The sequence below is a fragment of the Phasianus colchicus genome, chromosome 5 (assembly GCF_987193195.1).
Source record: "Phasianus colchicus chromosome 5, bPhaCol1.hap1.1, whole genome shotgun sequence".
Lineage (NCBI taxonomy): Eukaryota > Metazoa > Chordata > Aves > Galliformes > Phasianidae > Phasianus > Phasianus colchicus.
Genome location: NC_143440.1, coordinates 56,724,159 through 56,794,844, shown reverse-complemented (window position 1 = coordinate 56,794,844; position 70,686 = coordinate 56,724,159). Strand labels below are relative to the sequence as shown.

At 43.9% G+C, this 70,686-nt stretch overlaps 3 protein-coding genes and 1 long non-coding RNA gene across 7 annotated transcripts in view; 2 read left to right on the top strand and 2 right to left on the bottom strand.

The window, feature by feature from the left end:
- The first annotated feature begins 18,242 nt into the window (after positions 1 to 18,242).
- On the top strand, positions 18,243 to 39,019 carry NAA30 (N-alpha-acetyltransferase 30, NatC catalytic subunit). The gene is made up of 5 exons (XM_031605386.2): positions 18,243 to 18,374; positions 18,663 to 19,595; positions 26,852 to 26,975; positions 28,852 to 28,907; positions 35,738 to 39,019. The coding sequence occupies exons 2-5, from the start codon at positions 18,666 to 18,668 to the stop codon at positions 35,873 to 35,875; spliced, it is 1,248 nt and encodes a 415-aa protein (XP_031461246.2). The 5' UTR covers positions 18,243 to 18,374; positions 18,663 to 18,665; the 3' UTR covers positions 35,876 to 39,019.
- A 12,728-nt stretch (positions 39,020 to 51,747) lies between these two features.
- CCDC198 (coiled-coil domain containing 198) lies at positions 51,748 to 57,841 on the bottom strand. Its single transcript, XM_031605391.2, has 6 exons — positions 57,614 to 57,841; positions 56,124 to 56,206; positions 54,551 to 54,637; positions 54,108 to 54,206; positions 53,687 to 53,849; positions 51,748 to 52,409 (listed from the first exon to the last, which is right to left on the bottom strand). Exons 1-6 carry the CDS (start codon positions 57,792 to 57,794, stop codon positions 52,153 to 52,155), a joined length of 870 nt encoding a protein of 289 aa, XP_031461251.2. The 5' UTR covers positions 57,795 to 57,841; the 3' UTR covers positions 51,748 to 52,152.
- Positions 57,842 to 59,174: 1,333 nt separating this feature from the next.
- The window catches only part of SLC35F4 (solute carrier family 35 member F4), a 102,931-nt gene continuing 91,419 nt past the window's right edge, over positions 59,175 to 70,686 (bottom strand). The window contains exons 4-8 of one of the 4 annotated variants that reach the window (XM_090141877.1): positions 68,439 to 68,658; positions 63,140 to 63,265; positions 61,684 to 61,876; positions 60,431 to 60,520; positions 59,175 to 59,588 (exon numbers count right to left, since the gene is read on the bottom strand). In XM_090141877.1, coding sequence (XP_089998003.1) covers positions 59,347 to 59,588; positions 60,431 to 60,520; positions 61,684 to 61,876; positions 63,140 to 63,265; positions 68,439 to 68,658 — 871 coding nt within the window. In that variant the 3' untranslated portion in view covers positions 59,175 to 59,346. Of the gene's footprint in view, positions 59,589 to 60,430; positions 60,521 to 61,683; positions 61,877 to 63,139; positions 63,266 to 64,024; positions 64,859 to 65,187; positions 65,624 to 68,438; positions 68,659 to 70,686 lie in introns of those variants that run through there. The other 3 variants (XM_090141874.1, XM_090141875.1, XM_090141876.1) reach the window with 3 other exon arrangements.
- Positions 64,858 to 70,513, top strand: LOC149917953 (uncharacterized). The gene is made up of 4 exons (XR_016467168.1): positions 64,858 to 65,034; positions 66,919 to 67,089; positions 69,079 to 69,170; positions 70,139 to 70,513. It is a non-coding gene; the product is annotated as an uncharacterized LOC149917953 (long non-coding RNA).

Genomic DNA, 70,686 nt, shown 5'->3' with positions numbered 1-70,686 from the left:
AGCTGGGAATAGCAATAATGCTTTACTTTTCCCTCAGGAATGGCATTTGGACCCCCTTATGCACCACTATAAGGCTTTCCTAGCCCTGTGAATAATGGAACTACTGGCACCTGGTCCAAAGAGCAAGATCACTATATTAAACTAGAGAATCATAAAATCCTTAGAGTTGGAAGAGACCTGTAGAAATCTAGTCCAAAATTCTTTGCACCCTTGCAGTTCCAGAAACATTTAAAGCATTTTGTACTTTCTGTCATTGTTTCCACTTATTTTTAGCCATTCTTTCACCGTCAAATATATTGAAGCTGACATAATTATCACTGACTTTCCCAAAGACATGTATTTACCTACTTGTTAAAAAGCTTTTTCCATGCTGCCATGCTGTTGCTGTGACAAGATGACTTTGAAGGCACAGTAGGTAAAATAATATTGTATATTGCACAGCAACCCCAACAATGAAATGTTAATTTAACCAATAAAGTAACCACATTGTAATTATAGTAATCATCATTCCTTATCTCTTAACGGGGCTAAAAGTGGATTCACATTTGCCATGGAGTTCTTGTCAGCTCTGAAATTACTGCAAGAATCACTTAGAGCAGAGAAGTTAGTAGCCACACCATCTCTAACTGATGGAAAGTGAGAAAAGGATTCTCTGGAGATCAACGTGGTCTCATAGCCATCATCTTCCTCCTCCAGCTTCAGATTCAGCTTCCCATCCTGGTATGTCTTTCTTTGTCAATAAATGGGATTTTCTTGGGAGGAGCATACGTATTTGTACCTTTTTACCATTAAAATCAAGACTCAAAGCAGCTGTGCCCAGGCAGGTCTTGCTCTTGTAGCCAGTCACCCAGGAGATGTCCCAGGATGTGCTTTCTGATCTGGTAATCTGAAATCAGCCATAGGATGTAGCCATCATTCCTTTGTGCTTCCAAAACACTCAGCTGGCTTTGAATGAAGCAACAAGAGAAATTAAAAACAGAACCATAATAATTTGTGCTGTGATACAAAACCTTGGTCCACACTAGGGTAGTTTTTGAACTTTCTCTCAGGATTTCTGACAGGAGAAATGATTTTTGACTTTACAACTTACCTTTGAATCATAGAGCCATACAATCATTGGAGTTGGAAGGGGCCAACCCTTAAAGGCCATCTGGTCCAACCCCCTGTAATGAACAGGGACACCCACAGCTCCATAAGGAGCTCAGAGCCCATCCTCTGACCTTCCTCACCTTAAAAAGCCATGGGAAGAGCAGTATTTCAGGTAGCGTGATGCAATAAGCCCTGATAACCACTGGGCTGCAGTCCTGAAGCTGTGCTGCTCAAACCACCCTGCACAAAAAGCAGCATCTCCTTGGGAGAGCTGCACCCATTACAACCCATGGCTCAAACTGTCCCCTTGAACCATAAGCAAAACACATGAATCCATCAAGACATCTCTTATGTGTCCTGTTGCTGCTTCCAAAGCTGATGTTTCTTCTTTATTCTCTGGGGATAAAGCAGGGGCTGGACACCAGAAAATTCCTCCCAGCCACTCCATCCTCTAACCCAGCAAATGAAGCAATGTTCCAGAAACTCCTTCCCCTGCATTAAAAGAGAGAGGGTTAAGCCATCTCTGCACGCCTTCCCGTCACCTCAGCACTCCCAAAAGCATTTAGCACCAAATCCCCACCACACATGGCATTTCATAGGTCCCAGTGGTGAGAAACACTCATTGTCATTGGCAAATGCCACATTGAACATTCTGGGAAGTAATGGCAAGCAAATGCAAGCGTGACTCTTTTTAATTTTCTCATCAGGTTAGAGGCATGTACATCATAGGGGTTAATTGTCAGGAACTTTAATTGTTACCCTATGACTCCCGCTTCCCTTGTGTGTTAGTGGCACACAGTTGGGGCTAATAGTGAGAAAATTTGACTGCAGCTCTACCACACTCTCTTCATTAGGCTAATGGAACATTTTCCTCTCATTTTCTCCCTAGGGTAGCTGTAGGAGTGCTACCTTATAATTGTTGCTCTTACTGTAATTGGCAGTAGTAGGAGTATGTATAATCTCATTGTCTTTCCTGTGCAGTGGTAGATTTATTTATGCCCTATTGACAATTCCCAGCCAGCAGCTGCAGCGCAGTGAGTTTTGCATTAGCCTTTCCCCCCCAGCAAAGAGAGGGCTACACAAAGGCTGTTATTAACAGAAAGAACACGAACCCGAGATGTCCCATGGGACCAAAGACCAACTTCAGGATCTGCAGACAAAGGTGTTGTTGATCCCAGAAATCTGTAGGTGCCATTGCCAGGAGTAGAGCCAACCTTTGTGGATGCAATGGTCTCAGCATCCAGGATCAAGACCTGGACAACAGTGTTGGACTGTGCTACAGCAGCTGTGGTATGGGGCTGCCCCACTGCCACCTATGGTGGAGCAAAAAACTAATCATGGAATTACAGAATCCATGAGTTGGAAGGGATGCTAAAAGGCCACCAAACCCCTGCAATGAACACAGACATCCACAGCTCCATCAGATACTCAGGGCCCTGTCCAGCTTGACCTTGGGTTTTTCCTTTTCAAAAAAGGAATGGAAAGAATAAAAAGGAAAAAAAAAAAAAAAAAGAGAGAGAAGTAAAAGAAATGCTGATCCAGGTTCAAAGGCAAAGCAGAAATAAAAGAAAAAGGTGAGGAAAGAGAAGATATTGGCAATCTGCTTCTACATTAATCCTTACAGCTTGGGTTCTGTTCATGTTCACATTGACCAGGCAAGTCTATTTGTGCTCCCAGTTGTTTTGTGTCTGGAAAAAGCAGAGCTGTAGCTGGCCAAGGGCATCTCTTAGCAGGCAGGGTGGCTGTTTGCCAGCCAAATACCAATTGGTATGGTATTGCCAGCCATACCCCAGAACGTGACCAGGAACGAGCTTTGCACTGGTACTACTGTCCAGAGAGCTGTGGGTTACCCCATTCCTGGAGATGCCCAAGGTAAAGCTGGATGGGGCCCTGGGCAGACTGAGCTGGTGGGGGGCAACCAACCCATGTCAGGGGATGGTGCTTTTGGGGCTTTAAGGTCCCTTCCAACCCAACCATCCTTTGAATCTATGAAATCAAAGAGGGAACAGGCACTCAACCTCCTAGCCACACACTGAGCTTTCCAAGTTTGAGATTTCCAACCCCTGTGAACTTTCCATGCTTCAGCATAGGGACCACCCTCACATACTCCTTAAATACTTCCATCTCCCCTCACTGAGCCTGACCCATGCTCATGCCCTGGAGCTGATGCTGTAACAGAACCCAAGTCTCCCAGTCTGATCCATGCTGGGTACCTTTGGGAGCTTTGTATGCCCAAGAAGTAAATACTGCCCTTATCAGCACAGGATCAGCCCACAAAGACTAGCACACAGGTATCGATGGACAGAATGGATTTTCAGAGTCAGAAGAGAGGTTTTGCTTATCATCTGCTGCACACAGATGAGCTTATTATAACAAAGTAGGTCAGGCACATGCTATAAGAGCACAATCTGTGTAAATGGCCCTGGAAGGTGTTCATTGTGCTGAGACACCTCACTCCTGAGAGATTTATTCCTCTTTATACAGAATGCTCAGCCGGAGCCAAATCATCCCAATAGAGCTGAGGGGCAGCAAGCTCCCCATTCACTTCAGTGAGACCAAGACTGCAGCATCATTCACTGATTTCTGAAAGGACTATTTCATTTGGTCCACGAAAGGAAATATTCTGTTTCTGGAAAGTGTGGGGGGGAAGAAAAAGGCAGGAAGGCAGGAAGGAAGGCAGGAACGGAGGTAGGGAGGGAGGGAGGGAGGAGTGAGGAAGGAAGGAAGGAAGGAAGGAAGGAAGGAAGGAAGGAAGGAAGGAAGGAAGGAAGGAAGGAAGGAAGGAAGGAAGGAAGGAAGGAAGGAAGGAAGGAAGGAAGGAAGGAAGGGAGGGAGGGAGGGAGGGAGGGAGGGAGGGAGGGAGGGAGGGAGGGAGGGAGGGAGGGAGGGAGGGAGGGAGGGAGGAAAAGACAGAGTGTACTGATGACTCTCTACAATGACCTGAAAAGAGGTTGTGGTGGTGAGGTGGGGGTCAGCCTCCTCTCCCAGGTGACAGTGATAGGACAAGAGGGAATGGCCTTTAGCTGTGTGAGAGGAGGTTCAGATTTGGTATTAGGAAAGATTTATTTTCTGAAAGAGTGGTGATTCGGTGGCACAGCTGCCCAGGGAGTGGTGGAGTCACCATCCCTGGAGGTGTTCCAGAACTATGGAGATTTGGCACTGAGGGACGTGGTTGATGGGCAGTATTAGTGGCAGGTGGACATTTGGACTAGATGATTTTACAGATCTTTTCCAACCTTAATGACTCCATAATTCTACAACTTCAGCAGGAGGATGGGTTTATTTCTCCAAAGTGCCATCATTCCTGTCACTGCTGAGTGGGACCACTGCTGCTCCAGCAGCAGATCCAGACTCACAGACCCAAGTAAAGCTGTGTGATCATGTATTTCAGACTCAAACCTGGAAAAATACAAATACAACACCTTTACAGGGTCCTGAACCCAGCAAAAGCCATTTTTCCAGATCATGAGATGCATATGTGATGATGCAGCAGGGCTCCCTCCTCTCCATTGCTCCTCACTATTGGGCAGCTGGAAGAGGTTCCACTTTCAGCTGATGCTGGGTCCTGTAGAAGTCCTCTGCCTCCAGCCCAGAGATAACTTCACTCTTGCTCTTCTGAGGCCCCATCTGGAGTACTGCATCCAGGCCTGGGGCCCCCAGTACAAGAAAGATGGAGAGCTCTTGGAGTGGGTCCAGAGAAGGGCCACTGAGATGATCAGAGGGCTGGAGCACCTCTCCTGAGAAGAAAGGTTGAGGGAACTGGGCTTGTTTAGCTTGGAGAAGAGAAGGCTCCATGGAGACCTCATTGTGGCCTTCCAGTACTTGAAGGAAGCGTATCAACAGGAGGGGGAATGGCTGTTTGTGAAAGTGGATAGCGATAGGACAAGGGGGAATGGTTTTAAACAGAGACAGGGGAGGTTTAGGTTGGATATGAGGAGGAAGTTTTTCACCCAGAGGATGATGAGGCACTGGAACAGGTTGCCCAAGGAGGCTGTGGATGCCCCATCCCTGCAGGCATTCAAGGCCAGGCTGGATGTGGCTCTGGGCAGCCTGGGCTGCTGGTTGGCGACCTGCACATAGCAGGGGGTTGGAACTGGATGAGCAGTGTGCTCCTTTGCAACCCAGGCCATTCTATGATTTTATGATTCTGTGTGCTCCCCAGCGACCTGCCCCATCACTGTTATCAAACCCCGCTGATTTGCCTGGCTGGCTCCTGCTCCATCAGCAGCTTATTTAGAAAAGTCGGTTTGCTAATTGGGAAAAGTTTAATGAATTTTTGTTGTATGAAAAAAAAAAAAAAATTATGATTATATTACCGATGTGTTCATTTGAAAAATTCATTACATTTATGTATTGTGTTTTCATGTAAATACCTCTTCCAAAATGTATTAGCAAAGAATACAATATTATGGTTCATGGTTCATGTGGTATCTGAAAGGAATAATTGTATAACTAATCAGTGAAAACAAAGTAAATGTTCCTCTTGAGCTTGTACAATAAAAAACTGAATTAAAACTATTCAGGCTCAAAAATGCAAATATGCCGTGTTTTCCATCAGCAAGAAAATAAGAAATTAATATTTTGAAGGAAATGGAGGGTCTCCAGAATCCTATGGCCCAGCTCAGGCTGGACTGGGGATGTTTTGGGGGCTTTTATGGCAATTTAGGCATGTCTGCATCTCAGACCAGCTGCAGGGGACAAGGGGATCTGGTGGACTTGTCATTCCTCCTGCTGCTGGAGTTGTGGTGCAGGATCTTCCTCAGTGCCATTGTTTGCAATGAAATCTGCCATGGCCAGCTGCAAAAATCAGGCAGAAAGGTGTTTTAATGTTGTGAAGCCATACATTCACGTATGTAGCTCAGAGTGGAAGCACAAGACAGCTTTTATCACTGATTTCACAGGGATCCCTGTCCTTACTGTTTTTCACAGCCAAATGCCAACACCTTTCTCATTACCCAACACCTTTCTTATTACCCAGGTGCCAGCAGGTCTGAGGGGCTTTTTTCCTATGAAAAGGCAGCTTCCTTCAGCAAAACTACAAGAAGCAGAGGTGAAGGATGCTCACACAGTGAGGCCAGCTGCTGAGATTGTGGGATGCAAGATGGAGAGGACAAAAAAGCCATCCAGGATACTTCATGAATGGTGACGCAAATCCCATCTTTCTTAAATGAGTTTAAAGAATGATAGAACCACAAAACAGCAGAGGATGGCAGCACTTCTGGGTCCACCTGACCCAACTCCAGCAGGGACACACACCGCAGCAGGGTGCCCAGGACCACATCCAGGTGGCTTTTGAAGATTTCCAAGGAGATCCCATAGCCACCCTGAGCAACCTGTGCCAATGTTCTGTTACCTGCACAGCACAGAAATGCTGCTTGATGGTCAGAGGGAACATCCTGTGCTCCAGTGTGCATCCACTGCCTCTTGTTTTAGCACTGAGCACCACTGAACAAAGCCCAGCTCCTTCCTCTCCACATGTCCCTTCAGGTCTTTATGGATGTGGATGAGCTCCTGCTGAACTTCCTCTGCTCCAGGCTGAGCAGCCCATCTCTCCTCGCAGAAGAACTGCTCCCTGGTGGCCTACATTGGACTCTCTCCAGCAAGCCCAGCTCCCCCTTGTACTGGAGACCTTGAACTGGACCCAGCACTCAGGTGCAGCCCCACTAGAGCTGAGCAGGTTTTAAGACATGCCTCCCTCAACCTGCTGGCGATACTTCACCTAACACAGCCAAAAATAGCATCAGCCTTCTTAGCAGCAAGGGCACACTGCTGAGTTGGGACCCCAAAACCCCACCCCACAATCCAGCAGCTCAAGTGTTCCTTCTCCCAGAAGCTCTTTCCTGCAGGCATGTTAATAGCTGCAGTGCTAAATCATTAACTTTCTCTGGACACACAGCACAGCACTGAGCTGAAGCCGGTTAGAAGCCCTCATGCAAGCTTTTAAAGCATTTTGGGATTTACTGCAACAGCTTGGGTCATTATGAATCTGCTGGCTGCAATTCATGAGCTGGTGCCAGCCCTGAGCAGGAGGACGAGCCCCAGGGCCACCCCATCTCCACTCAGCTACTGAGTTCGAGTGTGCAGTAGCTGCCTGCAACCACAAGAGTGTGCCTGGATCACAGATTTGGGAAAATATTAGCATTTTCATAAGGGCTGCTGCAACTCTCCTCCTTCCATACCAAGGACCAGATGCAGTGTAGGCTTGGAGAGAAGCAAGAGTATGGAGTGGGGTCTCTATGAATTGAAGATCTCTGTCCCAAAGACATTTGTATATCTCCAGACATATAGCATTGGACTATATGTTCCTTAAAGCTGTAAGCTCTTGCGGATGAATACCTGAATCTGCAGGGCAGCATTCTTCTCACTGATATTTAATGGGTCACCAAACTGCTAATTTCATCTGAGCTGCTTACCCAGTCCTTTTAAGCAGTGGAAAAAATAGGGATTTTTGAGGCTTTGAACTGCTTCAGCTGGTGGCTGTGGCGTGTTCCAAACCCTGAAAAAGGAGCCCTTCTATAGGTATCTGTGCCTGCAGACGTTGGTTCTGGTCAGTAGATCTCACCTTCAATGTCTGGACTTGAGATGTGTTTGTTTGATTCTTGTAAGTTGTCTTCTGGGTGATTCTTCTAGGGAAAAATAAATTGATGTGGCAATTCCCTCTTGCTGTTTGATACTTCTTTTCCATCCAGGACAGGCACACACATATTTCACTCAGGTAGCTGGGGGTGATTACTTTGAGCAAGGCTTGATCTCAGATTATTCGAGCATCAGTCTGATCCTTTCCTGCAAACACTGTTTCTCCTGGCTGCTCTGACCCATGTGGTGGGCTCACACTGAGCATCTGAGGCCTGAGATGGACACTGCCATGCCAATAGAATCATAGAATCATCAAATCTTTGGGTCTGGAAGGGACCCTTAAAGGACATCTGGTACCCTGCAATGAGCAGGGACACCCACAGCTCCATCAGGTGCTCAGAGCCCATCCAGCCTGACCTCGGCTGTTTCCAGGGATGGGGCACCTCCCTGGGCAACCTGTACCAGTGCCTCACTGCACGTATTGTAAAAACCTTTTTCCTTATATCCAATCTAAATCTCCCCCCCACACTCTTTTAGTCTGAAACTATTTCCCCTTGTCCTCTCACAACACACCCTGCTAAAGCGTCTGTCCTCTTCTTTCTTACAGCCCCTCTTTAGACACTGAAAGGCCACTCTCAGCTCTCTCCAGAGCCTTCCCATCTCCAGGCTGCACAGCCCCAGCTCTCAGCCTGTCCTCGCAAGGAGGTGTTCTGCCACTGGGACCATTTTTGTGACCCTCCTCTGGATGCACTCCAACAGGCCCACATCTCTCCTGTTCTGAGGACTCCCCACCTGGATGCAGTGCTCCAGGTGAGGTCTCACAGCACAGAGCAGAGGGCAGGATGCCCTCCCTTGCCCTGCTGGCCGTGCTGCTTTGGATGCAGCCCAGGGTTGGCTTTCTGGGCTCTGAGAGTAATTCACTGGTCTATGGGTAATCTACTGCAGGAATCAAGCTGAGCTGCTAAGCCTCAGGCTTGGTACAAAGATGGGCTCCCTCAAAGAAAGGTGATGGGGAAGATGGGTTCAGGCTGGTGGCAGCTTCCTGTCATTTTCCATTTGTGAAAAAAGACTGAATTCTTCCGGCAGCTGCCATCTGTATTGGCCTACTTGGGCTCTCGGTGTGGCATCCAGGCAAAATATGAAAGTAAACATTTGGTTCAAAACATGCTCTCAGGCCACCAGGAGCAAAATGACACACTGTTCAGCTGAAGGCCAGGGCTCCTCCTCATCCACCGTCTAACTCTTCCAAAATGGGACCTCTGGCCTGGCCTTGTGTTCAGTGGTCTTAACACCACCTTTTCTCATGCATATGGGATGGAGGAGGGAGAGCATAATAAATGGAAATGTTTGAGCTGAGGACATTCTGGGAGCTACCTCAACTATTTGAACAGGCAGATAATAGCAGGACAAGGAGAAATAGTTTTAAGTTGAAGAATGAAAGATTTAGGTTGGATATCAGGGGGAATTTCTTTACTATGAGAGTGGTGAGGTGCTGGAACAGCTGCCCAGAGAGGTTTTCCAAGTATCCCACTGTAGGAATTATGTGATCCATTTTGACACTTAGCTTGTTAGAAACAGCACTGCCAGTCCATGGTTCCCATAGTATCCCTTACAACACCTAGCATCATAACCACACTGAGTCACACTGATTCAACCAACACTTGTTCTTTTATCTCATCTCCAGTACTGACCAAAGGGAAAACCTAGGAAAATTACATGCACAGGATGAGCATAAGGTGGTGTTTCCTCTCATGCTATCTCCATCTCCAACAATTTGCCTCTCAGGAACTTCAGGAGCCAAAGACGTTTGCAGATCTTTAGTAATCCTCAGTGAATGCTTCTCTCTGGCCTCTTGAACCCATGTAAGCTGTTGTCATTCACAGTTTCACTTTATCTATAGCCTTTTGTGATCCCTCTATGCATGTACGTACATTCAACTTGCACTGAGGGACCAGAACTCTGGTACTCACGACAGAGTGAGTCAAAGATTTATGCTATAGAATAAAAATATTTTAAAAGTGCTGTGTTTTCCATCACTTTTCATTCCTCTGGTAAGTGCCACTGTGTTCGTACTATTTTTGGTTAAATTTCTGATGCTTCGTTTCCTTTTATAAAACACAAATTTGGAAATTTCACATGTTTTTTCTATCCTGGGTGGTTCAAAAGATGCTGGAAAATATCCAAGACTCATTTTCTCACTTTATTTTTTGGGCAGATTTCAGCGTAGCCTTTTTTCTTTCATGCGCAATTAGAAGATCACACAACAGGTTACTTTTCCTTCTGCTTTATTGCCTTAAATAATTAGTTTAATTTAGGCTCCTCTCGTGTTCACTTTTCACAGACTCTGTAATCAATATGCTTACCACCAACTGAATACATCAATGAATATATGTGTCTATTAGAGGATAAATGCAGAAATTGTTTTCAATTCACTGACATGAGCATGCACACCCACAACATGCCTTTTGAGAGTTTAATCAAGGAGTAAAAACTTGTGAGCCCAAATAAAACATCTTTGACTTTCTCATTTCAATTGCTAAATACTCACCCAGGCTGCATATGAATAAATTGCAGACCAGAAATTACATGCATACATTATTTGGCGAACAAGTCTGAGTAAGGAGCAAATGTGGGTGAATTGCTGGGTTGGGGAAGAGAAAGCAAGGCATGATTCGTTCAATCACCAACTCATTATGGCTGATTCCCAAGGCTCAAATTAGGTGATAATCAAGGATCTGCAGTGGTGAGCCTGCAGACATGGGATCTGGGAGCTCGTGTACAGCTGGGGCTGGTGCCTCCAGCACCTGATGCTCATTCATGGCACTGATGTGTCCAAACACTCAGCCACCAGATATGAGTCAGGGAATTACCACTCCTGATTTCACTTCAAAACACATTCAGGTGCCTTTTTCTCTGTACTAAATATTCGGCCTAATCCAGATCAGCCACTATCTTGTAGTGTGAACAGGGCTTTCACATATGCACAAGTAAAATGTATCCCGTGTTGTATCTGAGTCTTAGTGCTTACACGGGATACAGAACACACCCTGAAGTCTAATGTGGATGGCTCCTGCAAACTCTGCTTCCAGCCTACCCCACAGGCTAAGCCCAGCAGGGCTTTGTTTGCAGGAAGCCCTGTCCTCCAGAAAGGTCCACTCAAATAGCCATCAGTAATCCTTGCCTTTGCAGAGTGGCATGGCAGATGGATGAGGGCTCTCAGGATGTGAGCCTACTCCTCCTGAAGCCTCCCTGCAGTCAGCCTGGCTGGGAAAAGCCAATACTCATGCTGGAGCAGCCCCACTGTGCTGTCAGTATGTACTGCCCCAAGGCTCCCTACCACACTCTCCCAAAGGTTTGAACAGGACTTGGCAATGGGTTTCCTAGGTGTTGTTCCAGGATATGTTACCACTTTTTCTGCTGTCTGCTGTGGGATGACTTCATCCTGCACAAAGGAGCAACAGATCCTGTTACCATAAAGCAAATCCACATTCAGCCATTACCTGAAAATGTGAAAATGGTGTATAAATCAAATCAGATCCAAGTGTTATTTTTTTTGTTATTGTTCTTTTTTTAATACAATCATAGAGTATTCCAAGTAACAAGGATCAGTGAGTCCAGTTCCTGGCTCCACACAGTCCCAACCAAAACCCAATCTTATATCTGTAAGCACTGTCCTAACCATCCTTGAATCCTGACAGCTGTGGGTCGTGGTCAATGACCTGGGGAGTCTGTTCCATGCCTGACCACCTTCTGGTGCAGAACAATTATAGAAGAGGTTTAGGAGTGAATCAAGAGAGCTCTCTCTCTTGAATAACAATCCTGATCAACCTGTGTACATGTTTCATAGGTCTGATGTCCTGGGAGAAGCATTGCACTAGGTGTAATAGACAGGTACTCTGTGCATGCACATATGACAGAATCCCTGTATCCAGAGGGCAAAGAGGACAACAGTGACCAACTGTCCTGAAGAGGACAACACCCTCTGTCCTGAAGCTTTTCAATAAAACACACATCCAACAAGACTTTCAGCTGTCAAATCACAGGACGTAACACACACTGTAGGAGAGAACAGCAGGTGGATGTTTTCTATGCAAACACAGGGCTAGATAGATTGTTAGCAGTAGCAAAAATGACCTATGCTCTCCTCTTGTGTGTCCCCAGTTTGTTTTCAGGGTCTGCCCCTGAGGTGCCTATGGCCATGGTTTGACTCACAAAGCTCACTCAGTGCTTAAGCAAGATGGAATATATGTTCACAACAACTTGAATGAAGATGCTACCTACCATCTGCATTTTAAAGGAAGGTAGATACAAAAGCAGGAAGATTAAAAACAGAAGTCATGTTGTGGATAAACAGGCTTCCACTAGACAAGTCCATTTGCATATTGACAGCTTTACCATTAAATATTTGCTGTTATTTTGCCAGTCATTTTTTCCAGTGCGCAGATTTTAGATCAAGATGATGACTGTAAAACTTTTATTCAGAATAATGAAAGTGCATCAGTGGAAGAACAGAGGAATAGTATTCAGAGCACAAAAGGTCCCATTATTTTCCTTTCAGGGAAAATACCTAGCCAAGAAGAACTGAATATTTTGATCGTGCTGACCATCAGAACAAGCCCAAAGGTGAGATGTCTTGGCAACCTCTCCAACCATCCTCCTCCAGCCACCCCCACTTTCCTGAGTAGCACTAACAGGAGATGCACAAGACGCTGCCAACACTCATTTGGAAGATATTTTTGAAAGCATTACAAAAATTCCCTTGAACTTTTGTGAGAGCTCAGCAGGGAGCACTCATCTGCTTCAGAAAGGAATCCGGACACTTTTATTTCCACAAAAACAACAACAAAATATATCTGGCCCTGTCTTGAGCCCACTAAGCCTCAGCATAGAATAGGCAGTACCAGTTGAATTCTTGCCCTAGGAAAATCAGAGCTGAGTTATTGTTCATCTGCATCAGGATTTGATTCAGCATGAATGGGAGAAAAATCAAGGCATGGCTATGAGATCCCAGCCAGCAGTGTGCTTAAACTCACATCCAAGCTTATGGCCATGAATAGTCCCAAATCACACACAAGTACCGTATGTACTGGTCTTAAGGGAATCAAATGGGTTCATGCATGCACAGCAATAAATTCTAAGAAGGATGATGTTTTAAGTTGCCTAATTCCTGCAGGATGTAGGAGTCTCTGTTTCTAGTTATCTTAAATATCTATACCATGACTAAGAGAGAGTGACAAGACCAGCATCGTAGTGAAGAGCACGCAGGAGTTTCACTTCTCAGCCAGAGTTCTCCCTCTCTGCTCCCCTAGGAAGTCCCATTGGAGGGGGAATTTGCTAGTTCTATTTTCAGTGCCCTGCCATTGAAGTCAATAAATTGAGTGATGTGGCATTATCTTCCCATTTGACACATGCATCTGTGATTTAAAATCCATTTCTGGCAATAGAACACACTGCAGAAATTTGAGTAAAAGCAGAGCAAGAAGAGACCTAAAGAATCTTTTCTAATTTATTCATCCACCTATGTTTTCTGTTCTTAAAAGCTTTGCATAAGCTTCTCCAGGAGCTTGTTGCAAGATCTCACTATCTTCACAGTTCACATAATTCTCAGCAGCTTAATCAGAATTGTTAATCAGAGTTCTTTTTCAGCCCATCATGAACATGAACAAAAACATGATTGTGGCCCATGTAAATGAACCCTTTTGTAAGAACCCCGGTGTGCTCACCTTCCCATCACAGCTGCTGTTTTCGAGCCCTCTGCCCTTTACTGGTGAGATACTGAGAAATATTCTCTGAAACACCTTGCCTGCAGCCCTTTATAATTTCATATTTCCTGTGTTTCCTTGGCTTGCCTATGAGATTGTCCTGACAAAAGTCTAACTAATGTCAAGACTTGTGACTTGAACTGTTTGTCCTTTGTCTCAAAGTCTGTTGCATTATCATGTAAGGAAATGAGATTGGTTTAACTTGATTTATTCTTGACAAATCCACATTGACTGTCCCTAATCTCTTTGTTTTCCCTTAAATGCTTACAAATTATGTGATTATTTGTTCCAGGATGTTTCGGGAAACTGAAAGGAAGCTGTTGTGTCTATAATTCCCTAACTCCTCCTTCCAAGCCTTCCCTCTTTTAATAGATTTCCATTCCCACCTTCTTCCTTTTCTACAGTTTTGGAGGTTGTTACTCCTCTAAATATTTCCTACCACAGGGAGCTCATCAGCAAAGAATTGCAGTTGGCAGAGGGCCTTCTAAAAAGACAACCATACTTTGATGACCAAATATGCTAAGTCATATTTTAAGCAGTTTTAGGTAGATTATTACTGGGTTTTTCAAAGGTCTGTAGCATTGGTCTAACTCTGTTCTTGCTGAAATAAATAACAGATTTTGTGTTGGCTCCAGTGGAAGCTTGAAGATTTTGAAAACGTATTTCCCTTACTCTAGAGATGTTAAGATTACATTGAAATGGTAAATGGTGAATGTGGTGCCTATTGTATAGCTGTCAGCAAACTTGAAATGTTACAGAGCCACGTGATTTTCGAATATACAATAACTGCATTTTCTTTTTGCTTGACAGATGTAAAACAAACCCAGCTGAAGTGGTCAAAGTGACCCTGAAACTGTGGGATAAACTTATTGCAAGGAAGTGTGCCTGAATTTCCTTTTGCATCGTAATGTGGGATGGGGCAGAGCATGTGGGTGAGCAGTTCATGCAAGAAGATCAACATATTGACTTGCTCAAGTTAAAATATCTCCTTGTGCAATACTGAGAGCTCCAAATGATGATGGAACAAGCAACCAGCTGGATGAGAAAATGAAAGGTGTGTAATTCTCAAGCACTTTTTCCCTTGTGCCAGCAGCTGCTCTCAGCAGACCTTGGCCTGTGAGATCTCAGCTACCAGCTTTAGATCTGCAATAATCTATTTAGTTTTCTCATACCTCACATCTGCACCTTCTCCCGAACTCTTCCTTCTCTGTGCCTTTTTTCATAAGGAGTGTGGAAGAGAAGAGCTGTGTCTGGCTGTTCACAGTGAAGCACATCATTTTACATCGGCTCCACTGGCCAGCTGCCAGACACTGTGGAATCAACCCTCTTCCACGAAATCATCTCTAAATAAGTAGCAATGCTCTTATATACATTTTTGTTTGATTCCTAAGCTCTAATCAAGCCCTATAAAAGAAAGGCAAGGAGCTTTGCTCTCTCTACCATTTCTCCCACTGCAGCGTCCCCATGAAACTGGGAGACGTGAGCAGAATCACAGCAGGGTAGCAAAGGCAGAAACTCTTCCTGAAAGGCTCCAGAGCTCCCTACTAGAAGGAGTGCTCTTGAATGAGGCTACTGACACACTTTTTACTCCTGCTGAGCCATGACTTTTTCCTCTCAAAGAGACCAGGCATTAGAAAGAGAAGCTGGCTGCAGTTCATTATCAGGGACTCATGTGATTTCACCTGTAGTAAGAAAGAAAAAAAAAAAAGTAAGACTAAGAAATTGAGTAAATATCCTCATGGTTGTATCATCCTGCACAAGCCCCCGTCTTATTTTATTATCTCCATCCCTGTCAAATGTCCCTCACTATCATATCACACTTGGTTTCAAAGTAGGTGCAGAGGTGGAGACGGCAATTTCACTGCTGCGCTCATCTTGACCCCACAAAACCCAGCCTTACACAGAGACAGAAGTCATCCTCCCAGGACTGCTGCCAGAAGAGATGCAGGCAGTGACTCTTGAATCTTTCAGCACAATGCACTTGGTTTGCTGCACAGGGTCACCGCTGTGCTGTACAACACTACCCCCTTGTGATTTCTCTTGCTAACAACACGCTAAAGTGCAGTTCTTTCCACAGTGATCATTTGGCACGAAACATTCCCTTTCTGAGCAGCACGAATCCTACCACTACACAGCCGGTGTCCTCAGTGGGAACCGAACGACACTATTTGATATGTACACATACATTTTGTTTTCAGTGAGTTCCTCTTTTCCTGTTTATGATTCTGTACTTGCTGCTTCAGGAATTCGGACAGACCTGGTAGTCCCACCTCTGCATTTGTTGCACCTCCCTCCTGAATGCAGAGTACAGTGCAGAAATTCCAGAATTGCTTGTGTATGTTTGCTGTCATCTTGTATTTATTGGAGGTGCAGATGATCAAGGCCAGGATTTTTTAATTGAATGACAGCATCTTTGCCCATGCAGTTCATGGTTCAGCTGGAGCATCTGACGCAGTGCTGCAGAGATGCTGATCCACCTCTTGCCCCAGTACAGCTGTATGAGTGAAGCACCCACTGGGCTGGGGCAAAAACAAGGGCAGGCAGGCATGGTTGTGCTGCACTGTCTCAGATCAATCCCTAAGCCCAAACAGCTGGACCCCTAAGAAGGGAGATGTGCTCAGGGCTACAGCACTAACACGGCTCACAGAAAACTGCATGTGCCTTCCTGAAAAATCAGTCTGCAAAATCTCTCATCTATAATGGACTTTGACAAGTGGAAAAGAAAGAGAGACATTGTTTTATTATTGTTTTGTTCATCAGCAAACACTCAGGTGTTTGAGTAACATGATCACTGTAACATGCAGGGTAACTGTTTTAAAGAATCACTGCTAGTAATGGAAGAACAATTTGTCTTCATTAAGCATTGGCTGCTCTTCCTGTTTGTTGCCCAAATTAAGTGCAACTCAACATTCTGTCTGCAACATTGTGGTGCATCTGGGATGACATCTTTACTTTGACAAGAAACAGAGTATGTTTAGATTTCAATTTTCCACCATGGTTTCCTTGATATCTAGTGTAATCTGTGCATAGATTCCCCTAAATACTTCAAAGGAAAAGTAGAAGGGCATCGACATAAGTAAGAAAACGATACAGTAGTTTCCTGAGTGCTCTCTTGTTAACAAATAAATCAGCCACAGAAACAGGTAACAGAATTATTGAACAATGAACTGGAAACAGTGAGACTTGTGTTCAACCTCCATCCCTCCTTCAGAAAAAGGTGTGGTTTGCAATGACGTGAGGCTGCTCAGGGTTGCTGGAGATTCAAAAAGCAGTGAGGGGGAAATCTGAGGAATAAAATACACAATTTTGGTTCAGACAGTTCACTTTAAAAGCAATTGTCATCATAATACTTACAAGAAATGAGACGAATTTAAAGGCCAAGTAAGCACTCAGACCAAGAACATATCAACAGTAGTTTTAGGACACCTTTCATCTAACTTCAGACAGTGATAGCAGGCGTATCTGAGATGAACCAGTTATTTAATGGGGTGACATCACTACCAAAGCAAGATTTACCTGTCCTGTTTTAGAAATCCAAAGGATTTAGGACGAGCTGAATTCTACCACTTTTTCCTCTCAATTAGCTTTAAGGGAAATCAAAGACACCAACTCAGAGGAGCTCAGCTCAGCTGCCCTATCCATGTCTACCTTTGGTCAGATGGATCCTAGCTGTGGATAATGAACTGTTAAGATCAACATCAGATAGATCCTGTCTGTGGACAATGAACTGTTAACATCAACATCTGAACAAGGAACCTTCCACGTCTGGAAGTGTGACAAACAGAGCACACAGGAGAGGTTTTTTTTCCATTGTACTGTAACCTCAGTGCAGACAACGCAGTATGTTTTCATAACACCACCCCATCCCACAGCTTTTCCTGGATCATCTTCCTAACGAGACTACCACCATAACACGTGGCTCAGATGTTTTCACCGCTGTAACATGACAAAGGAGAATTGAATTTTAGGCCATTACTACGCTGACATTTGTTTGCTTTTTCTGTTTAAAATACTCGAGGACAGTGAACCTCACTGCAACGTCAGTGTGCCAGAGCAGTTCAGATCAGGTCCACAGGGATACTTTGATGCCTGAAAACACGCACACAAAAAAGAAAACACTGAATCCTTAAATGAAACTACGTGTACCAACACCTTCATGTCTAAAAATCCATCTGCAGAGCAACTGCAGAACACATAAAGGCAACGTGAATAGAGATTAGACCAATTTCAACCTCAAGTATTTCCATCATCAGTTGCTTCGGATCAAATTTTTGTAACTCATTCTCTTTCCATCAGGTGGGTGGTTGTTGGTTTTTTTGTTTTGTTTTGTTTTTTCCTTCTTTACTTCAGGACTCTGTGAAGTTTCAGACTGAAACTCCGCAGCCTGTTTCCTTCCTAATTACAGAACCCTGTTAGGGCACGCAGAGAAAAGGCTGGATTTCCCTTTTAAGCCCAGGCCTGTCACTTCCTTGAAAAATAACTGCAGCAAAGGAGAACGAGCAGCCCCGCAAGGCTTCCTGGTGCGAAAAGGCAGAATCCAGCCTTCCTCTGCATTTCGAGGGCTGCGTGCGCGTTTTAAACAAAACTTTCCCATTTAAAGGGCTTTTGTGTTGCGCTGACATCCGGCAGGGCTGATCAAAAAGCGAAGAGTAAAGTGCTGGAATGGGAGACAAGGCAACGGGTGGCAGAAGGAGCGCCCTGAGGAGCAGCCACACGCGCCCGCCTCAGGGCTGAGCTCCCCCAGTACTGAGCGGCGGGCTCGGTCTCTGAGGCTCCGCCCAGGCCCGTAGTGAAGCCCGCCCCGCCGTCGCTAAGCTCCGCCGCCAAGGGAGGCAAACGTCGCAAAAGCTGACAGGAAACTTGGCCGCGCGTTACGACAGCGGCGGCCGCGCTTGGCGGCCGCTGGATGAGCGGGGAGTGGGAGCCGCGGCGCTGAGGAGACGCGGGGTGAGCGGCGGCGGCGTTGGCGGGCGGGGGGGCCGCGGCGGCCGCCCGGGGCCCGCGAGGTACAGGGGAAGGGCCCCGGCGGCGGCGACGGCGGTGGCGGGGGGAGCGGGACGGCAGGAAGAGGCGGCGGCGGGGCGGCGAGGCGGGGCCCGGGCACCGTCTGTGCCTTTGTTCGTGGCCCCCCCACCCCCCCTCGGCCGCGGCCCGTGAGGCCGCTGCCTCGGCCTTTTTCCCCCGTCCGGTCTGACGCCCTCTTCCTCGGTGGGTTTGTGTCGGTCTCTCCCGTAGGATATGGCCGAGGTACCGCCGGGGCCTAGCAGCGTCCTCTCCCCGCAGGGGGACACGCTCTCCCCCTTCCCCGGAGGAGGAGGGGGGGGGCCTGCTTCCTCCTCCTCCTCCTGTTCCACCTCCGCCGCCGCCGCCGCCGCCTGCACCGGGGCCCAGGACGAGGAGGCCGAAGAGGAGGAGGAGGAGGAAGAGGAGGGACCCGCGGGCGGACGGGAGCAGCAGCGAGGAGGAGGAGGAGGAGGAAGCAGCGACGGCGGCAAGGGGGGGCCGCAGCAGCAGCAGCACCGCCTCCACCACCACCACCATCACCCCCCGCACCACAACCACCAGCTCAACGGCCTCATCAGCCCCGAGCTGCGGCACCTGCGGGCCTCCCTCAAGAGCAAGATCCTGGGCTCTGAGGCAGGGGCAGCCCCCGAGGGGTTGGAGAACAAGCGAGCCAGCAAAACAATGGGCTCCGGACAGCAGCAGCCGTCGCCCCCGGCCGCAGCACCGTGCTCGTCCCCCCTTCCTAACCACCTCCCTCCCCAGGGAAGGACTGCACCCTCTCCTCCTTCTTCTCCCGCAGCAGCAGCAACAGGGGACAGGAGCCAGCCTGCTGCCACAACTACGACTGCTGCTAAGACTGCAGCCCGCAATGGGCTGGCAGGAGGGACTGGCTTGGAGGAGGAAGAGCAGGAGGAGGGGGATGAAGGTGGGGAGGAGGAGGAGTCCTTGCTGCTGCTCTCTAGGTCCTTAGCAGCAGGCTGCAGTTTGAAAGGCTCGGGAACGGACTCTCAGCCCGAGGAGGACCTAACGATACGATACGTCCGATACGAATCAGAGCTGCAGATGCCCGATATCATGAGACTGATCACCAAAGATCTGTCTGAACCCTACTCCATTTACACGTATAGGTATTTTATCCACAACTGGCCACAACTTTGCTTTTTGGTAAGTGCTGAGGGGGAGAGGGCAAGAATTGGGAGTGGTTTAAGGCTGGGGTGGAGGCATGATTAAAGGGCTGACATGTGGAAACGCTTCTAAAATTCTTTTTATGGCTAAGAGGAAAGGCCAAGCTTTTTGGAAAGTATGTAACACTAATGAATTCTCCTTCTCACCTGAGCCTGTATAAGCAAAGCTTATGTCTGAAGTTCTTACGTTCGTTAGCACACCTTTTTCAGTGGTGGGGAAAGGGTTTGAACACAGGGCTAGGATCCAGGAATTCAAGGCTTCTAATCTTGGTGTTGACATTGACTTCTGCGACCTTTGGTAGCTCATTTTGTTATTCTGCCTCAGTTCCCTAGGTTTGTATTTAAAAAAGAAAGTACTTAGTCTACGGGTATCTTGTGAGTGCTTAGTAATTCTTGCACAATGGTTCTCAAACTGACTTCAGCATGACTGGCATATGAATGTTGATGTGTGTAGAGGCACTGTTGAAGGTTTTGTAGACTTCTTGATCTGCTTGCTTACCTTGAGAATTTCAAGTACAACTATATCACTTTTCAGGTGTAGTAGTATATGCACTGTACAGAAATTCTCATTTTGTTCAGGCTGTCTTGCAGTACTAATGCTACCCTTACTGCTGTATTCTTTCTCCTGCACTATCAGAAAGATTGTTTTAGTTGTTACCCAGACTTTCTAAATATTTAACACTTCTTGTGGAAAGAACAGCCAGACAATTTTGGAATGTGTGTCTCAGCTGACAAGCATGCTGTCAGGATAGCAATCCATGCACAGGTATATGAGACTGTGCATGAATTGGCCTGAGGGGTATGTATGCACAAGAGGGGGGCTTAGCTGTGTTTGATTTACTCATTGGAAAATTTCTCTGTCAAACAGAATGTTTTGGGGAGCATATGGTGCTTCCTCACTCAAGTAAATGATGAATTCTTTTCTCTTGATACTTCAATTAAGGCAGGGCACCACTCTGACAGATATGATTTAGCCAGAGCCAAGATACCCTTTTATTCAATGGTACCTCTGTAAGATTTTAATTGGATATGAGTACAGAAGGTGAAGCTAATGGAATCCATCTGGCCTTAAACTTACTAAATGTTCTTAGTTTAGGATGTGGTGTAATTTATAGTGGGATTTATATGATTTATAGGAGGGTTTTCAGAAATGTGCCTCTTACAGTCCTGAAGAGGGAATACAGTACTATCGATTACAGGAGGTTGACCAGTGTTACCATCTGGAACAACATAAAAATAAAAAAAAATATTTGAAAATATTCTTCAATATGTAGTCATGCTGATCAGAGTAGAGTGGTCATTTTTCAAGTATAGTGCCTGCACCTAGCTTATGTGTGTGACTGGTTTGCCTCATCCTGGAAAGAAATGCTTTTCAATTACAAATGTCTGTACTTGCAGCGTCAGGTGTGCCCTCAGTAATACCAGCTTGGTGTTGGATACTATTAGAGCATCATGCATCTCTTTACTTTGCCACTCAAGGAGCAGTGGCAAACTGTTCAATAGCACTAAAACAGATTATTTCTAATATATTTTTGAATGCATTCAAGGAGCAAGGTTTTACTCAAGGAAAGGAAGTCATCCCAAGTCTATTTTGTAGCTTCTTTTAATAGTCTTGAACAATCAACAGAACTTTATTTGAACTCTGTAATTTTACTCAGTTTTGCCATTTTTTTGAAGGGTGGAACAATAGGAAGTTTGTAAAATGGTAGAAAAGATATCTAAAGCTGTTAGCAAATAGTTCTACATGCATGATAATTTGAAGCTCTTCCAGTATCTTGTGTCACTTGCTATATTTCTGTGACTGATTTTGGTGTTTTTAAGGCTTGTTTAGTGGTTGTCGTGAAGACTTTCTGTTCTATAAAATTGAATTTGTTCCTGCAGTTAATGGATTTTTGAACTACTTCTATCTAATAACTCTTTAAAATATTTATCTTCAGCAGGAACTGCATATTCCAATTAGCAAGAACAATGTCAGGTTGGTGCTCGGAAGGATAGCGCCTGATCCCACAGAATCATTTGTCTTTAATGCCTCGCAGCCTCATACCCTTCTGGTTTCAGGTTTTGCTTTGGCTTTGATTCTTCTTGGCTACAGGGCTTAGACTGTAACTTGCTTTTATTTGAGGGGAAGAACTGTACTATTTCTATCAGTTTAGTTACTGAATTTCACCATTGCTACTCTTCTTGAGGTCCTCCAGTGTAATACTCTGAGGTCTTTCTTGCACTGTGATGGGCTCGCTTCCTCAACAGCATGAGGGAAAAGAACTAATTCTATTTAAATGGACAGGATGTCTCTCTTCCTTGAATGATCAGCAGTTCTCCCTTGCTGATGTATTCAGTAAACAATCTTAAATGTTGTAATTCTGTTATGTGGCATTTTAGTTACCTGCAATGCAGAGCTTTTTCAGGGGAATTAATAACATTATTCCTCAGGCTGATGACCTCGTGGGTTTGAAGCTTGCTGAGCTTTGGCTTTTGCAAGGTGATGTGACTTAACAGCTAGTGCCAATCATAGGGCTGCTTGCTGCTTTTGGTTCAAGCATCTTGTCCTCACTTGTGCAAACTTTTAGTTTCTCTGATTTGGGAAGTTAAGCTAGCTCTAGTGCCCTACCATGCATTTATACATGTATGTGTGTTTGAGGGGATATAAGTGTCATAGAGTTAAGTTTCAGCTGGTTTAGCTCTCTAAACATATTCATAGCAGCGTGACACAAGCACTGGTGTTGATGCAAGAAGAGAGGTGAGAATACACAGCTAAAGGGAAGGTCTTGGACCAACCCTCACCAATCACTAGCATGGTTTTGCAGTATCAAACCATTTCCTAGCTATACACTCAAAAACAAGTTCACATTCTACTTTCAAAGGGTGTAGAAAACCATCAAAACCTATCATTTAACATCAGATGAATCTGTGTAACCATATTCCTGGCCTTTAAGTTAACACATTGAGAATACTTGATAAATAGCTCTGGTATGGGACACTGCTGCGTTATCTGACTGAGCTGCAGCAAGATAATAGCCTTCTCCTCCGTAAGTTGTGACTGAATGCTTAAGCTTAGATTCCTCCTGTCTTTGGAAGAGCAGGTGTGGGTGTGCTGGGTGTGGATCCCTTACAAATGCTTGGGTTTTATTTGTTCCCAGGAGCTTTGTCAGCCCATTTTCTCTTCAGATGACCTGCAGTAACCATTGCTGTCAAACATGAGAGAGGAGAGGGCTATCTTTCTGTTTTACATCTTTAAGCATTGCCACAGCTTTGTCCCTGTATTGATTCTAAGTGCATCTTTGAAGCTGTAGCTATGTTTGCAAATGTTTTTGCAGATTCTAGAAAGTGTTCAAACTCCTCCCATTTAGAACTGATAAATTAAGTATTGAAAAAAAAAATTGTTTCCCAAATACTGTAGCGTGGGAGAGGTGAGCTTGAGAAACCTTTCTCTGTTCCAAAGTTTGGGTCAGAGAGGATATAGTAACAGCAGAGTTCTGACTGAGTGTTGTAATCTCTCCTTTATTCATCACTGCAGAATCACTGCTCTGCTCAGCCACCTTTTAAGAAAAATCTGGAAAAGACATGCTTTTATTGGGTTCTGAACTTTGCCAGTAGCTATAGCAGCGATTATAATTTAAACTTCAGCAATTTTAAAATAAGCAATTAATTCCATATATGTGGTTTTAGATGGGCTGTAAATCCTAAATGGCCACGGTTAAGATCCTTTTTTTTTTTTTCTACTAATACTTTACTTTTTGTCTTATTGGATTTCATTTATGAGATTCTATGCTTTGCGTTCAAATTAAACACTTATAATAAATCATGTCTGTTTTTTCAGTTACAGAATGCTTGGGGGGATAAAAGAAGAACCAGAAAAGTTAGGGAACTGCATGGGGAGTCTCACCAGCCTCATGGCAGACCTAGGAAGACATTCTGTCATATCCATATCCGCTCCCAATTTGCAAACTGCTGCAACTCCTCTGTATTCCAGTTTCCTTTGAGGAATGATCACGGTTTGAGACGCTTGCTGTGCTGCTTCTTCCTGCAACAGGCTCTGTAAAGGGTTCAGACTTTGTAGTGTATGTGTATTTAACAGCAGCTAGTGGAGCTCTTTTGGCACTGAATTGCACAGGAAGGAATTACTCGTGTCCAGTTTCATAGAGTGGAAGCAGGGAGAGTGACTTTGTGATTTGCCCAGCACTGTAAAGAGCTGTGACTGAACTGCCAGACTCCAGGTTAAAACCATTAGCCTAAGTGTATTCCTTAATAGCATTTGGTAACATGATCGTTAAATGTAAGCTAAAGATTCGTACCGAGCTGTTCCTGTGATACTCTGGGATGGATTTTAGTGCCTGTGTGGAAAAGGAGCCTGCAGAAGTGCAGGTTCTACTGCATTTGAATCACAAACTATTCCTCTTTTAGGGGCAAGTTGGTTGGTTTAGTGATATTAAAGTGGTAACTCTGTGTCCAAAAGGCACTCTGAGGCAGTGGCTGTCAGATGCAATGCCACCTTTGCCAATGAAATTAATGCCAGTTGTTTAATTATAAGAGAGGCAACGTTCTTGCTGATTTATAAACATCTGTGTTAACTCTGGTCATGTGTGGTTGCAACACAAAGGCTTTAAAATCTAGTTTGATTTGAACTTATGAATAAGAACAAAGTTGATGCAAATATTAGATTTGAATATGCATGTGTTAATGTTGCTGAGAACTTAGGAGTGAAGTAAGTCTTATAGTACTCCATGGGGCTGATGATATATAATGGTAACTTAGGCTGAATTCTGTTTGTGGAAACCTGTATGTTTAGAATTATACTCATATACTTGAAAAGAATATTTGTCCTATGATAGTCTTCTCATACATGATGTTGCATAGGAACTCCTACTCTTTCTCCTTCCTTCCCCCAACTCTCATTCTTTTTTCTTTTCCCCTGTATTTACACAGTGAAAAGTTTTCCAAAGAAAAAATACGACCAAGTTTAATTTCACATTTTGGATTTGTTTCCAGCTTTAGATAAGCTTGGAGAGAAGAAGAAAAGCAACAGGAAAACTCAGGTTGCAGTGCTCACTATGGAAGTGGAGCAGTCAGAGGTGAAGGGGCAGACTCACCTGCTCAAAGACAGAAAGACAGATTTAAGTGTTCTAGGAAGTGGTAACGAAGTGATACTATATGCAACTTTGTGGCAACATCAGTGGGAATTTCCTTTGATTGCTGCAACAAAATTATTTGCTGTTCATTTAATGTTTAATGTGAGTACATGTTTAATGAAAGTAGGTTTTTGGGAAAGTAGTTCTAACAAGAAAGAACGCAAATCTGCTGTTGTCTGAGATGGTGCTACTCCTGAATGGTGAGGAGGAAAAGAATCAAGTGCCAGTTCATGCTGTCTCTTTTTTTTTTTTTTTAAAGCAAGGTATAAGATTACATCTAGGTACTCAGCATAATTATAGCAATGTTATGAACAGTGTCTGATGATACTCTTTAACTCCCTGCTTTTCTCAGGTCTGAGCAGAGATAGAAGATTTGCCTTGAGCTGATACTTTGCATGCAGTTCTTGTATAAGTACAGCTTTTCTTTTCTATGAAATGAAGGTGTGTTTTAGAACAAACAAAAGACTGCTTAGAGGCTGTGTATTTCAGTCCACTTAGATCATGTTTCATTTGTTTTAAAAATTACAGGTTTAGATTGTTCAGGGTTGTTTTAAAAATTACTGGTTTAGATTGTTCAGGGTTGTTCTTGGGTGCTGTTAGAAAAATATGTATTTTTGCCAAATGAAAACTTAGCTATATTTATAATTATGTTTGCCTGACGAGCTCAAACCATATTAGATTTGTTGTTAAGCTCACTCTGCATCACAGTGTTATGGAACTGCAGCTCATTCATTTTGGGCCACTTCTTGTCACTTTCTAATGGGCTTTTGGCTGACAGCTGGCTTGGTTAATAACCCACTGTCCAAATGGAGAGCTGGAAGACATCACACTTCAGGCAGAAAACCTGTGGATTGATGCCTGTGGTACGATCTCTATCTAAGAGCCTTCTGCCTATAGATTCTTATCCTACAAGCTGCACAGTAAAACGTTCTGTTTACAGAGTCCCTACCAGAGACTTTGGGGAGACGAGCACTGGAGGCCTGGTAATACTGGCTCAGGCAGGTCTTTTTTGTTTGATGTCTCTTAGTGCTGTGAATTTGGATTATCCAGAAGCTGTTGTGCTAGCACATGCTTGTGCCAATCATGTGCTGTAGGCCTGGTTTAGGAGGCACGCTTGAGCGGAAGGCTGGTTCTCCCTGCAGATACAGGTCTCAGAGTTCTGAAGATCCACTTACACACCCATGCATGCAATTTTCAGCTTCTTTTTTATCTGTCAATCTTTCTCTGAATAAACAGTAATAATTCATACTTTTTTTGGATGCTGCCCTGCTCTGTAGCATTATTCACTTTACTGCTGTAGGTTCTAATGTCATTAGTCTCTCATGCTGCCTAGTCATTCAGTTAACATATGACTTAGTTATTCTGTCTCTAATGTATTTCATGGTAGATTTTTTTGTGTGTGTGAGCACAGAGGCTGTGTGAATGGTCTGATAAGGGGAAGGGTTGGAATCTTTGGGTATTTTTTTTCAGAATGTCTCCTTAACCACACGTTTTGTGATGATACCATTGGATCTGTCAGTGCGTAGCTCTTAGTAAATAAAATCTCAGAACAGTGAAAATGTGTGAAATTAACTGGATGCTTTTTTTGTTCGTTTGTTGCTGGGATGTCCCATGACTGAAAAATGACTGTTTCTAAAGATTAAATGCAAAGACATTTTTCTCTGATGTGTTATGACCATAACATAAACACCAGATAAAACTTAAGTATATTACCCACACCAGCCATTGCACTTGAAAATTCAGATCACAATAAAGAGCTTTTTACTTTGTGGCAGCACAAATGGAAGGATCTATGTTTTAACCTGGTCTTTATCTCTTTTCTACCCCTTTCTGTCCCAGACGTTCATATTGGTAGACTTCATAGAGTAATAACTGCAATTCTCTCCTGGACAATTCATTGCCTGTTGATGGACTGTAATTTTATTTTAATATGATAGAGAAATAAGAGACCTTTATTCTTGTTTGTAGTTCTGGAAACGTTCTTAAAACTGACTTGGTTGTTGTACACAAATTTTGTGCAGCTGTTTCATTTTAAATGTACTGGTTTGCTAATTCTGGTAGCACTGCAGATCATAAACTGAGAATACATACCTATATGTTTGTCTTTAAGGCCATGGTAGGGGAAGAGTGTGTAGGTGCCATCGTCTGCAAGCTGGATATGCACAAAAAGATGTTCCGCAGAGGTTATATAGCCATGTTAGCAGTGGATTCCAAATACAGAAGAAAAGGAATTGGTAAGAAGAGCTTTTTTGTTGTTATTTCTTACTTATATCCTACATTGTTGGGGTAAACATAGGTGCATAAAGATTGAAGCAGGGCTGCATTTCTAGATGTGGTGGTTTGCTGTCATCTTTGCCTTGCTCATCTACACAAACTCCCCAGTATCTTTTTCCATTCAGCTGAAATAACCCAAAGTGCCCATTCCACACAAGCTTTACATCTGGTTTTTGAAGCTAAAACGAAAGGCATTCAGCAGCCACTTACCTCTGCAAATTACCACCATCAAATAAAAACTGCAGGAATTGCTTTTCATTTTTGTGCTTTCATAACTTTGTCTTTGTTGTGTTTACTGTATATATATATATATATATATATATATATATATATATATATATATATATATATTTCCCAGTGGATATGTCCCCTGGTTTTCCCCTATGAATTACTTATATATTGTCCACTGGAGAGGACATCTGTAACTCATTGCTGTATTAATGCTTGAAAAATAGTTGTGTATTCCTGCTTGAACAACCAAAATGGAGAGCTATTTTGATGGGAAGTCGTATGATGAAATAAACAGCTCTTGGCAGGGAGCTTGCCTTCATTGATCACTTTTTGCTCTGTTGGAAGGGATTTTTCTCCTTTAATCAAGCCAACTAGGAAACCTGGTGTTAGGATTCCTCTTAGGGACCTTAATTCTTTTGAGTTTGTTATTGTGAAATTACATTTTGTAACATCTTTAACTTGAAAATTATCATGACTGTTTTGGCATACGTGATTATTTTGATGCAGTTCAGAAGCTCTTATTGGTGTCAGTAGTAGAGCAGAAGGAAGAGGATAGTGAGAAATCATTCTCTTCTTTCCTTTTAGCTGAGTCATGAAGCAGCCTGCTGTGTTTTAGTTGCAGGTGCTTGGATTCATAAGTAAATAAGAACTAATGCTGTTCTTAAGATCTCTACAAGATTTTTCCTTTGCTTTAGTCAGATCATTATTTTAGATTTATATAAATAAAATTTATACTTAACATTTTGCTTACTTCAGTATTATGTAAATGCTAACATCTATCCTGCATTTATCATCTTGCTGTTGCTCAAAGCATGCTGTTAATCTGAAGCTGTTTTATATGCAGTACAGTTTTGTTCAGTGAAAATCTTAATTGATTAAAGTTCTGAGGATACTTGAAAACAATCTCTAGATTCCTTGGGGTTCTTTTTCCTTTTCCTTAGCCTTCTTATGGAAGTGACATTTATGCAATTTCATTGAACAGCAGTTTTTTCCAGTAATAACTTTGAAATCAACTTTCAATTTCACCCCAATTCTACAGACAGGTAGGGATACCGCATTCGTAGAACTGTTGTGAAATAGATGAGAAATAATGATAAATAATTAAATTAATGCTTGACTGAAGGGAAGGGGTGGGCTTTGACCACATTATTAGTTACTGGCAAATCCAAATGGGGAGTGAGCTGCAAGAAAAGTGGTTTCATAAGTTCTGTTGCTAGTAGAAGTATTTGTTTTAGTAAGAAGAAATTCCCTTGGAAGATGAATGCCCTTCAAGTACATGCCAGCAGATTTTGCCTTTAAATGCAGCAAAAGGGAATGAATCACATCTTGGAAGGCTATATATAACACCATGTTAAACATAGAGGCCTGTTTCTAATATCCTTGCGTTAGAAGGCTTTTGCATTCAAGCTGAGTCTCTGGATAACTTTAGAGATGATTTCAATATTCAAACTTGAGACTGCAACTTGACTGCAACTTCTTGTTACGTTCTTTCCTCCCTAATTTCCCCTGATGTCATGGCACGTAGGTAGTACAAGTTAGTTGTATACAAACTGACATCTCTTGCACCTCCATTCTAATTAATACTTCCTGAAATCTGTGTTTCAGGTACAAACTTGGTTAAGAAAGCTATTTATGCTATGGTCGAAGGAGATTGTGATGAGGTAAGATCTCATAATCAAAAACCTTCGTTTTGTTTATGGTTTGTGTTCTTCCCATGTGTGAATTCGTTTCACAGGTTTGTCTTTTAATTTCACAGGAATGTGTTTTGGGTGGGAGGTGGGTTGGTAATGCTCTCTTTCTTTTATAATAGAAGTGAAAAAAGCCTCAAAAACATATGGCATAAATAAAATAACTTTCTAAATTTGTCATAAATATTCAAGTGCAGTGTTTCGGGTTCTGTTTTACATTGCAAAGCTGCCTCAGCCTTCAGTTGTTGGCATATTTTCTTCTTAAGAGTCAACTTTAGGTTCAGTTGACCAGTGTAACTCACATGTTGTTGTAATAGTTCCATGCTTTCAGAATGCACGGGGATATTGGAACAGTACATGCTGTAATATTGCAGATTATAGTTTTATTGCAGCAAGTAGTCAGGTTACTCCGACAATGCTGAAGCTGTATCACATAGCACTAAGTTCTGATGATTTAGCATGGCAGTGAAGGAAAGTGACTTAATTACTGTCAGGCTTTTTCTCTGGCCTATTTGTTAGTCTTTTCTTTTACCAGATTATAGTCCTTTGGTTTTTTTTTTCCCTTTTTTAATGTGTGAAGCACATTAAAAACTATCTTTCCATTCCCTGTTTAACTTGTGAGGAACTCCCTTTGTAACCAATCTCCTTAATCCAGTTATCTGATTCTTTAACTTCCATCTGCTTGTTACAGTGCAGTTGTTAACTTATTCCTGATATCTGAACACCATGTTATTTCAGCGTATCATTGTTAGTGATCCTTTGTTACCTCATCTCACTCCATTCCCTCAGTTGTCCATAGAATCATAGAAATGCTCAGGTTGGAAAAGACCTTCAAGATCAAGTCCAATCACAACCTAACCATACTACTCTAACTAACAACCCTCCACTAAATCGTGTCCCTGAGCACCACATCCAAACTGTTTTTAAACACATCCAGGGCTGGTGACTCAACCACCTCCCTGGGGAGCCTATTGCAGTGCTTAACAACCCTTTTTATAAAGAAGTGGTTCCTGATATCCAACCTAAATTTCCCCTGGTGCAACTTGAGGCCATTTTCCCTTATCCTGTCACCAGTGAGAGGAGACTAACCCCACTCTCACCACAATCACCTTTCAGGTATTTGAAGAGAGCAATTTTCTGGTGTCTTTTTTTTTTCCCCCCCCTACCATTTGTTGTATTCAGGCAGTGTACTGCAGTCTGATAGTTCTGTAATTGTTTAAGTTCTTTGTTTTGTCTTGATGCTTTTATCATATATACCGTGCTTTATTTTTTTACTTGCTACCTTGAACACATCTTTTCTATTGCTTTCCACTGTGGTTTTGGATTCATTTGCAACTGCTACATATCTGAGATTTGAGGAACAAAGGGGAAAAAAAAGAAGTATATCAGTGCTGTCACTCTGGGAGAAATAAGATGCACGGTCTTGAAACCCACTGTTGTTAGAGGGTCAATAGCAGAACTTTGTGTTTCTACCCAGGCCACCAGAGTTGCAGTGCTCCCTGTATTATGTATGAGTGTGTGTGTACTACTTCTCCCATAGCACTGCTTTTATACTGGACCATCTTTGAGGTATACGCTTAATGAGCTCTCCTGTGTCATTCTTCTTTCCCCCCCCCTGCTTTAATAATAATGCAAGAGTCTTTCTTACCATTACTTAAAATAAACGTGGTAAGGATTGCAGGCTACTCTGCAGTAAGACCTCATTAAGCCTTAGTCATAGATTTTCATCTTTAGTCTTGTGTATATGCTTATAATAAAACCGTAGGTCATTTTTCAGGTTTTTTGCTGTCCCTATTTAATCAAATGTGCTTCAGTGCAAACTCCAGTGTGTGCTGGACGGGTGCAGGCATGTTTCACTCCCAGAAATCACATAAGCATTTGTGCAATGATGATTCTGAACTAATCATGCCATGCTTCTTGGGGGCTTTTGCATCAGCCTGGCTTTATACTGGTACAAACTTTTGAAATGGGAACTCATGTCCAGGCAATGAGGAGCACAAGCAGAGTGTATTTCTGACTTCCTACTACACCAGTTGGCAGAGGCATGCCCAGAGTAATACAATGTGTTAATGCTTAACATACAGGTAATGTACAACCAATGGGAAGCATATTCTTTTCCTTTGGCAGCAAGCATAGGTTTCTTCCTGGTATGTGATAGAACAATACTGATGTTTACTTGTTGCATCTGGTAGATTGCTGAGAAATTGTCAGTTGTGAGCAGGATTTGAAAGATCCAGTCAGCCACCTGCTATTTAAAGCTCTCAGACAGAGCTGAGAAACTTACCCTCACCATTTATTACAGCAGTTGCTGGGGGGAACAGTTTCTGTCCACCTGATTGATGCTTGGCTGATGGAGCAGTGTGTGACAGTGACTGCTCTTTGTGAGGTGTGTAAATAGTCTTTTCTCTGCTGCTTTTAACATGTTTTTCTACATCCCTTAATAAAACCAAAAGCGTGATGGAAATGCGAAGATGCTGTTGATACAAAACAGATTGCAATTCAAAAATACTCTCTGGAAACTCGCTTAGAAAATCATTAAGAACAGGAACATGGACTTATGATTGTCATTGAAATTTTCCAAAAGCTGTTTGTAATCTCTTTACTTCAATCTAATTACAGAATAGTTGCAATCAATGTATTTAGTAACTTGTGACATATAATCTGATAAATACTTATTTCAGTGTGGTCCTTCATGAAGTATCACAGATTTCAGACTTCTGGGGTATCAACACCAAGCCTTGCAAAAGGTGTGTGTGCCAACTCCAGCAAACAGAGCATCTGGCTGCCTTTTGTACATTTGTTTGGTCTTTATGACAAGCACTTTTCTTAAGCCGTGCTACTTCAGAGTGTCATATGGAGCTGCTCCATCCCTTAATCAGAATTAGGAAAGGAAGAGTTGTTTGTTCACATGTAAACTTTCCATCTGTAACAAATGACTGTAAGTAATCTGCATATGATTATTTACCTCATGTTGCATTATTTCAGCACCGTGTAACTACTAACTAATCAAAATAAGACTTGGATAAGTGGAACTCTTCAGAACTTTTTTTTGGCAAAGCATGGAAAGGAATTGTGACTTCTTGTGAGAATTCCTATGAAACTTTAAAATGTTTTGAAGTCAGATTTTTCTGACTTCACCACTAGGTGTGTCTTTTTAATTCAGTGTCATGCTTCTAAGAGCGATGGATTTTTATATAATCCTATTTGAAATTCTCAAACTCTTGGCATCTTTAGCTTTTTTGAATCTACAGATCTTTTTGTATAAGTTTTATATTTGAGATACTGCATATCTTTAAATGGTAAGTCAGTCAATCTGATGAAGGATGCTGGACAAGCACCCAGCTTGAATCCCATAATAGCCAACCTTATTTGTAGGAATAGTGGCCTCTTCTGTGAGTGCTGAAAGAGTTATTTTCCTTATTAGTTTATCTGATTTGGCTATATTATGTGATTTGGTTTCTAAACTTGAGTGCATTCAGGGTTTGAGCTGAAAAAGCAAGAAAGCTTGACCTCCTTTTTCCTTCAGTTCAGGTAAACTAGATACAAGAAGGTAATAACAAGAAACATTATATTCCATTCTTACATGAGATTCCTTTTTTCTTAAACCAGTTAAAATTGGACAGAGTTGAGATGATAACTGTAACTTTTTCTTATTTTGGGCATAAGAGAAAATGATGACCTCCAGAAAGTTGCAGAAAATCGTGTTCAAACCCAGTCAGACCTCACTGATCTACAGGAGTAGAGGGGTTGCATTATGAGAAGACTTAATAGGCACGTTTGCAGAATAAAATAGACAAATATTAAAGGTAACAATTGAAGATTTTGAGCTTGATTGAAGAAAAAGAATCCTACACAAAATCAGACTAACAGAGCATGTATAAATCTTAGGTGTTTCCTTACTAGATCCAGGAATGTGTCTTAGTCCTCTGTGAGATCAAGACACTATGTTGAGATCAAGGAATTATTGTTCATTGTGCTGAGTGTTTCTTGGAAATACCAGAACAAATCTATTGCATTAGCTTTCAAGATGAGCATTTGCTCAGGTGCTAAGATTCCAGCAAACCTGAATTTCAACATATAACCCCTCCCTTGGGTCTGCAGTGTTGGAAGTCTTCTAGCACTGCAAAATATGCAAGCTTGCAATTGAATACAGACATGTTATATCACCCTGCCAGAATAAAGAACTTTAGTGCAAGTGAATGCCATTTGTAGGCAGAGTTCAAATAAGAGTTTCCTGCATTGTGGATTTACATGGGTCACATTTCCTGTTTGGCATAATGCTTTGTTTTAATTTAAGCTAAGAACTTGTACAGTGTGCATCCTCGTGTAGAAAAGAGGAACTCTTCAGGTAAACTATTGCATTTCTATAATCGGCAATAACTTGAAAGTTATTCATTTTAATAGATTGAAGTTGGTAAGAGTAATTGATCAAGTTGTAAGGCCTGATAGTACTATTGCATGAGGTGCCAGCAAGAGAAATTCAATCTCTAGTTCTTCCCATAAGACCAAGAATTGAATTTGCTTGTCTTAAGAGTACAGGAACAATAGACTGTCCTGTAATTTAAGAACTATGGCTATGAATATTTTAATGTTTGTTCTAGAAAAACAAACTTAAGTCTTATTTTCTTCCAGTATGTGTTGTTCACTGTTAGCTCCAGCTTTACAGTTCTTACAACATTCACAAATTAAAAAGCACAGGGGGAATTGTCCATAGGAATGTGGTCTGAGTGGCTTGAAACTTAAGTAATGCTCAAATACATAAACAGAGCAGATTTTTAAACCTTACTGAAGGAAATCAGTGTAAATGCTAGTAACCTCAGATGCAAAGAGCAAACATGATGGAGAGAGAATTGAGTTGTTTTTCTGATAGTTTGCTTTATGAAGTAGCTTGGTAGTGAACCCAGTGAGCTGGCAGAAGAGCTGAGGGGGAGTGGAAATGCATGCCTGAAGGCCAACAGTCTTCAAGGTAGGTTAGCTTGAACTGCTCTACAAATACAGGCTAGCATTTTTAATTTAAAACAAAACAACAGCAACAAAAAACTTCTTCCTTTTGGAAGATGAGGGAGTCTTAGGCTCTGAGATAGAGTAGATTACTTTTTTTTTTTTTGACTGGGATTTTTGTCTGGAGTGGTGGGCATCAAAATACTGCTTTAGGTGTAGCCATTAGTTGTCTTGTACCTGCACTGCTCACTGGCTTGCTGCTTAAATTTCTTGGAATGTCCTACAGTGTCCATCAGCTCTTGTTTAATATGTGAATGTAGGTGTCTGTGGGATATTAGTGTCAGTTTATTAGTTCTGCCAGTGATCTTAAGCAACTGTGGTCAATCCTTAACAGTAGAATCTCTGAATAACTGAGGTGGACAGCAGTGAAAAGGCAGAACAAATTCCTGGTGTTCAGACTGGGTGCATTGCTTACCAGGTGAGGTGTGCCATAGCTCTGTTCGTTGTGTTTAGAGAGAACTGGCAAAAATAATTCAGAGAGATGTACTTCAACAGTTTAACTTCTCATTAAACTGGTCTGGTATTAAATGTGGAGGTTGGTGGCCCTGCCTGTGGTAAGGGGGTTGGAGCTTCATGATCCTCGAGGTCCCTTCAAACCTGGGCCATTCTGTGATTCTGTGATTGTTAATGCCAGTATAGTTCTTGGGCAGCACTTGAGGAACATTTTTCAGTCTTTGCTTTCCATGGACAACGCTTGGGTTTGGTGTGAGCTATTGGTGACAGCTTTTCTTGCAACTGTGGTGTTGTCAACGTAGAGAGCCAAAAAAAAAACAAAAATAAAAAGGAAAGAGCTGCTCTTTCTTTCTTGTCAGGCTAGTTGGGAGCCATAAATGACCAAGAAGTTTTAATCTTCTGAAACCAACGCATTACTTGAAATGTAATGATATGCCTTTTACTTGCTCACTATAATCAATTACTTCCAGCCCAGGCCTCTCTTGCAACAGCTTTGCTCTCTGTAAGTTTTGATGTGCCCATTGGCATATGAGGAATTTTGGTATGGGCCATCCAAAAAGCCCTGAACAGGACCCTGTGAACCTGGGATCTGCCTGGTGTGTGCACTCTGGGATGAGTCTGGGGTCCTTGTGCTGAGCACAGATATGCATTATAAACATTGGATCTGATGGCGGGGAATAGAATGAAGGAGTTTGTATCTAGGTCTACATCCTTCAAATCAGAGGTGAGAGATATTCAGGGGGTGAAATATAACTCACTGCATACCAAGTTCTTATAATGTGTAGAAGTTCTGGGCAGCTTAGTCTGATGGTTGGCGACCCTACAGGTAGCAGGGGGTTGAAATTAGATGAACATTGTGGTCCTTTTCAACCCAGGCCATTCTAGGATTCATTCTAAATATGTGTTTGTGTTCAAGAAATGTGTAGTTGTTGTACTGAGGGATGTGGTTTAGTGGAAGATATTGGTGGTAGGTAGGTGGCTGGACTGGCTATTCTTAGAGGTCTTTTCCAACCTTGGTGATTCTATGATTTGAACCCTGAACTGTCCAATTGGTATTCTTATCTTTTTTTTAATGTTTTATTGCTATCAGATAATGGTTTGAAACACTGTTCACAGCAAACAAAATCTTGAGATGAACGAAACTTGCTTGCAGCTACTATTGTTAACTGCTATTTTCTTTTAAATGCGAGGATTGAGGGGGGGAGTTGTTTTTATAAACGAGGACTAGAAAATATTGATTCCAGTAATTGCTCTGAAGTGTACCTTTAAATAACAACTTTGGGATTTGTTCAACTGTAACATAACAGCTTTCTCATACATGCTTTCTCTCTTTTTTTTTTCTCTTGAAGGTTGTATTGGAAACAGAAATCACAAATAAGTCTGCTTTGAAACTTTATGAAAACCTTGGGTTTGTGCGAGACAAGAGGCTGTTCAGATACTATTTAAATGGAGTTGATGCACTGCGTCTTAAACTATGGCTGCGTTAAAAGAATCCATCACATCAAGCAACTGACGTCCCAACAGCGCAGAGTTGTCCTTTGCATGCAATGCAATTTGTACAAAATTGCTTTGCAAGGTGGACTTAGTAATTTCCATGCAGCTCTTATCTGTCAGTGTCTCATTTGAGTGTCGCACATATTTGTTGCACTTTGGCATGGCGCATTTGTTCCGAATTAAAGCCGATTGTTTCAAACTTCGAGTTCTTTTGGTACCAGCAAGATGTGCCAGTTGATAGCCAAGATAGGTTTGTTTATTTGCAAGTCTACTGACTGTATTACATACACAGTGAACATTTTATTAAAGAACCTGTTATGTGGAACACAACTTTTGGTTCCCGGAGAGAAAAAAAAAAAAGCCAATGTAGATTGTAAAATTCTATAAGTATACTAACATTTCATACAAAAAAAAAAAAAAATTGCCATAGTTTTCTGGAAAAAGGCTTCAATTTTAGGTTTTATTTTTCAATATTGAATTTTCCATTCTTAAATATTGGTACCTCAGTGATTAGTGAATGAAAAAATGTATTGTAGGGTGGGGTGTGTGTTACAATGAGTAACAGTAACAATTAAATTGCGTCTGCCAGTGCCTGTATAGATAAGTATATTTGTCTTCACCTCTGAGTTTGGAGTGCATGCTTTTATTCTTTTACTTTCTTCAATTGTCTCTGCAAGAAAAAAATTCTGCTTTTATTTAAATTCTGGATTTGATAATAAATTATTTCAGATTTTTATGATTTGGATACTTCTCCCAAACGAGGGTTTGGAAGGCCCTTCTTTTCTTATAGCAGGAAGTGTAAGCTATTTTGAAATCCTTGAGTAGCTGCTAAAAGAGAACCTGATGTTGCCAGTAAATCTCTGCTGGTTTTGGATGCACTTTTTTCTTTAAAAGAGTGAGGGACTTTTAAAAGAAGATATAGAAAATTAATGTAAATTGGTATGATTTTATTTAATCAAAATTATCACTAGAAGCTCTGAAAAACAGCTATTTTAAAATAGTTTGAACAATTTTTTTTTTTTTCAGATTGCTTTGCTTCAGTGTTCTAAAATGCTTCAATCTTTGGTTCTTGGTCTTGGAAATAAATTTCAAGGTGTATTGTATCCATTTTTAGCTGCTCTCATTTTCTCTAAACTTACATGAGCTAAATTATTGGGGGATTTTTTTTTTTTCCTTCCAAAATCAAAGCAATGGGGAAGACATTTCTCTTCCTCCTCCTCCTCCTTTCTCTCACTTTCTGTCTCAATTGGGCATACATAGGTTTTACCAATACCCATTAATCTGTTCAGTAATTACAGTGTCTAGGCTTTCTTGTTCAGCGTGATTCTATAGCTCAGTTCTATGAATCGGTTGGTTGGGATTTTTAGTTTATTTTTATTTTTCCTCCACTTCAAAAAAAAAAAAAAAAGTATTAGTTGACTTCTGGAAGAGTCTGCAGGGGGGAGGGGAAGGGGAAAGGATGAGCTCTCAGTGAATCTGCTCTTTGGTAGTTGAGCGTACTCTTCAGATTTGCCTTACTACACTTATTTTTTTCTTAAGGGTTTGGTTTGAGTCTTTTTGTTGTTGTTGTTTTGTTTATATTAATTACTGTACATTTAAAAAAAAAAAAAGGAAAACAAAAAAAAAAACCCTACCTCCATTAACATGTGGAAAAGATCCCTGTGCAGGAAAACTGGATTTAAAGGAAAGCCTTATTTTGCGCAGACCGATTGCAGATGGTGATGGGCATTTCTTACCGAGTACAAATGATGAGTCGTATTTGAAAATAAAGACTTTTAATAGAAATTGGCCCTTCTGAGTTTTCTGCCTGGAAACACTGTGTTTCTGAGAGGGCTTGTTTCCCCTCAGTAAGGAAAACTCGCTTAAAATGGTGCCTGAATCAGTGCTGTGAACTGGAATCTTATTTGCAGAGTTCAGGGCAAAGCTGCCTGTTCAAATTTCCCTAACCCCTCTGGTTTGCCAGTTATTTAGAGCAGTTCTTCAGGAGGTGAAGGCTTAAGTGTTGGGAATGCTGAATTGATGGAAACAGGCTTTTCCCACATGTATTCAAGTTGTCTGGGAAGTAACGCCTGCTCTGGCTTGCTTGAACTAAGGAGGCAGATAAGAGAAGCTTCGTTCCTTGTTAGCAGCTGCTGGGCTGCAAACTGCAGAGTAGGCTATCTTGTGTGTCTGCTGATGTTTAAAAACTGAAAAGCCAGACAAGCAAGTTTTCTGGAGGTTAATATTTAAGTTGTGGGTGTCTTGAGTTTGAGAGCAGACTTGAAACTTAGCCTGCATCACTTTTTGTGAAGGTACTGCCGAAAAATACCATCACTGCTGAGCGAAATTCAAATACAGTTCTGTTTCTCGTAAGAAGTAATTCATTCTCACCATGCCATCTTTGAAAAGGCTGCACAAAATAGGTGTATGTTTCTTTTCAAAGAGCACGTTGCCTGAAAGGTTCTCATTTTGCTGCTGTGTAACACACAGTTCACTACGGAAGAGACTGAAGCTGTATGCGTTGGCTTATATTAAATGGAACAGATTTATTCTCTGTGTTGCTTGGAATTGGGTCTCAAGTGGGAAGTCAAGAATTGCAGAGAGATGAAAACAGATGTTCAAAACGACTCTAGCAAAAAGGAGTTTGGTTATTTCTCATGTCTGTTGTTAAAACACAGTCCACTCCTCTTCACCTTTTGTATTGACAAATCTAAGTAGGGAGTTTTTGTTTGGATTTGCCCAAACACTGCTATTTGCTGACATGTCAGGTATGGATGTTTGTGTTATGTTGTTTTTTTTTTTTTTTTTAAGGAAACAGTTGGGTTCATCACTTACAAGAAAAGCAGGCATAGTCTAATTGGCATTGCGTAGTGCATCACAAACTTTTCCAGGGCACCACAAGGCATTGCTCAAACTGAGTGCTTTGTTCAAAATGTTCAGGTCTTGTATAAGCATTGCAACCTGTATTGGAGTTCAGGTATCAGACGGGCATCTATGGAAATATCAAGTGTATCTCCAAATACTGGACTGCTGTTTTGAGTGGATTATATTCTTCTGTCCCTTTATCCTTTTTGATGAGAACAAAAACAGTGGGGTTATGAAATGTACAAGCTGTCTAAATACAATGCAGTCAAATAAATGGTTAAGTTGTTTATCTATTTCCTTTTGGATGGGAATGTTCTAATGGTTGTTTTGCTCTGTCTACAAAACAGTGAATGTGCAGTGTTTGTATGAACTTCAGTTTCATAGCTGAACTGAGATAGAGGCTTTTTCCATGAGTGCCAAGTTATGGTGAATATCACTGGACTTTTCCTGAGAGATAGGAGTGGTTTTATTATTATTTTAGTTGTAACAAGTGGGAGTTGGGAACTGCTTGCGAACCTTGCAGAGATGAAAACAGGCTGTCTTAGAAATGCACTGGGAAGCCTATGGGTTTTGGAAATCATCTCTGCTTTATTCCCTCTGCAGTTGCACTGAGGTTCCTAAAACTTGCCAAGAACTCAGCAGCAAGTGTTGCACGTGTTTTGGCCTCTGCTGGAAGTTGCTGCTCACCTGGCAGCTGCCCCAGGTCTGTTCTTTCAGCTGCTTTCCTGATTCCTTGCAACTCAGCTACCTGATCACTACAGCTTGTTATGGAGTTACACTTTCACAGGTGTTTTACTACTTTTCCATTTCTTACTCTGTGGAAGAAGCAGGTTAAATTATTTTCCTGTGTCTTGCACTGCAGTGTGTATTTAGGCCTAGTACATCTAGTTAGTCCATGTGGGCTAGAATGGACCTGGAGAAGCCTAATACTGATTTCAATGTGAAAAAATAAGAAGTACTTTTCTAACAGATGATCCAGGCAGGGCTGGCTGGGTGATATTTTTAGGAATGAATGTTTTATGTATTGCCCGCTCACACGTGCTTTGAAAATCTTTGATTTCTTTAAAAATAGAGTGCAGAGGGATCCTGACCTATGATTCATACAGGGAAAAGGGGAACGTTCTCAGTGCCTGTGTGTTTGTGGTGAGGATGCTGAGGCTCTCCTCTTCCTATTGATATCTGATTCCTTTGGGGAAGGCAGAGCTGCATGATGACTACATTTTGCTCTTGATTATTGCTCTTCATTGTAAGGCTCAAGGGTAAGGTAAAAACAAGCAGTAATTCAAAGGGGTTTAGAATAGATGAGGTATTGATCTTCTGAACTTGCTGTCCTTTTCAGGACACTTCTCCTTCAGCAAAGCCTGCCTGAACCCTCTTCACAGGAACTTGTGGATGCTGGCAGCTTCTGTGTATGCAAGGGGAGGCTTCTTTAGATGATGCCTTGTTGATTACTGGTTCTTACACCTTGCTAGGATTGCAGTTGTGTTGATCCATTGCTGAGGTACATGCCTTTTCCTCCTTCACTGAACATCTGCTCTCACTCAGAAAGCACAGCTAAGGAGAAGAAATGTCCCCTCTGTCTTACTGCCAGCAATTCCTATTGATCTTTCTTCAGCTATATACAATAGGAAAAAGGTCAAATCCAAGTTATGATTTATAGTGTGCACAGTCCTCTGCCAAAGCTCGAGAGCAGTTCACTGTGTGCTTTTCTCAGAGCTGTTTCTGTTACCTTAGGCCCATAGGGCCTTGATTTCAGGTAATTATTAGTAAGAAATAAGAGGTTTTCCTAGTCTGAAAAGACCTGAGTAGGAAAAAAAAAAAAAAGAACATACTGAAAAGTTATAACTAGTGTTTGGTTGTTGTTTTTCTTTTTGAAATATTTTTAGGTTCCTAAGGGATAAAAAGAGAAAACAACAAAACCGAACAACTCAAGCTCTCAGATTCTGTGTTCATTTTAAGCAGGGATGGAGAAGGGAGTGATTTTCTGAGGTTTTAGCCATTGCCTTACAGATTGCTGAAACATGTGATTTGGAGATATGGGTTTAAATTTGACTTCTGCACTGACTAGAAGCTCTATCCCAGACCTAGGAAATTTTCTGGCAATCAAAAGGGCAGTTGATAATTCTGTACAAAACATTTCTTGAACCCTTTGGTGGATATTTTTCCTTTTATTGTGTGTGTAACACAGCAGACTGTGACAGATTCCAGTTCCTAATTTCGGTCTGTAGTAAGGTGTGAACCACAAAGGAAGCAGCAGAAGAGCTCTGTAGGAACTACCAGGTGTGAAAGAGCATTGAAAGTGAAGGTTGAAAAAGTAAATGGTGTGGAGCAGCTTTGCCAAGCTAAGAAATCTGTATGCAAAGCTCACATTACTATTGAAGGAGGGAACCAAAACTCTGTTAGCACTGCAACGCCTCCCACGTGGGTCTTAAAAAAAACACACTATCTGCCCATGTGAATCCACTCCTCTCTGTGAGTAATTTGGAGCAGACAACTAATTGAATGCTCTCATATTGCCACGGCTCCTTCCCTAGGGGTGGATGCACTCAGGAAGGCTCTTAGTCTAAGTCAGAATTAGTCTTTAATATCGGAAAGAACAAACAAATGAACCCTCTGCGTTTGATGTGTTTGATGAAAATAGTTGATGTGCCATTTCTGAATTGAGCTGAGTGTGCTTCAGCCTCATTGAGTTGAAGCATAAGGGCCTGCTGGAGGAGCTAATTAGAGTGAGAAGAAAACCAGCTGCTCTTCAGCCAAATTAAGAGTGCCCTTCTCCACTCAGCTGCAGATCCTGCAGCTTTCCCAGCAATGAATGGTAGTTTCAGGTGTGTAAAGCTGCCTTTTGCCTAATTAAGGACCTGTACCACTCATGGTTAATGCTGTTGTTTAATGACAGTTTGCCAGAAAATGTATCTTCTTGTTTTGGGCAGAATTGAACTAGAAGCCTTTAGGTTGCCTTAGGTCTGAAGTCTTTCACAGGGCTGGCACATAGTGTGTTTCTGCAGTGTTGAGAACAGGAGACCTGGACCAGTATGCAATTGTAAATAACCTCCAAAAAGTAAATGGAAGTAATGCCTCCTGTTTATTTCCATGGGAACAACAGCAGCTACAAAGAGCGCAATAACACTAATTGATAAAGCAAATTCTCAGCAACAGAAAGTGATGGAATGGTGGTGGGAATGTTCAACCTCTTCTGCCATCCCCCAACACATAACAGTCTGACATAACCAGATAGGAGGCATTGCTTTCGGAGCAGCCCTCATACATTGGAAAGCAATGCACTGGCAGGGTTCTGTTCTGCAAATTGCAGAGATTTCTATCGTGCTGTTTGAAAGTGACATTCAAAGAATTGCTCTCTTGGGGCTGGAAAAGAAGTTCTTCATTACAGAAAGCAGGGCTGGCTACGATTAAAAAAAGAAAGTGTTCTCCTTGGGGGTTTTTTGTTTTATTGAAGTGAAAATTGAAAAGCTGGCAATCTCCAGACTGTCCAACCAATAACAGCCTGAACGGTTTCATGTGTAAGTTAACAAATGGAACATATAGAATGCATCTACATAAATATGTTACTTTGCCTCTTAAGAGACTGCATCAATGGCTGCTATATGTTCAGTCTTAAATACATCACTGAGATATACCAAAAATACAGTTAGGGAAATTCCCATGTTCATCACAGGGCAGTCACACTATAGATTACCTTACTGGTTCCTTCCAACTCAAATGATTTTATGATCGTATGAGATGTGAAACATCTATGTTTTGACTACTTCCATGTGAGAATAGTTTTTATATCTCTCAGCAAGAATTCTGTAGTTGTTCTGTGATAGATTCGCAGCAATCTGTGCTTTCTTGGAAAGAACTTTGGCAGAAGAGTGCTCTGAAAACCTTTCCAGTGTCACAATCCCTGCAGCCACCTACACAAGGAACCCATTTTCCTCCTTGGAAGCGGCTCCTTGTGACTTACCAGCTGAAGACCTCAGTAAGTAAGTACTCATAAACATGGAAATACAACTTAATTGCATCACAGGTTTGGAAACGTATTTTAGAGCATCATTCCTCAGCTCCATCCTTCTCCCAGTGCTGTCTGAGCTTTGCAAACCTTTGGTTTTCAACCTGTCCTAACATTGAAGGAATGAGTCACTGTGAGGAAGCTTTCTTTGGCAAACAATTCCCAGGGAACCTCAAATTTCTTCAAGCTGTGAGCTTCTGATCCTTAAAATTAAAAGCTTATTTTTGAGGTTTCTTTCTAATTATTTCCAGCATCAAAAATATCTTCTGTGTTGGGTATCTGGCGGACTGTTTTATAGATATGCTTCTACAGCGTTCACCTGTTATCTCATGGTGCTTTTGGAAGTCCTCCCTAGTGCTGCAGAGAGGCAGTGCTGCTGGAGATGGGGCAGTCATCCCACCTCGACTCTGTGAAAAGAGTCCCATGCTGTCATCATGTTCTGGTGCACCAAGGTTGCCTGGCTGTCATGCAGCCACGAGATGCGTGATGTGCCATGGATGTGCATCCTTAGGACATCTGCAATTTTCATCCTCTGTGCAGCAAAGACTTTCCCTAGTATTATTCTACTTGGAACACAAGGTCATAGAATCATAGAATATCCTGAGTAGCTCAATGAGCACTACCCAAATCCAACCCTATATCTGAGAGCAATGTCTCAGTGCTTCCTGAGCCCCAGCAGCTCAGGGCCATGCCCACTGCCTTCTGAGGCAGAGCCTTTCCCTACTACCCAACCTGAGATCATGTGCTGGTGGAGGAAATGCATAAGAACAGCAGTTTGTAAGCTATCCCTTATCTGTGCTTGGTTATTACAGGAGCATGATCTCATGGACTTGCCCCAGGGCAGGTTTTGCTGCGAACTTCCTGCAGGAGCAGGGATTAATCTTCTAATCTGGTTCTGCCACAGAGGAAAGAGCTTCTGCCTTTACTGGCTTGAGGGCTGGACTGCCTCACTACGCTAAACAGAAACCAAATCCTTCTTTAAAATTAGTACTTCAGGAGGAAATGGTGAGCTGCAGTAAGTTATAGTATGCTGCAGGTATGTGGTGACAGCGTCGGAGGAGGTGGGGAATAGCATTGGTTTCAAAGAGCAGCAGGAAAATGGAAAGCAAAGGGGGAAAAAAAGGAGATTTGGGGTTCTTTTCAGCATCCATGTTTATATCAGGTGTAGATAAATCAGATCCTCTTAATAGAAAGTCAAATCTTAGAAATCTGCCACTTTCCTACCATGTTTGGCAAGCCAACTTTCCTCCCCAAAATTTTCAGAACTCCATGCTGCCCTGCTCCTCAGTGTGCACATGTGGGTTTAAGCAGTGAATAAAAGCCAGAAGAACCTCCTGTAAACATGAGGCTTTGCATGATTTAAATGCTGTCTGCAGCCCACTTTTCCCCAGACCGGCCCAACTTGCTTAGAAATGAATAGGTTTTTTTTTTTTTTTTTTAAGTTGGAGGCTAAGGGAAAGCTGAAGCTTGCAGAAACATCACTGTGCTCAACGCACAGGGTTTTCCCACTGACTTGTGACCACTTGGCTCACAGCAGATGTGCAAGTGAGTGAACCTTCTCCTAGAATGGTAGAGGTTGGAAGGGAGTTTAAAGACCATCCTGTTCCAACCTCCTTCCGTGGGCTGGGTGCTCTGATCACTGCTCAGAGCCCCATCCCTAGCTTTGAGGATGGAGCACCTGCAGCTTCTCTCAGGTGCTTGCTCTGAATTCACAGTTCTCAGAAACATCAACTCATGGACCCCATGCAAAGAATTTCTCCTTCTAAGACACTTCTCATGCAGAGCAGCAGCAGATTTAGCCTCATATTAAATCCAGACACTTCACAAAGGCAAAATTCACCACAGCTCATGCTCTACCACTTGTACAGAACCTTTCACATCTTCTGAGTTAACTTACAGCTGGCAAGGACCCAGAAATACTGTGTTTTTAGTCATCAGAGACTTCACAAGAGGGAATTTCAGGTTATTTCAGTGCCCACCACAGCCCCTGCCCAATGTGCACAAGGTTTAGGCCTGCTGTGGTCCCCCCAGGTGGTTGAAGCAGATGGATAGATGTTATTGTGTTGAAGAGCATGGAGTTAATCACAGCTGACAAATCCTTCTCGGTAAAAAGCATTAGGCTCTAAGACCCCACCTGGAAGGCTGTACTCAGCTCTGGAACCCTGTGTAAGGCTGGCATGGAGCTGTTGGAGCAGCTCTGGAGGAGCATTTAGTGGTCTTTCCAACCTTACTGATTCCACGAGGCCCCTTGAAAGGACCTTGAGCACGTGCCCACATACCTCTGGAAAACCATCTTAAGAAAAAAGACATGGCTATAAATGAGCAAGGACCTTCAGCTGCTAAGCCTTTAGGAAACCTGCTGCTGCAGCAAGAGATGCTACAGCTGTGTAGTCCTGACAGAAGTGAATAACATAAACCAGTGTTACCTGGATGGATGGGAACAAAAAAGTGCCCACCCCATCCTGTAGTTCCTTCAAACCAAGCTCCACTCTCCAGCACATTTAGCCCAAGATCTCCATCTATCTGCAAGGAAAGTCCTTGTTTCACACTGACAGATTTAATTGCATGGATCATGTTCTTGCATCTCCAGGTGCTCTGTTACTCACTGCCCCTTGGAAGCAGAAATGTTTCTCCTCGAGGTCATGAGCTTTGAGTGTGTCTGTCAGTTCACTGAAGCAAAACCTCTCCTCTTGCTGAAGCAGGAAGGCAGCAGTGCTTTCTGTGCTGTGAGAAGAAGGATCAGTACAAAACGCTGTTGGCAGTTCCTTGTTTTACGTTTCTTTTTGGGATCTTTTTCTTTGTCTCTCAAAGAAACTTCATCTTTCCCAGTCAACCCTTTGAAACACACCACACAGAGGGCTAAGTGCAGGAAGCATCCAGTCTCAGAGCATGTTTTGCATGCTAATCAATGATACCAGCACTCCTGAACCATATTATGCCAGGACATCAAAACAGGCCACTAGGAAGCAGCTGGGAGAGACCTGATTGATGCATCTACAAGTAGGAGACATAGCAGAGCAGGGCTGGGGCCTCTGGTTGGCAATATCCTCTGCTGAAGGGGCTCTAACTTCAGGAATGCTGCTTTAAAAGCATTCCATTGCTTTTCAACACAACAGAAGCCATCTGAATAGAAGAACTTTAGTATACTGAGACAAGTTTTCTAACAGCCTCCTCTTTGATTTTGTGAAACTTCTGCAAAAAGAGCTTCAAAAATAGCTTCTGAAGACCATCAGTGCCATGAAACCCACAGGCAAAGGGGTTTCATTGAAAGGCTGAAGTAGCTAACCAAATAAACAGGTTGGGTTCCCACAGCAAGGTGTTCCTCCCTCAAAAAGAGCCCGAACCTGGACACATTTGGCATTAGAGATTTCCTTGCAGGGTTTGCTGGCACAGATTCAGTCCCTGATCCAGATCTTGGTGCCCCTCTCTGGTTCCCTCCTTGAGCACAAAGGCAGGGCTCAGAGTTCTTAACTGAAACATCAGTTACAAAATCAGAGCACTCAGAAGCTGGGAAGAGGTGAGACTGCATTCACTTTAACTGTTTCCTCATCATCACAATCACTCACATAGCTTTTTTCGGACTATAAATAAAAGCTTTTTCCATCTCTGCGGCTTCCTAATTCTAATTCAAACAGATACTGAGTATTCTTCTCTGTTTTTTATAATTGATTTTTTTTTTTTAAAGTTTTGAAGGGTTGTAATAATTTTTCTTCTTCTGACACAGATGAAGACCACGCTTCTGTAATTTGAATACATAGATCATAAAGTCACCAGTGGATTGAGTCAATGGAATAAACAGTCAGTATGCTGGTGATACGTGCAGCTGGACATCCACCTTCCCATGGTAAGCAAAGATGCACCATGCTGGTTGTGCCCAGCTCCATCATTTCCCCCAGCCAGAAGTGACACCTTCATGTGGAGGATATTACCCTACAGAGAGGGGACCTTGGTAGGATGGGTCCCTGCTACGTTCAGGTGTAGGAACAGTTGGAAAGGCAGCAGCTTCTTGTCATAAACATCGCTGCGGGTAGTAATTAAGTATCATCATCATTTGAAAGATGAAGTTGAGGGAGAAAAAAAAATATAAATGAGAGCAGAGCAATGTAACATGCCCAAGGCAACAGGAGGAAGTGGTTATCAACACCAGGTGTGGTAACAGTTTTGTTCCCTGCCTGCTTTCAAAGGGAGAGGGAAAAGGGCACTGAGGCACACACACACAGCCTCAGTGGTGGCTGTGATGTGAAGGCCTGGTCCATGTGCATGGAGAGATGGGGAACTACACTTAGGGTTGTTTTTTTTTTTTTTTGAAAGACAGAAGAGCACTGTGAGGCAAATCTGCTCCAGTGAGAGGCCTCACAAGGGATGCTCTGTGTGGCAAAAGGCTGTATTTTTAGGTCAGCTTGGCCAAGCTGAATGAGGTGGTTTGTGTGGTAAATAGAAGGGGTGCCTGGCTTTGAAACTCACTGTTTTTGCAGTACAGAAGTCAGTTGTAAGCCACGTTGATTATTCTGGGGTGGCAGTTGCAACAAGGACCAAATGGCGACCAGTGGTTGACCAATGGTTCAATGAGACCACAAAACTAACAGTGCCCTTCTTTGCTTTTCTCCCAGAAGAGTTGTGAACCAGCATTTTAAGCAAGTTCTGAGTTAATGCAGTCTGTTCAGTCGTTATCAACAAGATCACATGCTGCATAAAGCCTGATTTGATTAAAAGGGTCATTTGTTGTACTACCAGCTAATAAACGCCAGCACAGGTGACTTCATAGGAACAGGGAATTCAAGGCTGGATCAGCAGCATTGCAGTTTTAGTCTATCCCATGACTTAAGATGCACATTAGCAAACCATAGTGCTGAGGGAAGCTAACAAGAATGAAAATCCCATCTCTGGAGGCATTCAAAACCAGGCTGGATGTGGCTCTGGGCAGCCTGGTCTACTGGTTAGTGACCCTGCCCACATCAGGGGGTTTGAAAGTAGATCAAATTTGAGGTCCTTTTCAACCCAGGCCGTTCTATGAACAGAGAAAAGAGACAGAAGCTCTGATTGGATGAAGGGGTGTCCCCAGAACTGACACAAATCTCTCTTAATACTGAGGACACTTCATGAGGGCTCACATTTCCACTAAGAGTCACGGGGAGCCCAAGGGTGACCATGCTCAATAAGCACAGAGAGGACTCAGCTGAGCTGAGCTTTGTCAAACTGCATGAGAGAACAAGAGCCAGAACAGATCTGCCCACAGAGATGACACATCATCCAGCATCTCCAGAAAAAGACAACAAAAAGCACTCTTGGCTCTCTCACAAGTTTTGAAATTCACTCTGAGTAATGAGTCAGCACTTTCAGCATCATGTGTTGCTTAGAGCATCAGCAGAGGATTTAAGTGAAGCTTAAGCAACACTCAGGATCCTGCAGAGAGCTGCTGTCCACCAGCAGGAAGATGCCTTGGGCAAGGGCCAAAGTCAGCAGAGACTTTAGGAGGATGTGGCAGGGGAAAAAATAGAGGAATGGGGGAAGAGATAAAAGAAGAAGAAGCCAAATGGAACGTCAGGTTTCTCCGATGGTGCTGCTCTCTGGAAGGAAGTAGTAAGAAGTACTCAAGGTATGGGACAAGGAGGGAATTATCCTGAAATCACAGAACGTCCTGAGTTGGAAGAGATTCACCGGGATCTTCAGCTCCTATATAGCAAGGAACAGCTGATCAAATGCACCCTGCTCTCCCATCTGTGTGCCAAGGGAGATATCTGCTCTCTCTTTCATTCTTGTGGACTGCTCAGCAGATGCTGGGCTGCACTATCAGACTTTGTGCAGGGATTTGCAGGATGAGCCATTCCCACAGCACGTCAGTAGGTGGCAAAAAGCTACAAGCCTATTGCTAAGCAAGGAATAAATGCTTGTTCTCTTGCAGAACAGGAGGAATCTGTGAGCAGCTCCATCCCATCAGAGATTATGTGCCTCCTGGCCAGCAGCCCAGCACTACCAACAGGGTGTGACACCCCCAGAAAGTGCACCATCCCTTCATACCCACCCCTCTTTTTTCCTCAGGGTCCCCCGTGCCATCACTTGACCTTCTTTGAGTAATTTAGAGTCATAGAATCATTAAGATTGAACAGGCCACTAAGATCTTCTAGTCCAACCATTTAGAAAAGCTGGGAACCCAGAGGGATTAATCAATACTTCCAAAGTTGGGAAAGAAGAGCTTTAGGGCTGTGCTTCTGCAGCAACATCTGAGGTTACCTGGTTGGACAAACCAAGCAGATGATCACACCATAATCTTTGTGTACAGCCTGAAACTGAGCTTAGTTTGGGAATTAAGTGGAAACCATCCCAGCTACCTGTCACGTGTCCCAGTGGGGGAGAGAGATAAGAGATTAATAAAGACAGTGCAGACCTCTGCAATAACATCAAGCTTTTTTAAATATAGAGGAAGGGTTCTTCAAGATTTCTTCTTTTAAGTGGCACATTTAATTACTAATGATTTAGCCAGACATTAACCACTGGTGCCAACTTTCCCCAGCTCCGCTGCCTGCCTGAGCACAGTCATTTTGTTCAGACATTTCAGCAAAATCAGTTTGGTTAATCTTGAGCAAGAGAAACTTGTCTTGCTCTGGCCATTTGTAATGCAACTGAAAGCACACCAGTGTCAGCACAGTAGCAAAGTCCCAGGCTGCAGCAGGTAAGGATTTGCTCAAAATACAACAATTGTGGACACAGAAACAAAGAAAATAATCTGCTTACCTTTGGAAGACCACAGGTATACAAGGATCTCCAGTGAGATATCCTCACCTCTGCTGCCAACCCTTAAATGAGGTCTGGGAAGGGGTGGATCCTGGCTTTACTCCTTCTGGTCACTCAGTTTCATTGCTTGCACCTGAGCTCCCCTGGGTTGGCCCTGCCTTCTCACCAGGTGCTCCATCACTGCTTAAAGCTGTGACAGCATTTCCACTACACCATCTCACCACCACCACCACCACCCCCATCCGCCAGCCCTTTCACAGGGAAAATCCTATGCTCTTGTGCCTCGGGGCAGAGATCTATCTGACCTACATCTTCTAGAAAGGACTTTTGGAAGTCTTCCATTTCAGCTCCCCTGCAATGAATGAGAATGGACAAATCCCACTTCACTTCCATGCTGCGGATCCTTACCCCTTGGCGCCACCAAAACCAACCCCTGCTCATGTGCTGTCATTGTTATCCTTCAGAATTCATCTCATGCCCACCCCTGGCAGTCAGCAGGACCTCTCCAGCCTCTCCTTTCTGTGGAGGCAACCTCAAACCACGAGTTTCTTTCCATCATGACTTGCATGGACACCACGTGTGCTCAGTTCTGAGCAGCAAACCTCATCCCCTGCATAGCTGGTTGTAATGACTCGTCTTTCAGATGATGAGATGGTATCAAGCATTTGGAATAGGGAGCTTTTCAGAGAAAAACAGCCTCACTGAGTTGCAGCCCTGGCATTGTAGTGTTTGGTTTTTTTTTTTTTTCCTCCTTTATCTTCTGGAATTTGCAGAAAGGTCTAAGTTTCATCTTTAGTAATAGAGAAAACGTTTTCATTTCCAGCCTTTGAACAGATGTTAGGAAACATGAGAGCAGAACGAGTTACCACCTGCCTCTCTGCAGGTCATGATGAGTTAACACAATTGAAAGCAGAACAGTCAAAAGACTTTGAGCACAAGAAGCATAAAGAGGGTTTCCCGGCTTCGTTGCCTCCAGAAAAGCAAGTTTTGCACACTGTGAGTTGATAAATGAATGCTCAGAGTCTCCATGCAGTCTGTGCAATGGATAGACTGCTCTGCACACCCTCTCCATGGGCAGTGCTCTTCCCAAGTGCTGGCAACGCCATTATCGGGAAACAAATCAGCTCTATCTGAGATAAATTACATTTCCACCAATTACAGCTCAATTGTTGACAGATGGGAACACAGAAGGGAGATGCATTGAATCATTAAGAGGACAGGTGTATAGAAAAGTGCCAGATTAATTGTTCCAGCCCATTAAATCATTGACCTTTCTGGCCTACCCTCAGTGCTGAATTCAGAGCTCTCAGGATCCTTCCAGCTCACACACGATGACCACGTTTACAAGAAAAGCACACAGGGGTGCTTTTAAAACACATACTCCAGGCATAGACTCATTAGCAGGTCTTCTTTCTCATTAAAAGCTGTTTTCTTACTGGAGTTTGTTTTCTTGGCTTTTTCGTGCACTCACACATGGCTCCAAGGAGCAGCTTTCTCCCCAAAGAACTTGCTATACATACAGAGAGGTTGCAAAGAGAGAGGGGAAGAAGGCAAAGATCAGTGCTGGATGGAGGCTCTGGCTTTGAGTTGAGGCTTTGGCTCCGATTTCCAAATCCTGCTTTCCCTGGGATTTTCAGCAAAGCCTGGGAGAGGCAAATAGCTAAATACTGCTGAGAGCAAATCGGCCATGGGTGTCTAATTCCCCTAAAAACATGTAGAAGTGTGCCTCCTGCTGAGAGCCAACACCAGATCCACTTATTCAAGATGGCCTGGCTTGGAATTGCTAAGGTTGGAAAAGACCTTAAGGATCATCAAGTCCAACCACAACCAAACCAAACTACTCTAACAACCTCTCCACTAAATCGTGTCCCTGCAGCACCACATCCAAATGGCTTTTAAACACATCCAGGAACGATGACTCAACCACCTCCCTGGGGAGCCTATTCCAGTGCTTAACAACCCTTATTGTAAAGAAGTGTTTCCTGATACCCAACCTAAACTTACCCTGGTGCAACTTGAGGCCATGAAAATTAAGGGGAGAAGATTTTCAGCAGAGGGAAATGAATGGCCATGAGGGTGATGGGAGGAAGAGCAAACCCACCTCTCTTCTCACTGCCAAGTGAGCAAAACGTAAATGTTACAGCAGATTATCCATTAAAGCTGGAGGTGCATACTGAAGGAAAGTCATACATTTCACCACCTGGGACAGAGGAAAGGAAATTAAAAAAATAATAATAATAATTTAGAAATACCAGAATGTTTATTAAAAGACTTCCGACCCAGTCGTTGTTCCTTTCAATTTGAATGGATGTTCTGTGGCTTAGAAAAGGATGCAAGGTTAGAAACAAGCAGAAAGGCCGAGTGACCTTAAGGCAAGCAAAACACTTTATTTCAATTGGAACTTAATATGGGGGTTAACCCAGAATATTCTCCAGCTTCTGTTTGTTGGTTCTGCCAGCCTCCTCCTGCTCCCTCTGCCCCCATGTTATTATTGCTTGGTCCACATCACTTTTCCCCCATATATTCTTTCACATACCCAAACACGTCATTTCTGTCCACACATCATTTCCAGTGCTCCTCTCTGCTGGTCTCTGTGTTCAGAAATGCTGCACATCACAAACATCACGTTTGTCCATATCCAGAGCAGAGATAATGGCTTGTTCCTTCAGCACATCCCAAGCCACGCTGCTAAAACTCTTTATCAAAGAAGTTATCAAAGAGTGAAACTCTCTCTGTCCTGGTTCTCACCAGTGGAGGTCTGCAGTAAAGCTTCTTCTCTTCCCTCTCCCAGTCCTCAGAGTCAGTGCTGGAAGTGTCCCAGAGCAGATCCCTGCTGCGTGGCTCCTTGCAGAACCACAGCCCAACCTTACTGCTGCTGCTGCTGCTGCCCAGGGGAAGCCCAGCTCTGGCATGCTGCCCTGCAAATCCTCCATCCCCTCTGTTTCCTGAAAGAGAAAATAACAATAATTGCAGTTTTCATCAGAGGCATGCCCATCCTGTTGGGTTCAGCTGGTAATCCCTATGAGGAAGATCCTGAGAAATCCCTACGAGATCAGAGCATGTGCCTGGGGCTGGGCAGACCTAGCACAGTCTATTCAGAAATATAATCTTGGAACTGGGTGGGCTTTAAATGTTCCTTCCAACCTAAACCATTCTGTGATTAATTCACCCAACAGAATGAATCAAGTCTGTCATGAGGCAACTGGTTTAGTGCTGACCCGTAGGAATGGGTGATGGGATTCCCATGTTGTGTCCCAGGGAGAACATTCCTGCCTGGGATGCTTTAAGACTTCCAATGTATGTGAGTAGGTGAGTACCATCTCCAGTGCCTTCACATGGCACTGTCTGATCTTCTGCTGGTGGGAACCTGCTCCTGGCCCTGGGGTCTTTGGTTTTGTGCCTCTATAGCTATTTTCTGGCTTCCATACTTAGAATCATAGATTCATATACTGGTTGGGTTTGTAGGGACCTAAAAGATCACTGAGTTCCAACCCCTGCAGTGGGCTGGCTGCTCCCCCAGCTCAGGCTGTGCAGGGCCCCATCCATGGCCTTGGGCACCTCCAAGGATGGGGCACCCACAGCTCTGGGTAGCAGTGCCAGTGCCTCACTGCCCTCTAACAATTTCCTCCTAACCTCTAACCTAAATCTCCTGTTTTAATTTAAAGCCATTCCCCATTATTCTACCACTATCAGAGGTCTGCATTCCTCCTTTTTATTTTCACAGAATCACAGAATGGCCAGGGTTGGAAGGGACCTCAAGGATCATGAAGTTCCAATCCCCCTGCCACAAGTAGGGCCACCAACCTCCCCATTTAATGCTAGACCAGGCTGCCCAGGACCCCATCCAACCTGGCCTTGAACACCTCCAGGGATGGGGCATCCAAGTCCCTGTTCCAGTACCTCACCACTCTCTCTGTAAAGAATTTCCCCCTGACATCCAACCACAGAGAGTTTGTTTTGGGTTCATTAGCACGAGAAAGAGGACTTTTTAAGAATAGATGTGCTCCCATAAAAGCTCACTTTCACCTTTTCCCACCAGGACCCCCAAGTCCTTCTCACAGGACTGCTCTTAAGGAGTTCTCCCAGTTGTACACATAGCTGGGATTGCCCTGACTCAAGTGCAAGACCTTGCAGTGTGGCTTTGTTGAACCTCACGGGGTTCAAATGGCCCAGTGAGGATGCTGGGGAGTTTTACATCTCCTTGGAACATGATTCTGCTTACCAGGGTGTCCATCCAAATGCAGATTGTGCTCAGCAGGAATGAGGTCTAGGTCTTTGACACACTTCAGAGAGGTGACAGCACCAGAAGCCATCTCCGAACCCAATTCCTCCATTTTTTGTTTATTGATTTTTGCCTCCCTGTGGAGATCCCGCTTCAGCTCCGCCTGGGTTTGCAAACAAGTCATCAGCAAAAGCAGCAGAGGAGCAAACACGTTTTAACAGCTCGACGCAGCACATCATTAGAGAGCCGGCACTGCAAGTCATCACACACCCAGGTAGCTCAACCAGGGCAAATCCTATTTGCCAAAACGAGCACAAGACAGAACGTGACCCCATGGGAACTTCCTCACCCATGGGGGAGATAAAGAGGTGGAAAAACCCTTCTAATCCTCAGCCTCTCCCCAGGGCCATCCCCGCATTACCTCTCGGCGCCGGCGTGTCAAGTCCAGCATCTGCATCTTGTGCAAGTGCTGCCGCCTGCCAGGGAGGGCTCTCAGGCTCTGCCCCCTCTTCTCCAGAGTCTGTGAGGTATTAAAAGCATCAGTAAAGACACCTCTGTTGGCTGAAAGGAAAAGAAACTCCTGTTTGCCAACGCACACCCGGTCCCTCAGGTGCTGCCCAGATGAAGGCAGCGAGAGTTTTCCTGTCTGGCCAACGTGCAGCAATTTAGTGTAGGTTTTTCAAAGCACTCACAGCTTATCTATCTCACAGCTAAGGGGCACGATGGAAACTCCTCATTCAGGTCATGTATGCCTGCTCTTGCTCCCAAGGTGCTGCTGCTGTGCGTTGTTCAGGCTGACATCAGGAGCTGTACATGGTCGATCCTGCTTGCTGCACAGCTCTTGGCCCTTTGCTTATTGCTCACCTTGGCTTCTGGGGCTCCATCCATCCCTTGCTGGCTCCAGGGCTTTGCAGCAGCGATCCCCCTTGCAGTGCCAGCAGGTTCAAGCCTCTGCAAGTGCAATATTTAGTGTTCAGCATTCCTCTTTTCACACAAACACCCAACCTGATACGAACCTACCTAGACATTCCTCCAGCTCCAATTCTGGCTTGGTTGCTTGGGATACAAGAAGGAGTTTGGCACATTCAGCAAATGTTCAATACACATCATACCATAATTGAATACAGTGTCTCCTGGCAGGTCATCTGAGGCCAGATCCTGGTTACCTGACCCTAAGAACCATCCCCTCCATCCAGCCAGACTCGTGGCTCACTCCTAGTCTCAATACTCCTCATTTCCCCACCTATGATGGGAGCTCAGCCTGGCTTCCATAAAAATTAAAAGGAACATCCTAGAATCCTAGGCTTGTCTAGTTGGGGAAAGAGACTTAAGACCATCAAGACCAGCTATCAATCTAACACTACCAAGTTCACCAATAAAACACGTCCCACGATGCCACATCCACACCTCTCTTAAATATCTCCAAGGATGGAGACTCCACTGGGCAGCCTGTTCCAATGCCTGACCACACTTTCTACGAACACAGGTTGGACATTAGGAAACATTTCTTCTCCAAAAGACTGGTGATGCATTGGGACAGGCGATAGCAATACCATCCCAGGAAGTGTTCAAGAACCATGGAGATATGGCACTGAGGACATGGTCAGTGGACATGGTAGGATGGATTGGGCTTGGGGATCTGAGAGGTCTTTTCCAGCCTTAATGATTCTATGATTCCATATGTTCAATCTAAACCTCCCTGGCATAACTCAAGGCCATTTGCATCGAAGACTCTATCAGGAAGACCTATCTTGCACTTTATATGGGACACCATTAACCTCTTGAATGTGAACAAGAGTGTCTTCTGAATGGTGACACGACTCTGGCTGGCTGCACTGAGCTGCTGCCAAAGTCTGGGCTGTAATCTTCAAGGATCCTGTAAATAAATCATGGAATCACAGAATAATTAAGGTCCAACCTTCAGTGTATCATTATGGGAGATTAAAGGCAGCAGTAAAGGAGTGCTGGAGAGGAATCCCATTTCAAGCAATGCAACTGGTAAAGGTAAAAAAAAAAAAAAAAAGCTCCCTAGAATTAATGGAAAATTTCCCTACGGCTTCCTATGTACTTCAGCTCTGCCTATGGCATCCCCATTTTCCACCGTGCCTCCTCCTTGCAGTGCTGCATAACTTGTGCTTTCTTTCCACCTTGCTCCCCATCCCTGGCGTATGGCTCGCGGTCACCTTCTGTGCGCACAAAGCTGAATGCGAAGCTGAAAAATACGGCACTAGATGGCAGCATGTGACACCACAAACTGCAGCCCGGATCACGCATTGCTCACGTACCACATCCCACCGATCACCGCATCCCGCAGGAAGCAGAGTTTCGGGCTTTCTGCTCAAGTTGTGCCATGTGCTTAGAAAGCAGGATATGTTTGTTTCTCTGTCCCCAGGCCAAGCAGTGCAGCCCTACGTGAATCTTCATACATTCACCCTACCTGTGGCTGCCGAGGTGGGTGCAGCTTGATGATGCTGCTGGCTCCATTCTCTCCAACCAGCACAGTGCTGAAGTCAAAGGGCCCTAAAGGGGTCAGAAAAGGAGAAGGTGAAGCACAGCTATTTTCAGATGTCTGCTCCTGGGCTTTACTCAACTATTAGCTTTCTACCATATTTTTTCTTGGCATTTCCCACACCCATCTCTCCCAGCTTTTTGCCTATCAAGGTGCTGGTGCCCCATCCCTGCAGACACCCAAAGTCAGGCTGGATGGGGCTCTGAGCACCTGATGGAGCTGTGGGTGTCCCCTTTCATTGCAGGGGATTTGGACCAGATGGCCTTGAAGGCTCCCTTCCAGCTCAGAAAGTGTCTATGATACTACACCAGTAACAGAAAGTATAAATTATTGTTACCCATAGAAATAACACATGGATGTATTTGCATTTAAGAAATCTGTCTGCCACGTGTCTCTCTTCTCCCTTTACAGCCCCTCATGCAGTTCATACACATACAGTGACCAACCTCTGTGTCTCCTACAGCATCTCTGGGGCTTCTCCTTCTACACACAGCACCAGGGTGAGGAATGAGTGAGCTCTCTGGCCACCCCTACCTTGAAGCATAGAACAGGCAGAAAGCTGGGCCTCTTTTTGTTGCTCAGCCACAAAATCACACAGAAGAGACCTTAAAGATCACCTGGCTACCACCCACCAGCACCTGTTACTTATTAAGGCAGTGCTTTAACTGAGCTCAACCTACCCTGAGCTCTGTGCTGTTCCTCCTGGGTGCGCAGTGCTGTGTTATTGCTTGCACAATTAGACATGCACAGTAACTGTTACAGCTTCTCTGTCCTCCCCAAACCTGCCCTTGGGTGTCTGAATGCCATTCCATGTGAGTCATTGAGCTCCCATATCTTGGCCTCATGGGAGGGGATATGAGGATAAAGGGCTGGGCAGTGGCACAGGGAGAAAGGGAAAAAGGTATTGCATTGGTGTTAAATCCACATTGGGGTTTAACAGTGGGAGGTGCCCTGATGGGGGCTGCAGTACCCCCAAACCCAATCTGTTCATCCCAGACCATTGTCACACCAAAGCTTTGTATGCTGTCACAGCAGCCTGCTGTCCCTCCACAGACAGTCCTTGTGTCCCACTCCAGGTGAGCACAAACCTCCTCCTTCACCTCCGGGTTTGGGTATGGGACATTTGGGGCACAGCACATTGCAGTGGGACTCACCTTCTTCTGCCTCTTGCTTGTGGAGTCAGCCTGGTGCCGCGGGGCTCTGATTTATTTTAATGCTGAATTTCACATCTAATTAAAGTCTAACTCTAATTAAGGTAATGATACGGCTGTGCCCAGCGGTGCACGTTATGGGGTTGTGATTTGAATGCTGTGTCTGGCACTGCAGGGGTGCTGTGAGTTGGGCTCTGAGACCATCTCAAAAGGCTCTGGAAGGGAAACAGTTGCTGGGAAAGGCCTCCCCCCCCCCTTGCTCCATACCTGTGGAGGCTCTCCTATACCCAGTCTGGCGGAGGGGTGGGAGCTGCCCGTGGATTATGGGATGTCCATGCTCCGATGTGGCTGCTGGGTGCAGGCTGGGCTCCCCCAGCCCCTCCTCACTGCTGAGCATCGGTGCCACCTGGGTCACCCTGGGGTGTGTCTTGGAAGAGCTGAGACCCATTTTGTAGAGCTTTGGAAGAAGGAAAAGCCCACTCTGAAAGCAGTGCTGTGATGCAGAGCTCCCAGCTGGCTGCAGAGCCCAAGGCCGAATCCCACAGCCAAATGCACTCATGTGCCCTTCCCAGCAGGGTTAAACATTGACACAGCCCTGGCCACTGCTTTGTTTTTACCTCCACATGACTTTCCGCCTCAGCTGGTTGAGCTGGAGGCATTTCTACAAGTGGTTCTTTTGCTAAACCTTCAGTCTTTGGAAAGAAATTCGATGCTCGGAGTGCCCAAAGGCTCACAGCATCTCCAGAACCTCCTCAGGTGTATGGAAAGCACCCCCTACCCTTGCTTTATCTCTTGTAGTGGCATTGCTGGAGGTAAAAACAGGTTTATCACAAACCCACCTAAAACATCAAAGCCAACACCAAGATTCAGGAATGGATGTTAGGAAACATTCTCCAAAAGAGCAGTGATGCTGTGGCACATCTGCCCAGGGAGTGCTGGGGTCACCATCCTTGGAGAGGTTCAAGGACTGCGGAGATGCGGCACTGAGGGACGCTGGCAGTGGGCACAGTGAGGGTGGGGATCTGGGAGGTCTGTTCCAACCTGAATGGTTCTATGCACCAATGGGGTGGGTCAGATCCTCACCTGGAAGTTTGTGTTTTTTGGGGACGTGGGGCAGGCAGAATGGCTTTGCTGGGGGTGGGAGGAAGGCACAGCTGCAGAATGGCTGCGTCTGAGCAGGCACTGGGCAGGTGGGATTCTCAGTTTGTATCCCTCCGATGGATCAGCAACACAGCTGTGCAGAACAGCCCTGGATTTCACATTATTTTCCTTGCTGAATGCTTAATGAGGTTCCTTGAAGGATCCAGTTCTGGGCCTGAAGATGCTGCCATGAGGCTGCGTGCCAAAACGCACTCGTCAATGCATGCTGAAAGGAAACGCTTGTTTTCCCTGTGTGTTTGGTTTGGCAGGAGCTAGAATTTCAGTAAAACACATCTCTACAGCTCTCTGTCGGTGTAAATGAATGTGTCAACCCCAAAACCAACATGGGGTGGTGCCCATCCAGCCACAAGTGTGACTGATCCCAGAAATGCTGGGTCACAGCTCTCTTAGGGTGACAGGCAGGAAGTGGTTGGTTTGCTTTGGCTTTTGAAAGGTTTTTCGCTGTGGCGGATGAGAAAACTATTGTTTGGCCCAATGAAATGCTCTAAGAAATGGGATCTGCCATTTCCCAAGGGTGCTGGTGGTTCAGGGTGCTCCATCTCTCATGGGAAGGCTCTGGGAGGTACTGGGCTCATGGTAAAGCTCAGCATCATTGGGTTCAATAACACAGGAGGTTAAATGTTTGGTTTTTTTTTTTAATTAGAAAACATTTTATTGTGGTTATTTACACCCTTTCCTTGGTAAGTGTATAAATGTAAACATTTATTATAGATCTAACTCTCTTATCTTACAACTCATACCCAGTTCAGAGTAAATGGCATTTTTAAGCATACAAGGAGTGAGGAAATTTAAGCTATATTCACAGAATATACATCTGCGTGCAGTACAGTCCACCAGCCCTAAGCTAGTGGTATAGACACTGTGCCATTGGCTCTGCTTCTGCTTCTCGTGTGTACGCTGGAGTCTGTGATGTCGTCGGCGTGATCCTCACTTTTCTTCTCCTTTAAGCTGTTGATGAACCTCAGGGTTATTTCATCCCACTCTTCGGGGAGCAGCATCAGCAGGAACCCAATGCAAATGATGATGGTGGCTCCCAACCTCACCACGCTGAAGATCATTTTGTGCTTCAACAGATCTACAGCTGCGAAGGAGAAACAACAGCACCATCAAAACTGCAGCAGGAAAAAGACTGTGGCATCAGATCAGCCTGGCTTATCTCCATGACATGCATCTTAGATGGCCACGTTGTCTGCCATCCCCTAAAGTAACCAGATCTTGGACAACGTAAAAGACTTTTCCTTGTATCTAAGCTATTTTCTTGAAACTTGAAGCCATTTCTCCTTATTCTCTTATCACAGACCCTGCTCAAAAGTCTGCCTCCTTCTTCCCTGTAGCTCTCCTTCGGATATTGAAAGGCTACCAGCAGGTCATGTCCCTGTGCCACATGGATCGGGGAGGGCAGCAAGCTGGAGGTGATGCCTCCAGGCCCAGTCTGCCAGCTCCACAAGCGTAATAACAGCACATCTGAGCCCTTACAGGGCTGACAATCACATCATGCATCTCTGACCTGCATCCCCCTATAAATAGATGTTTCTTTGGAAATGTGCCCAGACACCTGGAGTTGCAGGGAGATGGAGGAGGAAATTAGAAGAGCAGAGACAGGCAGCTATTGAAGAAGAAGGAAGGACTTTGGAGTAAAGTTCCACATGTATGGGCTGCCCTCATCAGTCACCAGCTCTGGGGCTGCTGCCTGCCTCCCCTGTGCTCAGTATGGGCACAGTCACCAGGGAAAGGAAAACAAAAGAAACAGCTTTGGTTAACCAAAAATCTCTCCATCACCAGCAGCATGCATGGGAGCCAAGCGACAACGAATCCCTTCTGAAATACGTGGCAGGAACATTTTGACCACTTAGACAAAAAACTGCCTCTGCTGTCTGCATGCTGATGTGCTTATCTTCCAACCAACGAGCACAGGACTTGTACCTGCATTCCCAGGGACGCTGAGCACTGTGCCAATGGAGATCAGAATGGGGTACGTAAGCACGACGCCAACGTTAACCAGAATGTTGAAGGCTGGGGAAAACAGATAAAATAATACATGGTTATGCAGAAGAGCACTAGAATGAGATTCTCCTCCTCCACTCTGACCCCAGAAGTATGATGGGAATTCTATAATCATAGAGTCATTAAGGTTGGAAAAGACCTCTAAGATCATCTAGTCCAACCATCCACCTACCATCAACAGCGCCCACTGACCAAGATAAAGAGGCACTCATGCAATTAGCCTATGAAGTCAGCTAAGCAGGTTGTTCTTAGACCACGGTCTTGCTGCAATGTTGAAGGCAGTACAAACGCTAAATGTGGATTTATGGGATGTTTTGGGTTTTTTGTTTTTTATTTAAGTAGTCCTAAACAAGCAGAACTCCGGGTGGTAAGTTATCACTACTTTTTGTCCCTTTGATGCTCAAGGAGAAGCTGCCATTCAGCTTAGGAATGGCAAGGGCTTGCTCTCAGCACCTCAGCTGTCAGACCCGCTGTGTTTTAACATGGCTGCATTGATGGGCTGTGCATTGGCAACAACATCCTTTTTGTTTCCCTTTAATATACTTGTAGTGGAGACAAACCTCTACAATTATGAAATAATTGAGACTTTAGCAAAGGAAAAGATGTTTTTATACCTACAAATTAAAACACCCCTGGGCTGAATCCAACAGCTTTTCAGCCTGGCTAGAGGACAGGAATTGTGGCTCTGGAAGAAGAAGTGTTATGGGAGAGAGGAGGGGAGGAGAAGGCTGCAGGAAATGAAACAGAGAGCACCAGCCTTTGCAGACCCCCAAAAAGCTGTGCAACCTCTGCCCAGAGCCTGCAGCACCCCAGCAATGAGTCCTGCATCAGTAGGTCTCCATGTCAGTGCTGTATGCACTGCAGAGCCTGCCAGGAGCTGCTCGGCTGTGTGCAGCCCTTTGAAATTCCATTTTTAGCAACCAATCTGGGACAGAGAAAGTGAAATATCAATAACACCGCTGTAGGAATGCAAAGATGAAAAGTGAACAATTAGTCCGAGCGCTCTGTCTTTGTTCCCTTTTACTAATATTAGTGTTAAGGCCTCCAAAGGAAAGCGTTACTCATTCTTCAAGGAGCACCAGTGTGCACTGAGGTCAGATTCCATCTGGGAGAGCTTTGGACTGGATGCAAAGGGATGGGACAGAAAAACGAGCACCTGTTTTATCACATACCTAACCAGAGGCCAGCTACTCCACACAGGTAGCCCCATGGCACAGCAGAGAAGGGTGACCAGTATTCCACCTTCGTAAAATACAGTATGATTGGGGTAACAGAGATGAAAATTAAATTGAAGAAGCCCAAGGTGGAAACAAAGTGAGCAGCCTCCCCAAAGTTCGCACTGCCAAGAAACATCTTGAACAAAACCTGCAAAGGAAAGAGAGGGGTTTTAGTTTAGGCTGTTGTGGAAAGCAAAATCCTCCTGCAGAGCATCCTCCATTTCCTTGGGAAGAATGGGGCACAAGAACAGCCCTGACCAGGACAGGGTGTCACATCCCCCAATTCCTTCTTTGCAGAGTTGCCCTCAGTGAGTTCTCCCAGAGTGTACACACAGCTGGGACCTCCCAGACCAAACCCCAACACCTTGCATTTGGCTTTGCTGAATCTCATTAGACTCACATGGGCCCAACTTTTGAGTTGTCCAGGTCCCTCTGGGTGACATCCCTTCCTTCTGTTCTATCAACTGCATCACTCAGCTTGGTGTCAACAGCAAACTTGCTGAGGGTGCATTTGATGCCATTGTCTGTGTTGCTGATAAAGATGTTGAAGAGCACCGGTCCCAAGATGGACCCCTGGGGGACACTGCTTGTGACCAGCCTCCACCTGGACATAGAGCCATTGACCACAGACCTCTGGCTATGACATCCCAGCCAATTCTTTATCCATCTAACAGTCCAGCCTTCAAACCCATCTCTCTCCCATTTAGAGATGAGGATGTGGTGTGGAACCATTTCAAAGGCCTCGCACAAGTCCGTGTAGACGACATATTGTGATGTTTATTATAAAATGCCAAAAGGTGTATAACTCAACCCAAAGACATAGCAGCCCATGTAAGGAGAGTTACAGGAGTAAACACACCCATCTTAGCCCAACCTAGAAGGTGGGCTATTTCTAGGTCAGCCATGTCCCTCCCTTCTTCATCTCTCACCTCCAAGAGCAGCTTCAAGCAGGAGTCAGAGCCCTGCTGTCTCTAATATACCAGACAAACAGGGGCTCTGAGCCTGGCACGAGAGTGGAATACACAAGAGCTCTGCACTGCAGCCCAGAGACCAGACGTCTGTCCCTGCAGAAGGGACACATTGCTATCTGCTGCAAATGGCCCACTTGAAACAGTGTCAACGAATGGCAGTGGCAAGAAATGGTTAAAACACGATCTTAAACTCCTTGCAGCAGGATAACAACAGAGATTTCATCAAGGACTCGTAAAGCAAAGGCAAGCTGAATATTTGGCAGCTACAGACTAATTACTCTGGTAGTAAGATTTCTGACATCGTGACATCGCCTGGTCACAACATGAGGGGTAAATAAATTGAAGCATTGAATTCACAGGGATCTGCTCTGTACATTCACGTTATTAACATCTAATGCTAAAAAAAAATAAAAAAATATTAATAAACAGTGACGACCCACCTTATACAATGCAGATGTAGAGGCTGATCCAACAGCATATGCTACCCCGATAATTGAATCACCCTGGAAACCATCTGCATATGCCATCATTACGATTCCTGTGATTGCCATTATTGCTGCGACTATCTGCACAGACAAAGCAAAGCAATGTGAAGCTCAGCACAGTTTCATTACACAGAAAGAGATTATCACTGCGGGGGGGCTTTAATGAGTGTCACTAGCTATGTTCTCTGACTTCAGATCTTCCCGGCTTCCCTTAAATAGGTGGTTATATACTGTTGGGAGAGATGTAAAACATAATGAAAGTGTATGCACTGAGAGTGATATGGATCTATAGCATTGCAAACCGTCCTGGGAGCTATTCACATAACATCCATCATTTTGTATTTTACAAGCTAAAAACCCACTTTAAAGATGTGATTCCAAGACCGAGAGATTTCTAAGATACTTTTGCTATGCAAGAGGATGAATATTTATCAAAGCCACCACTTGGACCTGGAATATAAACATTCTGATGGGAAGCCTTCCTGGAGATCAGCCCAGGAGAATAACTCTTGTGTTGGGGAACAGCTGTACATAACTGGGAGCTGTGTACATTTCCCAATGGCTGCGCCAGCTTTCTTGGACAGATGTGGCCAAATGTCTTTAATAAGCCTTTACCTTTCTGGTCAGGGTTTGTAGGGTTGGGGTTTTTTTTGCCTCTTTTGAAAATCCAGGTCAGAACTTCTAAGAAAAAGAATAGAAATACGTATCTACATAGTAGGTGAAATCCTGGGTCCTGACTCCAGGAAGCCTCATGAAGTGCCAGGGATCACTCCATGCTTTATTCTTTGAAAAACTCCTCTCTTCCTAACTGCCCTCAGCAGGTAAATACGGTGTCTTTACCTTATTTTGCTTTCAAAGATGGTGACTACCTAACTTCCATGGACTTCAGAGGGAAATGTTTCCTCAGACCTGGGGAAAATCACAGCTCCATTTCTGAAAGATGGGTTTTTAAATGGATATTTTAAAAAGAATAAGTATAGCATTAAACACCTTGTCATTATAAATAAAAGATTGTCCTAGAGCTTGGCACAGTCAGAAAATGCACAAATGCAGATCTCTAATGTTGGCTGTTACAGAGTCATCAGCAGTTTGTAAGGCTCAGATGCTTTTCTCTTATCAGATACCCATTAAATGGCACAGTGCAGAGGACAAGGAGGGCCCTCTCCATCCATACAAACTAAAACAAATATAGTTATACTCAACAGCATGCCGTGTTGCAGTCAGCTCCTGAGCAGCCTGCTTTCATAGAATCACAGAATCATAGAATGGCTTGGGTCGGAAGGGACCTCAAGGATCATCAACCTCCAACCACCCTGCCACAGGCAGGGCCACCAACCTCCACATTTCATAGCAGCCCAGGCTGCCCAGGACCCCATCCAACCTGGCCTTGAACACCTCCAGGGATGGATGGGGCATCCACAACCTCCTTGTCTCTGGTACAACCCCAAACCAACACCAACAAGACATGGGGCACTCACTGACAAATTATGTAAAAATTGTCTAATACTGCTATTCCTCCTTATGGTTTATCCTAGCATACCAATACCACAGCAGCCCAGCTTTGAAGCAGTGCAGAATCATAGTCAGCACATCTCTGACATCAGCATGACACCTCCTGTGATTCTGCACAGCTTCCCTTGCCCTGCTTACTGCACATCTGGTTTCATCTTGGGCTGCATCGCACATCCCGTCTCGTGCATAAATTCAGATGCAGCATTTCAGCTGTCAGCTGGATCCTTCAGCCACAGTATTTCAGGCAATATCTCCCATAAGATAAAACAGGGGAATCTGATGCAGTTATCCCCTTCTTCGGATAGAAAGGATCAAGATTAAACCAACACTCTGACCAAGTAAGTGAAGCCTTTCGTGGTACTGGTGACCAGTAGATCCATCATCCCCACAGAAAGGACCTCCCTGTTGGGAAAATCATCTTCCCAGCCTGACTACATCCAATTCTGAGAGGCAGTTTCCTAATTTAATCAACAATTTAGAAAGCCAAGCACCTTTTCCCCTGAAACAACCACAGCAATGGACAGACATGGGGCATCATCTCGTAAGACTTCAGAAACATACGACCTGATACGAGAAAACAGAGAGAACATTATTTCAACTTCATGTACAAAGCTCTTGCTGCAAATCACACACCACTGCATTAGCACAGCTGACCTTGTGTGTTTGCTTTAGAAACCTGAGCACACATCCTGCAGACAAGCAGCAGCAAGGCCACGGCCAGGCAAGGCTGACAGATGACAGCTCGTTAAACAAGGCTTTTAATTAATGGAAGAGTGGAATAACTTTCTCTCAGTGCTTTGTAGGTAAGGAATGAAATCAGCTTGCCTTTTTCTTTTTCCTGGAAGACAGCTAGGCCAACTAACAGAAACAATTGCTTTTCTGTGTGCAGCATGCGGCAAAATGGGGTGCTGCAGTAAGGAAATCTGTGTTTGCACTCAGCCAACCTTTTTTTGGAGGGGAAAAATACCCCCAAAGCACTCTGCTCCTACCCAATAAGCATCACTTCAGCTGCCAACTTCACAGAAGAAATACAACCATGGGCTCAAACTTGGGAATGTTTAACATGTGGCTACACTTAGGTATCATAAACCCACAGAACTCTTCAAAGATGAGAAGTCATTCATGCATCTGTGCTTGCTCTGAGCCACGGCTGTCCAGCCTTCCACAAATCCCTGTATAACATGGACACAGGGTACATCTTATTATAGTGCATTCATAAGTCCAAGCAAAACAAGTTATGGCATAGTAGGGTCTGTATGATGTTCCCTGTGCAGATACTCACTGTGGCTAAGGGTCTGCCTCCACTGAAACTCTGACTGCTTGCTCTTAAATAAATAGATACACGTTCATTGCTGTGTATATCAGTTTCATACAAATATTCTTTCTCCAGTGTGTGTTTTATCATAGAATCACAGAATGGCCTGGGTTGCAAAGGAGCACAATGCTCACCCACTTCCAACCCCCTGCTATGTGCAGGTCACCAACCAGCAGCCCAGGCTGCCCAGAGCCACATCCAGCCTGGCCTTGAATGCCTGCAGGGATGGGGCATCCACAACCTGGTCTAATGCATCACCCCCCAATGCACTGCAGATATGCCCCACAGCTCCCAGGCTCTGACAGAACAAGTAGCTGAGCTCTGAAACGCTGGCTGGGCTCCAAGCTGCTGTGTGCTTCTGCATGGGGTATGCAATTACCCTTTTTCTTTCCATCCCCTTCATGTCCAAATAACCAAATCGTGCCTGCTGTCTGAGATGCATTCCTAATACCAAAGGCTGAGTCCACGCTGCTTTGCTGTGTTTTAGTTCTCATACACTCTCCTGCGTGGTTATTAACATCATTAAGTGTTATTCTGGCAGGAGGGCTGCTGGAAAACGCTGCTAATTACCCTTCCAGCACAGTGCATGCAGAATCTGCCACTTAGCAGTAAAAGCAGCTTCTTTCATGTGCAGGATTTGCTGTTGGCTTCCTCTGCCAGCTCTTTCTTGTACAAACCTCACGGTGTTTACAGCATTAATACTAATGCATATTTATAACGACTTTGTATCAGTCAGTGAAAAACAGCTAATAACTGAGAATAGCTTTAGTATTTTTTACCTGTTTTCTTTAAGAAAGTGGCCTGCAGAAATGCAGTAATTGTGTTTGCTCTTCTAAAAAGAGGTTGCTTTTAGGGAAAAAAAAAAAATAGCTTAAAGTGTCCCAAATTTCCTATTTTTTTTCCCCAGCTGGGCTCAGTATCACCTTACACAAGTGAGGAATAACAGCAGGAAGCTGAGATGATCAAGGGACCGAGGGGGGAAAACAGCCTCAGAAGTCACTGCTCCTGTTAATTGCTGTGCAGAAGAACTGAGGATTTCAAACCCTGCTTCTGTGAGCCAGCCATCAGCACGATGGGGGTATGGCATGCTCAGATATCTGAGTTTTTACATTTTTAATTATATATGAAATAGATACACAGCTGTCTGGCTTTAGTACTGCAAGGTGAGGTGTGTCCATGCCCTTACCTTCATGGCACAGACCCTTTGCTGAACCCATCCAGCAACAACCCCTATCCAGAGGAGAGGTTCTCATGGGACAACATGTGGCTGCCCTATGCTCCATGTCATTACAGACTGCCTAGCCAGTCCTGTCCTTCCAGGAAACCCCAGAACTGTTTTACTTTAAACAATTCCTTTTTCTGTCCCCAAAACCCAAGCACAATGATTGGGCAATGTGCTGCTGTCTGCTCCAAATGCCTGTGAGTTAGGGTGCCTTCTCCTTTCACTTCTGAACCACTTCTATCACATTGCTAATTAAAACCAAGCTGTTGTCTTCATCATTTTTTATAAAAGCGGCCCACTTGGATAAGCATCCTGATCCTTCAAGCTTTCCATGGAACTTCCACTCTATTGACCCTCCTGGTCATGGAACTTCCATTCTATTGACCCTCCTGGTCATGGAACTTCCATTCTATTGATCCTCCTGGTCATGGAACTTCCATTCTATCGACCCTCCTGGTCATGGAACTTCCATTCTATCGACCCTCCTGGTCATGGAACTTCCATTCTATTGATCCTCCTGGTCATGGAACTTCCATTCTATCGACCCTCTTGATCATGGAACTTCCATTCTATCAACCCTCCTGGTCATGGAACTTCCATTCTATCAATCCTCCTGGTCACAGAACTTCGATTCTATTGACTCTCCTGGTCCTAGGCACCAGCCTGGCCCCACACAGTCACTGGTGGGGCTCAAGGTCCAGAAGGATCACACCCAATGAGACCATGTAGCCTTGGACCACCACTTCAATGGGAGAATCTGCACAAGCAGAAACAGGGAAGACTTGGCTGTTCCTTAGCCAAGTTATAGAACACAACCATTCAAACTGCTGCATATCAGATCTCAGATGTGGTGGTGGTTTATGCATGTGTACGTGTGGAACAAGTATGCATTTTACATATTGAATACAGCTGCCTGCTCAAACAAGGATTAAAATCACTTTGGTTAGAACCTAAGCATTTATCACAAGGTTTAAAATAAAATTAACTGACTGTACTTAGCCCTGTAACCCAACCGAGTCTGACACCTCTAACTGATCTTCAGGCTCACATTTGGACCACAAAGCTAAATGAGAATGGTTTCATGGTATATGCATACCATAACGTGGTGTACACATACCATATGCAGCAGGACTATGGTAGTGCAATAGCTTATGGTTTGAGGGAAGGATGAAAATAAGAGAGGTGAAAATCAGGCATGCCATTACCCTTGCTCCCATGAACCTGTCTTTCAGCACAATCCAAGAAAGCAAGAAGACAAAAGCTTTGTTACAACAGAACAGAGCAGAGACGTCTGTGGCTGTCAGCTTCTTTAAAGCCAGTAAATACAAGTAGTTAGTCAAAGTCCACAGAATAGAAAAGGGAGCAGTCCTTTTAAGAAAGAGTTTCAGCGTCAGACCATCTTCACCAAAAATCCGACTGCATTCCCTAAGAAAAGAAAAGAGAGTTTAAAGCTCAGCTAGGATTCTGCTTAGCATTCACTCCAGCACAGCAAACATTCATTAGACTTTTATCACACTCAATTAAGTGCTTTTCTTAACTACTCTACATGCCTGTAAGAAAGTATTGTTTAATTCACATAGAGAAAATAACCAACATTTCTCTCAAAACAGCAGTTTCACAAACAGAAAAGAAGTAGCTTACCTGGAATAATCACACTCTATGCAACAATAATCCCAGAGGTGCACACGTAAATGAAGGTCATCTATAAAACACTGACAGCTCTCAGCTTCTGCCTTCAAGGCCATGAAAAGGGTGATTATAACTGCAGTTTTTCTCTGTAGCTTGACAACTGTTCTCTTGCTTTGCTCTGATACCTCTTTTTATTTCTATTGAAATATATTCTAGTGTATGGCCAAGCGACCTGGAGGGATTGCCTGAAAGATACCCAGTGGCACGTGAAGCTGAGCCGATGAAACAAGAGAAGAGGAAAGGGCAGGGTATATAACAGCTGTATTTTGCAACAGAGTGAAAAGTGTGAATGCATCACAAAACCAAAACGCCAATGGAGCAGACCAAGGCGCCACCAAACTGCAATGCATTGTTACATGACAACTGAACCAAAATTCCCCCAGGTCTTGGGTCCCCAGAGCTTTTGTAGCTTTGGACAATTCCTAAAATACCAATTACCTGGAACTAATTAGTAACTTCAAAGAGTGCACTGCAAAATAAATCAAGCAAAAACTTAGGTTTTCAGTACTTTGTTGGGGAGCAGTAGTGGTAATAATAATCCTGACTTAATTTCCCATTTAAAGAGTTGTGTTGGGGTCTCCTTGCCCACTGCTACGAACTCTGGGGAAATCTGCTGTTAAAAAGGTTTCATGTTTTTTACTATTATGAGTAGAAACCACCATTCTCCATTAGAAGAAAGGAGAGTAATTACGTCTATGTAATATATAGGATAACCTATGTCTTACTGCATAGCTATCAATTCCCTCTGCTACTAAGATGAGCCAGGGCACAAAGCAGTCATTTTTGGTAATAACACCAAAACTGGGATGTGCACCGAGCTGATGATGCTCAGGCTGGCAGATCTGCCAATCCTCCCCTTCAGCCTGGGTGAGCTGAAAGCTCTCAGAAGTCAGCCTGTTCCTATGGAACATTATACATGGAAAGAGAACAGCTCGTGTTGTGTATCATTTATCACTTGCTTTGTACCTCATTTACCTGAGGTAAACTGAGGCAAACAAATAAATGTTTCAGTTTGAATGCAGGCTGTTGTACCACTGCTTTCAACAGGAGTTAAATGTGATGAATTTCCTTGTCTGGGAAGAGCCTTACTGGCAGCAGAAACTTGACTATTTGTTGGCTTGCAGATACAGCAGCTGACACTTAAGAGATGTTTTTCTCCCTGTGAGACACAGTGGATGCAGAGACGATGCTAAGCTCAGACTTTGTCTCATTTCAGGCAGGTGTTGCTGACCTGGATGCACCAAACCTGTGTTAGCATTACGAGATGCCAGAGCTGGTATGCCCTGTCTTGTCAAGAACAGATCTGAACTGTGAACTATAGACCTGCATGGATCCTGACGTTCAAACCAGTGGGAATTCTGCTGTCCATTGAGATGCACAATTAGATTGTTACATGGTTCTAAATCCAACCTGTCTCAGATGCTGTCAGAATCTGTCTTAGAGGGAACAAGCTTGTGCTATATTAAAATGAGAGAGATTAGTGCTTGGGCTGCTCAAAATAATGCAGGGCACGATTAACTATCCCAGTGCTATGCCAATAGTATTCAAACAGCAAAATCATCCAAGTGCATCACCGTGTCTGCAAGGCAGCAGGAAAAACTCTCTTCAAATGTGCCATGGAAAATCATGTCCCCATCACCCCTGCGCCTGGCAAGGCAAGGCACTGAGAGCAGGCAGATAAAATGGAGCAGCAGCACAGCTGGAGAACAGCTGGACCTGAGAGATGGAGGAGACATTGGGAATACACCCAGCACTTTTGCCCAT

Coding starts and splice junctions, on each gene's coding strand:
- NAA30 (XM_031605386.2), top strand. CDS start 18,666: ATGGCCGAGGTACCGCCGGGGCCTAGCAGCGTCCTCTCCCCGCAGGGG. Junction 26,976..28,851: donor ATACAGAAGAAAAGGAATTG/GTAAGAAGAGCT, acceptor TCTGTGTTTCAG/GTACAAACTTGGTTAAGAAA. Junction 28,908..35,737: donor TCGAAGGAGATTGTGATGAG/GTAAGATCTCAT, acceptor TTTCTCTTGAAG/GTTGTATTGGAAACAGAAAT.
- CCDC198 (XM_031605391.2), bottom strand. CDS start 57,794: ATGGGTCTCAGCTCTTCCAAGACACACCCCAGGGTGACCCAGGTGGCA. Junction 54,638..56,123: donor ACCCACCTCGGCAGCCACAG/GTAGGGTGAATG, acceptor TTGCACTTGCAG/AGGCTTGAACCTGCTGGCAC. Junction 52,410..53,686: donor GCATTTGGATGGACACCCTG/GTAAGCAGAATC, acceptor TTTCTCTTTCAG/GAAACAGAGGGGATGGAGGA.